The 72,089-nt window shown below is 42.4% G+C and overlaps 1 protein-coding gene across 1 annotated transcript; it reads right to left on the minus strand.

Moving 5' to 3' along the window:
• Window positions 1-21,253: 21,253 nt before the first annotated feature.
• Window positions 21,254-40,082, minus strand: TRIB2 (tribbles pseudokinase 2). The gene is made up of 3 exons (XM_064146444.1): window positions 39,804-40,082; window positions 35,372-35,664; window positions 21,254-21,907 (listed from the first exon to the last, which is right to left on the minus strand). The coding sequence occupies exons 1-3, from the start codon at window positions 40,071-40,073 to the stop codon at window positions 21,439-21,441; spliced, it is 1,032 nt and encodes a 343-aa protein (XP_064002514.1). The 5' UTR covers window positions 40,074-40,082; the 3' UTR covers window positions 21,254-21,438.
• Window positions 40,083-72,089: the final 32,007 nt, after the last annotated feature.

Below are 72,089 nucleotides of genomic sequence, written 5' to 3' on the forward strand. Positions count from 1 at the left end.
GAACTTCCTCCTAACATCCAGCCTATACCTCCCCCAGCACAACTTGAGACTGTGTCCCCTTGTTCTGCTGCTGGTTGCCTGGGAGAAGAGACCGAACCCCACCTGGCTACAGCCTCCCTACAGCTAGTTGTAGACAGCAATGAGGTCAGCCCTGAGCCTCCTCTTCTCCAGGCTAAACACTCCCAGCTCCCTCAGCCTCTCCTCATAGGGTTTTTGTTCCAGGCCTCTCACCAGCTTTGTTGCCCTTCTCTGGACACCTTCCAGCACCTCAACATCTCTCTAGAATTGAGGAGCCCAGAACTAGACACAGCACTCAAGGTGTGGCCTGACCAGTGCTGAGTACAGGGGAAGAATAACCTCCCTTATCCTACTGGCCACACTGTTCCTGATACAGGCCAGGATGCCATTGGCTCTCTTGGCCACCTAGGCACACTGCTGGCTCATCTTCAGCCTACTATCTAACAGTACCCCCAGGTACCTTTCTGCCTGTCTGCTCTCCGGCTATTCTGTCTCCAGCCTGTAGCACTGCTTTACCATTGCAGCCTTGTCTGTGGCAATATATCATTCAGCCATCCTTCTTACCTCCCTTCCATCACCATACATCATGGAGTTAGAAGATGAGGCTATGGTCTAGTGATTAAGGACGCTGGGATGAAGGTTGGACTGGATGATCCTGGTGGCCCTTTCCAACCATAGCAATTCATAGTGATTAAATGTTGTGCTGAGGGATTTGGTCTAGTCAAGGACTTGTCTGTGTGAAACTAATGATTGGACTCAATGATCCTGAAGGTCTTTTCCAATCTCAGAAATTCTGTGATTGTGTGAGGATATGGAGGTAAGGAGCTGGCTGCTTCAGGCCATGGGTTGGTTCTGTTAAGATTTCTAGCTGTAGGAGCAGAATCAGTTATTGCCTTTAGTTATGTTTTAAAAGCAGTCACTTCTACATCTATGAAAGAAACAGAACATTAATGTAAATCGTTGCCTTCCCCACAAACTTCCAACACATTAATTTCATGGCCTTTCCTAGAACGAAAAGCCAGCTGGTGTGTTTGTATGCCCTAGGACCAAGTGTTCCCCATGCCCCTTTACTCATTCACAATTGCAGACTTCTGAGAGGAAATGTTATTTATTGTAGGGGAAGAATGTTTTGTGAGTCACTGTGTTTTTCTGCTGTCTGCATTAAACTGGAATGTAGCTGAAATCATACTTCAGTCTCTATTTAAATGCCTTTTCTTGGCAGGAAGAACAAAACTTTGGCCTCCAGAGTCTGATTGGCAGCATGTTGCTTGGTTGGTAGCTAACTCTTGGTCTTATTGGGTCCTCCCAGTTGTCAACAGGACGGATCTTGTCCAACAAAAGCAACATCCTGTCAGCTACTCCTTCTTCCAGGAACCTGCCTTTTCCTCCCCCACAACTGCTCTTTTTCTCCAGGTTCAGGCAAAAAAACACTGACACATGAAAGGGATAGAGCTGCAGAAGGAATAACCATCAGACCTTAAAATCATGCTTGCTATGGGCTGTGTAATATTCTTCCCCGTGCACAAAGTCCTTAAGAGTGAACAGAATGCATCCTTTTTCTTTAACTAAGGAGGAGAATTAGATGAAGGGGAAAATATTTTTCTGTGAGAAAATCATAAGGAAGGGGAGATATTCTTAGGCTTTTCTCCAAACATTACAGGAATATGGTCTTTGGGGTGCAGCTACAGGAATCTCAGCAAAGAAATTCAAGTTATTCGGGACAGGGAGGGCAGCCAGCCAGGTAATACAAAGACAATGCTTGGCTTCTTGCCATCATCCTGCCACTGAGACAAGAAGTTACCACACTTTAAGACTCTTCTTAAGGGCATATGATAATTTATTTCTAGACGTTACAAAGCTCTGTGTAGAAGTGGAGAGCACTGTGAAGAATGGGAATAGGAGGAGCAAGCGAGGAGGGTTGCCCAGGAGGTTTCAGTTTCTCATTGCAGGCTAGAGAGAAGACAGTCCTTTGTTTGATGCTCTGGGTTTTGATATTCCTGCCTCTTTAACCCAGCATACTGGGAGAGAGAAAGCACTAAGACCAATCCATCAAAAGGCAGGAAGAAACAGAGCTACTCCTTGGAATTCAACAAGCAATATGAAAGCTCTCCCTTTACCCTCAAGGGAGATTTGAGACCTCAGATTGAATGAGAGCAGGAAAGGACAAGCTGGTGTTGCTAGCCAAGGAACATGAGTATGACTCCTTGTAAAGGAACCAGAGAGATTGCCTCTTTCACAAGAGTAAAGGAAAAGCTGACCTAGAAACAGGGGATAACATATACAATGGAGGCCACGCAAGAGAACTGATGGCAGCCTTAGGCATGACTTCAAGATAGCCTAATAATTTGCAGAAATGGATTAGCTGAGAATATCCCATAAAGAACACACAGTGTTTTCAACTAATACTTAGGTATATACCATGATTATAAAATACCTTAAGGCTATCCATTTTTCAATGATATGTCTATATTAATCTCAGGAGGGGTTTTTTTTTCCACTAAGTGATGGCTGCTACTGACTGCTAAGAATGTTCTGCTTCAGTAAACTTTGATTTCACTTGCAGTTGTGCATTTATTAGGCAGGATTATCATCATCCAAGTTTCCAGGGTTGGGAATTCGTTTGAAAAATATGGTCTATTTGCATTTAATTATCACATATTTACAGAGGAAAAATATAAACACGCCTGTTTTAGGCAAGGAATGGAGCCAGTAATGTACTGCAGACTTGGGATTGTGCTTTTTAATATAATCAAACTACTGTTATAAATAATTCAGTTTCCACTGTGGAAAAAAACTGGATATGCTTCTCCTAATAAATGTAATGTATATATTTTTAAAAAAATACTACAATTTCTGATAGAAAAATGTCTAAGTTCATGTCATATGAGATATTATTAAAATCACCTTGGAAGAGCATGTGAAGGGGAGAATTAAAACCCCTCTGTGAGCAGCATCAAGTTCCAGCTTCTAGGAGAAGAAAAAAGAAGTATATTATATGACGCCAAAGCTGAATACCAAGATGACAAGATGAGGAAATGTCAAGTTAACATTTGGGAAATCATAGAATTATAGAATGAACCAGGTTGGAAGAGACCTCCAAGATCATCCAGTCCAACCTAGCACCCAGCCCTAGCCAGTCAACTAGACCATGGCACTAAATGCCTCAGACAGGTTTCTTGAACACCTCCAGGGTCAGCAACTCCACCACCTCCCTGGGCAGCCCATTCCAATGCCAATCACTCTCTGGCAAGAACTTCCTCCTAACATCCAGCCTAGACTTCCCCTGGCACAATTTCAGACTGTATTTTGTTGCTGGTTGCCTGAGGAAAGAGACTGACCCCCACCTGGCTACAGCCTCCCTTCAGGTAGTTGTAGACAGCAGTGAAGTCACCCCTGAGCCTCCTTTTCTCCAGGCTAAACAACCCCAGCTCCCTCAGCCTCTCCACATAGGTTTTGTGTTCCAGGCCTCACACCAGCTTTGTTTGCCATTTTCTGAACACATTCCAGTATCTCAACATCTCTCTTGAATTGAGTAGCCCAGAACTGGACACAGGATTCAAGATGTAGCCTGACCAGTGCTGAGTACAGGGGAATAATAAATAAATCTTCTTCTCAAAGCTCACACAGTTCCAGTCACTGCACAGATTTCTTACAATCCCCCCCCCCCCCCCCCCCCCCCCAATATAACACACTTAGAAAATGGAGGAGATTCTGATTTTACACCAGAAAGGCAAAATTATTGAGCTGATATTAGACAAGACAAACAAATCTCATGGCAATTCAAAATTTCTGCATGAATGATTTTCTTGTCCATCTGCTGTAGTGTCTGTCATCTGTAGAGATTTTGGAAGGCTGAAACAGAAAGAATAATCAGCATCTTTTCAACAAAGGACTTTCATCTTCCATAATGAGCTGGAATGACTGTCACTGACAGTTACCAAGCTATTAGTCAATAGCTAGCCCTGAAAAACTCTCTGTGCCCCATGCTGCACTCAGATTGCACTAGGCTAGACAAGATAGACCTTCTAGAGTACTGGTGTGACAGATGCTGACCTGAGGACTGTGCAGTCTGGTGGTAATTACATAGGATTGAAGTTAAGGGTTATATGCTGGTGAAAATTAATGCTGAAGGTGTTAGTAGGGTTTGTGAAGCATTTCATAGGATCCACATGTAGATAGCTAGAATAAAGATAAGCATTTACTTGGATTCCATTGAAGAGAAAATTAAAGCTGAAGGTGTTAGTAGGGTTTGTGAGGCATTTCATGGGATCCACATGTAGATAGCTAGAATAAAGATAAGCATTTACTTGGATTCCATTGAAGAGAAAATTAAAGCTGAAGGTGTTAGTAGGGTTTGTGAGGCACTTCATGGGATCCACATGTAGATAGCTAGAATAAAGATAAGCATTTACTTGAATTCCATTGAAGAGAAAATTAAAGCTGAAGGTGTTAGCAGGGTTTGAGAAGCATTTTGTAGGATCCACATGCAGATAGCTAGAATAAAGATAAGCATTTATTTGGACTCCACTGAAGAGCCTAGACACCTAGCTCACATGCGGTCACCTACCTTGTAAGACACCTAAGTGTCTTATGATATCTGAGATACACAACATGTGCTAGTGTGGCACACATGGCACAGACCTTAGAACCGCATTTTCTCAACCAGTGGCTGAAAGCTAGTCAGGTTATCCCAAGGTGGATGATGGACTCAATCCCCTGGTCCAGATCATCAATAAAGGTATTGAATAGGACTGGGCCCAGCACTGATCCTTGGGGAACACCACTAATGACAGGCTGCCAACTGAATGTGGCATCATTACTTGCTCTTGAAATTACATGCATAACAACTTTCTACTTCTGAGTTTCATTTCTTCTATCAGCCTTTTTGAAAATTAAGACCAATATATGGGTGTATACTTTGCCAGCAGTAAGTGGATTTATACCCCTAGCTAAAATATTGTGATAACTAGAACTTCAGTCCTAGGTTTAAAAGCCATTGTGGCACAATCTTTTTTCATTCAATGCACCACTGCTTTCAGTAGGTCTACTTAGGTGTGCAAGACTCGTTCATAGCAATAAATACTTGCAGTTATGTCTCATGAAGAAAACAAAAAAGCCTTCAGGCAATTGGCCAGCTGATTGTTGATCACTTGACATTTATACAGCTCATTCTCCCTATGAACAATACCATTTATTGTAGTAGAGTTCAGGAACTAAGTATAACAGGAACCAGCAAATGATCACTAAAATTATAGCAAGGCAAAAGGAAAGGCTTAATGTAGAGCCTTGGCTGCTATATATTTTCCCTTCAGAAATGATAGAGAAAAACAGAACCTTTCTTCCATCCATTCTCCTCTTTTAAAATAAACCTCACAAAAACTATGCAGATGCAGACCACAGAAACTCCAGACCTGAGGTCCTGGTTTGCACAGATTCAGCTTCTGCCAAACAAGTATAATTAAGAGAATGGGATGACTCTAAATCAAAACATCCCAATTATATGTCAATATATATCAATTATATATCAATATATATTGATATTGAAGAGAATAGCATCCTGAAGACTGGAACACAAATTCATCTGTACGCATAGATCAGTATTCAAAGGCAATAAGATGTGGCAGCCACACAGAAAGACAAGGGGGGAAAAATCATCACTTCTTTTTTTGTTGGTGGTGGTGTTTGGTTTTTTTACTGTAACTAACATCAAAAGTTTTCATTCAATTTTCAATAAGGAGCACAATTCTAAGAAAGTAAATGATTGCTTTTGATGGACAGCAAGTTTATCAGCATTTTAATTTAGGATCTGGAAAGAAAAATCATTCAGTAGACCTCTAGAACATTTAAAAATCATAGTATCATAGAATCATAGAATCAACCAAGTTGGAAGAGTCAACATCCCTGGAGGTGTTGAAGAAAAGCATAAACATAGAATCAATCAGGTTGGAAGAGACTTCCAAGATCATCCAGTCCAACCTAGCACCCAGCCCTAGCCAGTCAACTAGACCATGGCACTAAGTGCCTCATCCAGGCTTTGCTTGAACACCTCCAAGGACAGTGACTCCACCACCTCCCTGGGCAGCCCATTCCAATGCCAATCACTCTCTCTGGGAAGAACTTCTTCCTAACATCCAGCCTAAAGCCTGGATGAGGCCCTTAGTGCCATGGTCTAGTTGATTGGACAGGGCTGGGTGCTAGGTTGGACTGGATGATCTTGGAAGTCTCTTCCAACCTGATTGATTCTATGATTCTATGATTCTATGATTTCTGACATTTTACCTTTGATGTACAGTCATAAACACAAAGTCTAAACCAGGAACAGGGAAAAAAAGAAAACCAAAACAAAACAAATTGAAAAACATGAGGTCTTCAGAAAAATAAGAAAGCTACAAAACTTTTATTAAAAGGCAAAAGAAGACAGCACTCAAGCACAAGCTGGAAAGCTGTCACATGTGGATCTATGAAACTGTAGTATGTGTCAGTTATTGCCTGGGAATTGTGCCTTGCTGTGAGAGGTGGGAAAAGTGACAAAGGAGTAACAAAGGGGGGAAAAAAGCACCACGGAATGCATCCAGGTTGAAGAAGGGAGGAAAGAGTGCTCTGCATTCCTCTTTGTCTAGTTTCACATTTTAACTTGAAATAAAAATTAAATTCTTTAATGAAAATAAATTGATCTCTACTTTTCCCACTCTAATTCACAGTATCCCCTTCACAGGGGCTGTTCATTTGGAGCAGAAGTAGAAAGCAGAAGAAATCTCGGAGTGAGGAGTGTTTCGTTACAATTAACCTACCATAATTAATAGATCTGTAAATGTGTCTTGCATTAACCTCCACCAACTGCTAAGCAGAGGCAATTTGTGACAATGTGCCTTTACAATAACATTTCCTATTGTTAGAGTCACCATACTGCTTTATAGACAAGAGGACCACAGGCATTCAGCTTATGAAGATATTTTGTTTGCCCTCATAGTATTTTTTCTTGCATGAAACTATCTAAAGGTTAGGTGGAGTGTGTGTAATAAAACTCAGCCATGCTGCAGCACTGCCTTTCAGGGCTCTCCTAAGCTACACAGCTGTGCACACTCTGACTGCTACTGCAGTGCAACTGTGCAGACTTTCATTCAGAGAGAGTGATTTGCCATTGCAATGGGCTGCCCAGGGAGGTGGTGGAGTCACCATCCCTGCAGGTGTTCAAGCAAAGCCTGGATGAGGCACTTAGTGCCATGGTCTAGATGACTGGATAGGGCTGGGTGCTAGGTTGAACTGGATGATCTTGGAGGTCCCTTCCAACCTGGTTGATTCTATGGTTCTACGTTTTGTGGCAGCTCCAGCCTCATCTTCACTTGGGCCTGCCAGTGCTGACTTCAAGTAAGGAAATGCTTTGAGATTCCAAATAGGGGCTTTCCAGGTTGGCTGCAGAACACCCCTGGTGAACTTGCTCTGGAGTATTTGAAAGTAGGTCCAAACATTGGAGATGAATGTGGAAGGTCATTAAGGTGGGAGGAAGGGAGTAAGAGAGTGGCTTTGGTGGGCACTTGGTGTCCAGAAGGAAGGTAGTAAGAGAGTGACTTTGGTGGGCACTTGGCACTTGCAGCCAGAGCTCTGTGACCACAACTGTCATGAAAAATCCATTGTTCCTGGTAGTATTTGTACTACTTGTCAGGACTGAGCATAAACATATCTATTCACAAAATAAACAGCTGCAATAAACTCAACAGAACCCTACAAAACCACTAATATGGATCAGGAAGGATTGATGTTGACACTGTCACACCTTCTTTTATAAATCAGTAAGCTCTGCTTACCAGATCAGGAAATAGAAGCTTGCAAAAAAAAAAAAAAACCCTTTTGTTTTGCTTTGTTTTTTTTCTAATCAAACTGAAGGTGATTGTTTGCTCTGAAGTACAAAAATATAACTGTTGGATATAATTAAAAATGCTCCTGCTTTAAAACAAACAAACAAACAGCAACCAAAATGCACAAACCTTCAGAAAATGAACTGCATGGTTTGTCTTGGGCCGATATGCCAAAGCAAACTTGGAGTAACTAAAATGACAAACCATTATCTCAGTTTATGAGATTTTTATGTGACCTCTTTTCAAAGCAAGACCATATAAAAGAAAATTATCCCATTGTTTTCATTTTCTCCTTAACAGATTATCTTCTGAGTACAGTTACTGAAGTAGATTGCTCTATTTTGATTTTTTTTCAAAAGCTGGGTTAAAACCTGCTTAGGTTCCTTGAGAAATGGGTTTTGGAATATGAGGTCAGCTGCAGCTAAAGTTCACACATAAAAATTGTTCTTTCTGTACAAAAAGACCCCAACGAATTCAATTAGAACACAGCAGATGCCGTGTCTGAAGAATGGGAGTATGTTGATGTCATAAGATAAGACATATTGTACTTGATCCTAAAACTATTCAACCATTCTAATATATTAGTTTTACTTCAATAATCAGAATGACTCCCAGCCCTTGAAGTATCCAGACTTTATTATGCTGCTGTACAAAAACAGAGGGGGAAAAAAAAACCATGTACTTATCCTAAAGAACTTTACATTTAAGTACATATGTTTTAATAGGATTAGCATATTTATAGTTGCTCTTTATCCTTTCTCCTAAAAATGCATACTTGTGTGTATAAAAAGACCTCTTTGTGCACATACTTTTTGATTTCTTATGAATATTTTCGTTCAGGACCCATGAAAACCAATAGGAATTGTAAATTATTGCATTAGACATTGTCTGAGGCTAGAATTAGGATACAGATCTCCTGATTTCTGGTGAGTACAAGGTTGCCATCTATGTTTGAGCTAGATGTTTTTGGCTCCTCTTTTAACGAAAGGCAGTGAGTGTTGGGTGTCACTCATCTGATCAAGTATCTGTGTCTCCTCTGTGTTTAGATTAATCAGTCTCTTAAGCTCTGCAGACTGTGCTGAACACATTTCCATGAACTGTACAGGAACTGAGACATCCTTCCTACAAAACCCTAAACTTTGGGAGGTTGAAACCCACCTGAGGGTATTTAAAGACTCCACTGACTGAACTGGTTGATTCTCCTGTTATTTTTATAGATATGCATAAGATAACAAAAAAATTTTATTAACAAAACTTGTATATTTTCATAGACAACCATTTCCTGAAAAGGTAAAGGAAAGAGTCCTGTCACCTCCCATCAGCCTCCTTCTCAAAGAGCAGGCACAGTATGTTGAAAAACTCCAGCCTACAGAACTGTCAAACCTGTCCCCAGTTCTTGTTGAAGAAATAAACTGTGATGCTCTGAAGCACCTGGGGAATACATCACTGTTTCCTGTTTCAGTGCCTTATCCAGCTTTGTGCAAGGAAAAAACTTCACAGTCGGGGTGCTGAGAAGCTGGAACAAGTTTCTCAGTGAGGTCCTAGATGCCTTCTCCCTGGAGCTGTTTAAGATCAGACTGGATAAGGCCTTGGGCAATGTGGTCTAGCAGAAGGTGTCCCTGCCCATGGTGGGGGAGGGCTGGAACTAGATGATCTTTAAGGTCCCTTCCAGCCCAAACCATTCACGTTTAGGGTTGTTGATTTCTGTGTGCAAACACACCCCTAGGCACACGTGCAGGCACACAAACTTTTACATAATATCCTGTTTGCTGAAGGAAAACAAAGTTCCAAGAGTGTATTTATTCAGAATATAATTTTGCAACACTTATGTGTAATTTGTTGTGGGTGATGGGGTTGCAATCTCAGGCACAAACTAACCAATCTATATAGAACCATCTTGAAGCAACTCATATACTGCTACTCTGGTTAAAGTTGAGCAGACTGCCAGGATATTGTTGTTATTTTTGTGGTAAAAGAGAGTGCAAGATAGCATTGTTCAGATGTCATAGAATCATAGAATCAACCAGGTTGAAAGAGACCTCCAAGATCATCCAGTCCAACCTAGCACCCAGCCCTAGCCAGTCAGCTAGACCATGGCACTAAATGCCTCAGCCAGGCTTTTCTTGAACACCTCCAGGGATGGTGACTCCACCACCTCCCTGGGCAGCCCATTCCAATGCCAATCACTCTCTCTGTGAAGAACTTCCTCCTAGCATCCAGCCTGGCACAACTTGAGACTCTGTTCTATTGTTGGTTGTCTGGCAGAGGAGACCAATCCTCACCTAACTACAGCCTCCCTTCAGGTAATTGTAGACAGCAATGAGGTCCCCCCTGAGCCTCCTCTTCACCAGGCTAAACACCCTTAGCTCCATCAGCCTCTCCTCATAGGGTTTGTGTTCCAGACCTCTCACCACATTCGTTGCCCTTCTCTGGACATGTTCCAGTTTCTCAACATCTCTCTTGAATTGAGGGGCCCAGAACTGGACACAGCACTCAAGGTGTGGCCTGACCAGTGCTGAGTACAAGTGAAGAACAACCTCCCTTGTCCTACTGGCCACACTGCTCCTGATCCAGGCCAGGATGCTATTGGCTCTCTTGGCCACCTGAGCACACTGCTGGCTCATCTTCAGCCTACTATCTACCAGTAGCCCCAGATCCCTTTCTTTCTGTCTGCTCTCCAGCCACTCTGTCGCCAGCAAGGCAAAATTTTTATAGATGTAGCCTTGTGATTTGCCATTGGAATGGGCTGCCCAGGGAGGTGGTGGAGTCGCCATCCCTGGAGGTGTTCAAGAAAAGCCTGGATGAGGCACTTAGTGCAGTGGTCTGATTGAATGGTTAGGGCTGGGTGCTAGGTTGGACTGGATGATCTTGGAGGTCTCTTCCAACCTGGTTGATTCTATGCATCTATGATATGTTGCTGCTAACTGTAATTTATGCCAAGGGAATGCAGGGATGGACATACACCAAACAGCTGAGATTCACTGATACTGAGTGTATCTTTTTATATGTCATTTTAAATCTTCTGTTAGACTTTTCCTCAGTGTTTCTAAACATGTATTTCCACACTGGTTGTAGAAATTGGGTGGCTCAAACTGCAGACCTCCTTGTGCTCATTAGCTGGGAGCCACACTTATCATCCGTTGCGTCCCCATGTTTAAATGCCAGGAAGCAGACACATTTCAAGCTACTCATGAAACCAGCTTCATCTTTGCTTAGCAAACAAAAAGATTAATGTTATAACACCAAATAAATATTATGTAAGGGCAGTACATAAATAGGTTATAGAAGGGCAGAATAACATTGCAAAGGGGGAAAAAAAGACTCTTTTTTTTGTTTTGTTTTGTTTCAGGGTTGGGTTTTTTTAAGTTCTCCTAATGCTCAGTGTACAATTGAAATAAATGGAAATTTTAAGAAATATTCTACATAAGGCAGACTCCAAAAAAATGTGAAGGTTATGCAAGGCTAACTGTAAAAATAAGCAGATGAGTCTTCTAAAATAATATTGCGACATTTTTTGGCTTCCATTTATTGGTTGCCATAGGATTTTTACTCAGTGAGCAACTGCTTAAACACAAAGCTGCCTCATACCATAGCTTGACTTTTAAGAGAAGAAAAACATTAATATTGTTTAATGAACATGCTTGTCTGGAGAAGTATTAGCAAATGCTAGGAACTCATTTTCCTACTGAGAGAGATTTGCAAGTGCTGTGTTTATTGTGCCGTGCCCAATTTGAATCTTCCTCTCTGACAACATGGAAATCTCTCTCCCAGATTAAAAAGCAACTTGCTTTTGCAGGAGGGCTAGGAGCAAATAGGTTAAAGTGCCACATTCACAACAGAAATGATCACAAGGCACTTTTAATGAGCTGTATGTGTTACACCAGCTGCTTCTGGAGCCAGAGATGACAGCCTCTGGTGCACAGTAAAGAAAGCAATGCTTTTCTATAGCATTTAATTTCTCTACTTAACAGGTGTCAGTTTTTTATTTCACTAGGTGTACATCCTATGTAGAGGTGTAGCAAGAGGAAAATAAAACAGTGACATGCTATAAAAAGTGGATAAATGATTTTGCTCTTCATGTTTTATTCAGTCTCCTGGTATATCTTGATATAGCAGCACTCATCATTACTATTTTTTATGGTGATGGTTTATGCTGTCTCTGCAGTTGAGTTTATTTCTGGGTTTTGTCCAGCAACTGCTTGATGTAAAAGACTTAAAGCAGCTCACGTGTGCCTATGGCTGAGCGCTTACTCACGTATTACATAAGGGTCAGGCCTCCTTTGGCCTGAAAGCCTTCTGGGACAGGGACGTTCACAAGCTTGTTTCACAAGCAGGCATTTCTGAAGAGGGCAGGAGAGCATTTTCCCACAGAAATTACACTGCATTCTCATATTTAAAGGTACCCAATGTCGACACCTAGGAAACTCCAAAGCTCCCAAGAGAATACTGTTCTGAACCCTAGGTATTCAAACATAAATGTCTCCTGGGGCATCCTACATGGATGCCCATATTGATGTGCCCACCCACTGCCATCTGAGAGGCTTGAGGATACCTACCATATCTCCAGCTGTCTATTCATAAGAAGTCCTTCTTTCATAGCCCCTGTGTCACATCTGCAAGACTTGTGTAGATGTCTTAGATACCTGGTGTGTCTCAAAAGGAACAAGACATTTCTGTGTATGCAAGTAATTGGGACTCTGGCAAGCAGAGAGGATTAATCCCATCTAACTTTAGACATCTATGCCTGAGCTAGTCACAATGAGCTCCTTTTATAGTCAACAGAGAGAGATGTAGTTGTCAACATTTAGCTGGACAAATCCCACCCCAAATTCCACTTGTGTAAGCCATAACTCCCAGCTTCAATAGCATTAGATGATCTGAATCTTGTCCTTGTCCTCCCTGTATGTGTAAAGTTGGTGGAGGGTTTATCTGCCCCTCTGATTTAAGAAATGGTGCAGAACAAAGCTTGGGCTCATCTATAGTGATTCCAGAAGTGCACTCAACCTCCCCTGCTGTGCTTTGACAGAGTAACCTTTTGTTGTGAAAACAGTCTTAGAACAAGCTTTGAAATTGCCTTAAATATCACAGTCTTCAGACTAGTTCTGCAGCAAAAGCACAATGATTCCGTCACAGACAATGAAGCCTACATCCTGTCTGCTGACCTCCTGAAAGAAGTTTTTTTCCCAGGTCTCTAGGGATTATATCTGTTATTGATTGAGATGACTGGAACTCACAGTAAAGAGATGGTGCCAAGAAGTTGCATAGATGGAAAGATGTGGTTTAGACTGTTCTTGCCCCCCTCTTCTCTGAACAAATGACATCCAACAGGTACAATGTTGGAAAGATTACCTATGGATGGGAGTAGCAATATTTAGAGTCTCTTAATTCCACCTGCCTTCAGAAAGAGGATGGGAAGCTTTCTATCCTTTAGAAAAGGATGGTGTTTCTTAGATAGAGAGCCTTTGGACATGGTACCTGCATTTCTTCCTTACATTTATGCTGTGCTTACCATGATGGCCCCAATTGAGTGCAACTCTGAGTGATTGACCTAGCACTCTGAGTGACCCAGCAGTACAAACCCCAAGGTAGCAGGCATCACGTGCAATTGCAGTTGTCCTAAATAAAAGCAAAGTGTGTTGGCAGAGTAGAAAAAGCTGGAACACAAAAATGTTTAAACAGAATGGCTGAGGCAGTTCTGTCTTTGCCCTTCAATTTAGGAAAACAGATTACCAAAAGTCACAGAATCATAGAATCAACCAGGTTGGAAGATACTTCCAAGATCATCCAGTCCAACCTATTAACCAACCCTGTGCAATCAACTAGATCATGGCACTAAATGCCTCACCCAGTATTTAATTAATTAATAATTTCATTAATGCATTTGATTAATTAATCCAGTCTATGGTTGCTTTCCTAAAAAAAACTCTTATGTCTGCTATGTTTGTTATCTTCACAGCTTATTTATAGACAAGATAATCCAAAGCCTAAAAACTTAATTTCATAGGATCATAGAATCAATTTCTTGAAGTATTACTAACTACAGATAGTGGTGATGGTACTGTTGAAGGAAGAGGAGCCGAATGATATGCTTGTTAATCATGGAGGCATGTTATCAACAGAATTCAAGGCATTTTGCAAAACTAGTTGTAAAATTCCATCATACTTGATGGAAAAAATAAGGCACAGATTTCCCCTTGCTCAACTAGCAAAAGCAGTAAGACTCAAAATAACACTTGGTTCCTGAGAGGTCAGCATACAGAGCTATTTTGGAACAGGTCAGCTATGCTTCTTCTACACATCTACAAAGGGCATTGTCTTAGAATCATAGAATCAGCCAGGTTGGAAGAGACCTTCAAGATCATCCACTCCAACCTAGCACCCAGCGATATCCAGTCATCTAGACCATGGCACTCAGTGCTTCATCCAGTCTTGTCTTGAACACCTCCAGGGATGATGACTCCACCACCTCCCTGGGCAGCCCATTCCAATGGCTTCTCTACTTTTACTCGTGCAGACAGATTAGACCAAAAGGAAAAGAGAAAAGAGGAAGGGTACAAAGATTCTGCATTTCCTGTGTTCTGAGGGTGTAAACGCAACTTTGACCTTGTCCTGGGTTCCTACATGCAGATGAATTTACCCTGAAAAAAAATCATCCTACAGTGAAATATGAGTTACACTCTAGGCTTGATCAATCAGCAGGGATGAAATCAGATGATTTTAACAACTTCAGTTTTATCAAGTGCAGATAACAACAAGATGTGAGTGGATTTCTCTGAAAGATGCATTACATGCTGGACAATGCTCTTTTTTTAAATTAAAGACAATACATTGTTGACTTTCTGATAAATCTTGTAGCTATCCTGAGGTTACATGAGATCAGTGGTTACTCATGTTAGCAGCTATCTCAGAGCAAAGACTTGATATTGTTCACAGTACCACGAAAACAGATTTGTTGACATCTCTGCCATAAAATCTGTGTTGCAATCATTCTATTGCTCTTTCAAGATACGCTCCTTTGACTGAATTACAGAGTTCATATAAAGTAACAGCCAGTAAAATATGAATATGCTTACCCATCTTCAGCATGTTGATTTGATTGGTCTTGATCTGAGTTACCAGGGAAAGTAAGCATGTTATACAGTTTTTGAAGCAATGTTTCTTCTAATAAAAAGTTTGCATGTAGTAAAGTTCTTTCACTTTAATGCAGCTGGAGCCCTGTCAGAAACTTGGTCCCCAGAAGAGCTGCAGTTTTTACCCGCAGGTACATTCTGTTTTATAGCTGCTTTAAAGACTGTTCACATGGATCAGGCACATTTCTTGCTAAAGTGAAAACTAAAATGCTTAACTAGCAATTACAAACACTTAGGAATTGCAAATAACCTGCAGTTATGGTGCTTACACATAGGAGGGAGTAGAATGCAATAAAATATGAAGTAATGAAATATCCGTTGGTGACTTGTAAGCATGAAATTTCCTCTTCTTGAAGGTTGATGCCAAGCTTTTAAACTTAAGCCATGACTGCATGGAATTGAACTTTTATTTCAGCACAGGATATACTACCTCTGACTAAAATGCATGCCTAAAATTTATCCTTACTTCCAGTGACTGAATTAGATCTGATTTGAACTATAAACTGTTGTGAGAGAAACAATGAACTAATGAAGGGGAAAAAAAAAGTAGACAACTGAAATAAAGACTGGATTGTACCAAACAAGTGATCACTGGTTGAGACCAGTGATCCTCATGGAGGAATGAGCACACACAAACATCCAAGCCAAGTACCGTGAGCAAACACAACACTTGTGCTTTTAAGTGTAAGCATAGGAAATAAGTGTATACATAAGAGCATCTTCTGTCCCATACTTTGAAGAATTGGCTTGACTTATAGAGCACACTATTCCTATGTGTCCTCTTATTGTAGGCATTGCCAGGTGGAAGTGTCTGTTTTTAAGGGTACATTTGGTCACAAGCAAAGGGAGGAAGCTATCTACTTGCTGTTGATGCCCTTCAAGCGATCCAGCATAACTTGGACTTCCTTTGGCAGTAGCCAGTGCTGCCTGCATGCTCATGGCAGCAGGACAGGGCAGAAGCCTCCTGTGCTATCTGACAGCTAGTAGCAGCAATTCCACCTTCCTCACTGACCAATTACACACACTTAGTTGAGCATGCAGAAGAGATGAGTGTTTGCACTGCCATGTCAAAACAGCTTTTATGGCTTTTCCACTCTGATTGGCTTTGTGGAGGCCAAAAGTTCAGACCTAGATTTCCTGCAAGGAAAGGCTGCCCAACACCCACCTCAAGCAAACCGTATGCTTAACACTGATGTTTGGAGATTAAGATGGGGAAAAGCCAAGCCCAATGGTAGCTTTCCAGCTTTTTACAGGGGTCTTATCAAGGACAAAGTGTTTCAGTTTTTCCAGGACTGATTCTGGTGTCAAGAGGGTGAGTGGAAGCATGGACAAACACACTGTTTCCTTCTTTGTGTGCTGCTTTTGCAGTATGCATTTTGCTAACCTAATCAGATGAAGATAAACACTTTGCAAGATACTGCATAACTGACGTCAGCTTTTTGTGTGCTTGGAATGATGTCAGCACCAGCTTTGCAGCTATGCTTTAATCTCTTGAGCAGAAATAAATGCAGGAGCTAACCTATTACTTTCCACAAGCTGCCACACCATGATCATTTTATTTTACCCCTGCAGGCAATGGATGTTGTACAAAGGAGGCAGGAGAGGCAGATCAATGTGATCCACTCCTTTACTGAGCCATTTTTTGTGAGTCTAAACGAATTCAAATTGAATAATAACTAGAATAAATGACACCTCTCAGCACACAAGTCAGGCTCATCTATGCCCTTAAGAAATGGATTCCATTCATTTACATCAGCACAAATAATAGGAATTGAACTTCTCAGGATTTACATTACCATCTCTGTAAATGCATTTTTCCTCACATTTTAAGTACATACTCACTGATGTACTTAAACCTTTCCAAGCCCAAAATGGCCTAGAGTTTCAAACTTGTATAGAGCCCTCTAGGGAGGCATCTCAGTAGGAAGTAAATTTCAAGCAAATAGCCTAAACTGGGTAATTCAGAAGTCAAAAAGAAAGGCAGAAATGGAGGCATGGAAACTGGTACCAAGAATGTAACTATCAAGAACATTGGCAAAAGAAAGTCACTACCACAACTGACTTGATTTCCCTCCCCCTTTTTTTGATCTTTTCCTTACTTGTTTTTCCTATTTGGGTAGAATTATACCATATTACAGGTCATTTATACTCTGCTTTACTTACACTTTGATTTCAATTTGTCTCATCATGTTACTGATTTTCAACATTTGCTTCTACTGAAAGAATAGGAAAGCTACAAGTCAGTTAAGTTGTTAGTTATACTGTCACTTATTAAATTAGCAAGATTTTCATAGAAACCTTTGACAAAACTTTTTAGAATAAAGAACTGATCATTACTAATTCTTTTGGTATTCATTATGCTATTAGTCACAGAGCTCACTCTTAACATTTCCAAGTTTCAACATAATCATTTCAGGATGAGTATATTTTCCCCTTCCCAATAATTTTTACTTGGCATCACATTTCATACCCTTCCCCTTTGACTGCCAGGAAAGTGTGGTTTGGGGTCTTAGCAGCCTTAGTTGGGCTTTTGGGTTTTGTTCCTGTTCAGAAACTCAAGTTTAACAAGGTTATTTCAGCTCTAAGAGAATGCATTTGTAATTGCTTTGTTTATGCCCATACCACACACACACACCTCAGTAAGGCTAAGGGATCAGATTATATGACAACATGGTACCAAAGGAGTAATTGTGACTTGTTTGGTCAGTCCTGAAGAAGAGCACAAAGCTTGAAATCAAACAGTGCTGCACTGACAAAATTAAATGTGACAAATAGTGACTTTTTTTTTCTTTTTTAAAAGTAATTGTAAATAGGAGGGGCAGAGGAGACAGAGGGTGCAGGGTGGCCTCTGCCTCCAAAGTCTGCCACAGAGTCATGTCCTGTGAAATGGCTTTGTTTGTAGGCATGCTTTTCACTCTGCATAGTTGTGAGATCATCCCTTTCCCCAGGATGGGGAAGTAGCTAAGACCATCCCACCACCTCTGCTCAGCAAAATCCTGCATTCTTTTGCAGTTGCTACCCAAACCTAGGCTTGAGAGGACTATCAAAGCTGTTGAGGCAGTTCTGCAGCAAGTAGTGGTATATCCATACCCCACTAATAGCATCCATGAAGGAATGAAGAGAGACAGAAATCAGCTGTTTGAATCACAGATCTCCCTCTCAAGTTTCACTTCAGGGAAAAGGAAGCTCTGAAAACAAGGCATCCCTTCAGAGTTTTATAAAGCTGACTCGAGCTGCCAAAGGATTCCTCCATAGCGACACCAAGAAAGCTTTTTCCTTGAACAAAACATTCACTGCAAGCGAGCAATCATTAGTCAGCCACATTCTTCATACAATTACTGGCAGTGAAAAAGCAAGCGTGCAGGTTGCTGTAAAAGGAGGTTTGACTACTTCCACCCAAATAGAACAGAAGCCATTCACATAAGTTTTAGTGGGGGAGAGGAAAATCCTCAGCTCTTCCCCCCCTCCACTTCTCTCTGACTGATTGCAATCTGGTTTGGGTTTTTGTTTTTTCTTTTAAAGCACATTTTTTGTGGGAGTTCAATTTGAAAGAGTTTCAAGCAATTTAAACCTTGGCTGCAGGCATACAGATCATTTAGAGACTGATCTTTGAGTGTTTCTATATGCTAATAACATCTCTTCTTGGTACTATAATCAACAGTTCTAATTCACAACCTACCAACTGAAATATTCAACACATGCCAGGAATTGCCTCAGCTGAAATCATGTAGCACAGTTAGCCAGCCTGACAGTAATCCCTGTGCTACCGGTTTTGCTACTAGACTCTTATTATTTTGAAGTGGTAAGGCTTGGGGCCAGTGGGTTTCTTTAGGGGTGATTATCAGGCTTCTAGAGTTTCTTCAAATCATACCACTGCTTCAAATAGACATCCTGGTTCAGATTGGATAGGGCTGGGTGATAGGTTGGACTGGATGATCTTGGAGGTCACTTCCAACGTAGCTGATTCTATGGTTCTATGAAATCAAAGCCCAATTTGAATCCTGGGCCATTGTGAAGACAGTTTATCTGTCCTGCACCATGTTCACAAAGCACTTTACATGCTCCACAGGCACTTCTACATGTGACCTCACTGCCTGCATCTATTGTCATCTTAGTGACAGAAATAGACACTAAGTTAGGAGGTGCTATTTCAGACCTAGTCTTTATGGGAGTACAAATGCAGGACATGCATTTCTCTACGAATTATGCCAAGTGCAAATGCCATCCTGCTCCATTCTGATATCTCTCTTCATCAGCCAGAGAGCCTCCCAGCATGAAAATTACATCATTCTGAACACATTTCAAGACCCTCCTTGAAAAAGGTAAATGAGCTTGATAAGCTCAAGCTTGAGGCTTGTCCAGCTTGATAAGCTCAAGCTTGAGACGCCTCAAGAAAATAAGCAAAAGCCCATTTCATTCATAGAAAACAGCACCGAGGTTTAGTTAAATATGCACAATTTTATTTATTGAAGAGATTAGGACAAAAACATTAAACCAAATACATGACAAAGCACCAGAGGCAGTAAAACCCCACCATGCACATCACCAATCTTTCCTCCTATAAGGTACTTATAAAATAAAAAAAACAAAACAAAAAAGTCCTTCTTGACACAGCACCATCTTCAGAGTGTAAAAACATTACTCCTTTATATTCTTATTTACCAAAATAGAACCAAGGCAGGTCAGCTGCAGCTAGCTTTGTCTCTTGATAAAGAACTGTGAAACATCCTCTTGAGAGTGGGACCATTACTTTCCTGCGAGGCAGGCAAATAGCATCCATACGTCAAATGCCAAGTAGCTGTACGCACATGCCACATACTATAATTAAGCACAAATTCAAGTAACATTTACATACTACAGAGTCCACATGTACCTACCCAAAAAACATGACCACTTCACAAAACGTATACAGGCAGTAATATCAGAACAACTGAGGTACTGGAAACACAAATATTTATGCCAAGAGATTTCAATATCATACAGCAATATAAAAGCAGTAATAAAAACATTTGCCAGTCTAAATCAAATAAAGCTATCTAGAAAAAGAAGCTAAATAAAAAGTTATTTAGGGACAGAAATACCTGAACAGAAAAGAAGTGTGTTAACTACAGCATGTAACATGTCATCCCAAGTCAACCCGTAATTGAAGTACTGGCTTAATACATCACTACTGTGACATTTTCTTCAATAAATAGAATAAGTCTTGACAATACAAAAGGTGCATATTACTGTGTATGTTTCAAGAGGAATATCTGTAATATAAATGTTCAGCTTATTAATACCCTCTTATTTCTTATTCTGGACAGAAACAAAACAAAACAAAGCAAACAAAAAAAACCCAACCAACCAAACAAAAAAAAAAAAAAAAACCAACCCAAACAATTCTTTTCCATAGTTAAGAGAAATTCAAAGAAAAAGAAAACCCACAATACTCTTCTTTGATAATAAAAGAGCCCTCTATTTACATGTGGGCCAGTCAGTTAAAGAAGATATCGGTTCTCAGATAACGACACAACTAAGGGCTTTCTGCCCTCTCTAGTCATAGACGTGCAGCATGGCAGATATGGAAGCCAGTATCTCATATCTTAAAAAAAAAAAAAGAAAAAGAAAGGAAAATTAAGAAAAAAATATATATCTATCAGTTTTCTTCCTTTTTCTCCCTATTATAGCAGTAATGCATCTGGAAGTTCGAGTTATAATAGCTTCCTGCAACAAACCATTTGACACAAAACAGAACAGCTTGTTAAATGACAGTTACTTCCCCTTAAGGGAACAAAGCATTAAAATGTCATTTCCTGACAAGAATATTAAGTAGTTTATTTAGAAGAAATGAGTTGAAAATAGCTATCAAGAGACATGAATTGAAATTTCGTTTGTTTTTTAGCACCCACTTTTCATGTCCGTCTTTGTGCACCTAATTTTTTTCTGAAGTTAACCCCGTTAATTATTAGACATCTGATTAAAAAAAAGAATGTTAGCCAATTGTACTTTCCCTGAATAATGGCTGAAGTCAAATATCTAACAGTGCGATGCCAAGATGTGAGCTGAGGCAAAAAAGTTTCTCTTTGTTGTGAGTTACCACTATTTTAAATGGAACAGAAACAGGAGTGATACAGCTGCACCAGAATTGGCATGTGCAGTCTCCTTGGCTCCAAAAAGGTGAGAAGCTACAATTGCTCCATGCTGCCTTTTCTCCTCCGAATCAATCTAACCTGATAGCAAGCCCCCCCCCACCCCCCCTCCCCCCCAATCTGTCCCCATGCTACATTTGTTAAATTAGCTCCTTGTGGAGGTTCCTTCTCAATCTGAGGACCTCTTGAGTGTCTTTTGCTACCAAGCTAGGCTGATGCAGGATGTGATTTAACACGGTCAGGAAGGGCTCCTTCATGTGTCCATCTCCAGGTTGTGTACCTTCTGAACACCAGTCTTTGTGCTCAGTTAAAGAATGGGTCCAAGTCTTCTTCCATGTTGACATCAGGCACCAGCTGATCTGATACTTCCTTAGCACCATATCCCGAACTCGATACATTAAAATCTGTAGAAAACCATGGATGGTCCAGAATTTCCTGTGAAGTCAGCCTTTCCGATGGCTCCCGGCGCAGTATGCTACGTATGAGGCATTTTGCCTTGGGGGATAGAGTTTCTGGAATGTTAAACTGCCCACGACGGATCTTGCTGAAGAGGGAACTAGGCTCAATGTCATGGAAAGGATAGCGTCCAACTAGCATGGTATAAAGCATGACACCTAGACTCCATACGTCCGCTGCTTTGCCAGAGTAGCTGCCATTTGTGTTCAAGATCTCTGGACTCACATAAGCTGGGCATCCATGTTTATCAGAAAGAGAGTCATCATTGCCTCTTAAAATATATGCATCTTCTAGGCTTTCCAATTTCACTCTAGTCCTGTGGGGAAAAAAACACAGCACCAAAACCATTAAGATAAGCAAACATCAAAACACAGATTCCTAACTGTTAACAATTACACAATACAACGGTCTACACAACTCAATGACTACAGAAGTGCATTAGCTTAAAATCCCACCAGTAGGACTTGTTACAGATAACTGATACTGTCCCTTCTATACCAGAGACATCAGAGACATACAGGGGATATTGCCACGCTCAGAGCTGCAAGATTTCAAATACAGTTATGTCCAATAAACTCACTTTTAGCTTCCAAGACATTACTAATAATTGCCATATCCATGTGTTTGGTAAATTTTTCATAGACATGATTTCCAAAGGGAGACATAAATGTCAAGATTTTTTTTGTGCTGGCTGCATTCTAATGTACCTCATGTCCAGTCTAGCCTTAACTATACAAGGTTTTTTGATACCTTCACATCGGTGAGCAGATACTTACACCTGTAGTTCCACAAGGTTCAACAGGAATAAAATGGTTGCTCTGACTCTAAATGGATTCCCTCCAACTAACACTTTTTAATTTATCCTAGCATTAAGGAACTGCAATTTTAACAGTCTTCTCAAACAGACCTTTGGGCAAAGTGAAATTAGGTGAGCTGAACACTGCCAAGAACCTGCAAGCTTATCTACTCAGCTGAACCAGAGGAGTTCCTCATGTTGGAATGAACAGAGGCTAGGAAATAGCTTGCAGAGGTGACAGGGATACTTTATCTAGATTGCAAACTCCTCCTGCTTGCAAAGCACTGAACTTCTCATTGTGCTGCAGTAATTATCTCTGCAAGTGTATTTTCTTCCCTAATGGATATGACACAGGATTAGAAATAAAAGATGCTGAGTTGCTTGTCATAGCATTAGATGAACATAACCTTCCTTTCCTTTTAATTCTCACAGCTAGCATCTGTAACCATGTTTAAAAATCTGCCCCTGCTGGAGGCATCCAAAAGGATTAACAATTCCTCTTTAGATTTTTTGCCAGCAATGGTAGGGCCTGGGAGCAGAATCACTACAAACAACAGGACTTGTTCAGTGCGTCTGGACAGGAGAGTCACCTAGCAGTAGTGCAGGCTCTCTTTTCAACTACTTGGGATAACTCAACTTTGGGTATTACTGTCCTTGACCCTCAACCTCACTGGTTTATATGATCGCTCCCAGACCTGTGTCACAGCCACAGTTCCATAACACAGACATTCACAGGCTTCATTCCAGAAGGCAGAACTCAACATCTCTTGAACAAAGCACATCATTTAACAGGTGTTAGAACAGCTAAAGAGAACCCTGTTCTTTTAAATGCTTACTGAAGACAACATTGCTTAGGCTTGAGTTGCAAGGGCAGCTGGATGGGCTTTGGATTGTACTCAGCTCCAAGGCAGCTCAGCACTATCTTCTTTGAACCAACAGAAGGCCATTTTACTCTGTGTAAGTACTTTAGAAGCAACTGTGCCATAAACTCTCATAATGACACTTGGACCTTTTCAACAGCTAGAAACACTTACTAGGAGAGGTGAAGGCCCCTTTGGCAACGTGCCTTGAATCAGGAAGTCATAAATACAGAATTCAAAATACCTGGCTTCCAAGCACAGTGTGCCAAGGCCGCTACTGCTTGCCTTAAACAGGGCAGTGTTTTCTCCGCCGGTGTAGATGCTGATGGGGTTTGTGCAACACACCTGCTTCCTGATTAATTACTCATTGCCAGCCTAACAGCACTTCTCTTGGCAGTGGACAACTCCTTCATTAGCACTCAAAAAAATACAGCAGTAGTATCTCACAAAGGAAACTGGCTGCAAGGAGAAGCAACTGCAATTATCAGGACCACAGCAACTTCCCTCTGTACGCAGCTCGGTGGATTCAAAACAGGAGATTGACTAAAGAAGAGACTTTTCACAATGCCCAGCTTTGACACATTGCTTCACCTGCACAGCACAGGAAGAGCAGTGAGGAAAAAACACCTAGAGAGAAAGCATGCCAAGGAGCGAAGAGAACAGAGAGGAGGAAATGAAAGGGAAGGCAGGGACATGAGTTGTGGTTCCATTTGCATTGCCCACCTCAGTTTTTCCACAGAAAAGCACGTGTCACAATAAAATGGTGAGGCCAGCTACTCAAACATGCATTAAGTCACTGAACCGCCAGACAGGAAAGCATGGACTCACTCCTGCTAACTAACAGAAGCAGAACACACACAAACAGGGAGTGGGGCAGAACATGCTATTTATAAAGATAACTTAGAGCAGGGAATTCACCCCACACACACACTCTTCTGCCATCCCAGTGTCAGCAACACAGGGAAAGGCTCTTTAGTCTCCCGTCCTACTTCACATTTCTGAGAGTTGCCACAGAATTTAGACACAAAAAAACCAAAACAAACCCCCCAACAATAACAAAAAAAAAAAAACTCATAAAAAAAAAAAGGAAAAAACCCCACACCAGCAAATAAAAAAGGCAGTTCAAAGAAAAACTTCTGTTTTACAGAGAAGACTAGAATTCCCTAATCTCTTATTTACTACAATGGATGCAATATAAAATCATGCGGAGCAGACTGCAATGCATGTCAAAAAATTAATCTTCTTCAACAGGAGAAAAAAAAGTTCTTGATAATAAAACAGAAACAGCCTTATCCCTGTCTTGCTTTTCTCACAAGGTGCTGCAGCTTGCAGTCCTACACACAGGCTACAGCAGGTTTTGTTTAAGCAAGCAAATGGAACAACAGCTGGCCCTTATCTGTCTGCTCCTTCATAAACCACAGCCAAACGAAGTAAATGCTCAAACCAGGTTTTTCATCCTGCTGAGTTGACAGGCTTTCAGGAAACAAAAGGTTTCAAATAAAACAAAACCACAATCTTCAGTCCTCCTCCTTCCTCCTTGTCAGCCCCCAAACCCTCAACCAATAACACCCTTGTGAATAAGGTACAAGTGATGAAATGGCTTCCTTGCAACAAGGAACAGCACATGTATGGCACTGGACAAGCCACCCTGCACAGGTACACATTGCCCTCAGCAACTGCAGGAGCTGCATCTCTTCAGCATATACACATCAGTGTGACCTCCCCTTCCTAATCACCATCAGAAGCAACTCGAGATGTTCCTATTTTCATTTTTAAGGTTGAGTGTCTGTACAGGTGGCAACACAGGTTTTCCATCCTTGCAGCAAGGACAGTGCAGGAGTAATGGAATGGCTTGCTTGGCACAGCTGGTGCACAGAAGCACTCACAAGCTTTTGCTGCCAAGGGCCCTGGCTCAGCTCTGCTGGCACCCCGCGCTGTGAGCCGGCATCGGGGCTGGAGAGACCCACTGCAGCCTGTTTTCACCAGTGATGGATGACTTTGCGTTCCTCAGTCAGTAATCTTACTACGGCTAATACACAGGTGTGAATGGCAAGACTCACTCCCTTTTTTCACAGTCATTTCACATTTTACAGGCAGCCAGAAAGGAGCAGCCTGGCTCAGGAGCCGCTTTCCTAGCACACAGCACCTCATCTCAGCAAGAAACAGCTTTCAGCTCTGGCTGGTCTTCTCTTCATCTCAAACATTGCCTAAAAGCTCTGTTTTCTGCAAGGCAGAGGAAGGTGCAGGGAGAGGGGGACAGGAAAGAAGGGAGTCTAAATATACAGAAATGCAGAGACACACTGGATGAGAAGCAATTTCTCTCTCGCCCTCTCTCAGAGGAAGCACTGAAATCAACTATCCAGGGAAAAAAAAGGAACAAAAGCCAACAACAACAAACAGACCCTCAAAATTGCAAGTAGTTTCTGGGAATATAGAACCTCCACAGCAAAGAGTGGGGAATGCAGAGTAACCAAACGACCCTAAATTCAGCACTTGGCAGGCAAGGGGCAGGCTCAAAACCAAACACTGAGATGTGAAATCACAATCAGCTTTGAAGTGCCTCACGTCATGGAGCAGGAAAAAAAAAGGACAAAAAATTATTTTTTAATGTTTTTAAAAGTTATATTTCAATAAACTCTCATTCTCTAAATAATTAACTCACATCAGTCAACTGAAAGACCCCTAAGAGAGAAAAGAAGTTTTCCAAAAGCATCAGTATTCAAGTTCAACCATTCAAATGGTTGTAACAAAATGAATCCCTAAAGTTCAAATGTAAGCTACTGCCAACGCCGGATGAGAATCACTTTGTACACATACTGTAAGGGCAACAAAGACTTTTGTTAGGGCTTACGTAATTACAGTACATAATTTCAAGTTTTAATGCAGACCCTGAATAAGTACTTGGAAAAAGAGCATTATACATCTATCAGATCATTGATAAAACACTGCATTAGTCTAATGCATTAAAAAAAATACAACCCTGAATCATGGCTATTTAAAAAGGGGAAGCTATTCTGCCTATGAATGCTTTCCCATTACTGGTGAATGAAACCACAGAAGTGCAATCAGAGGGCAGCAGCAGCACTCAGACGGGAAATGCGTCTTTGTCCCCATAGAAACCGTCAGGGAAACCCATGAAAAACAATACCACTCTGAATTTCTTATCAATATGCCATTCATTACTTGACTGTATTCAGACTTTGCTCTTCAGTAATGTAACAAAACCTAATCAATTAGGCGTCTTCCAGAAGATTCTTCAAAGCAAGCTCCTGAGTTAGCACCCTCCTGAGTTAGCACCCGTCTCTGGCAGGCAGCATTGTTGCACATCCTGTATTTTTTTCAGAGTGATTTGCACTACTCTTCCCCATAAAACTTGGGGGCTACTGGAAAATTGCTATCCTGCCTTTTAACACTGAAGCCAGAGCTGTAAGAACCCAGCAGCCACACCTGCTCTCCAAAAGCAAACAATTTCCATTGCTAGCAATGGAACATTTAAGGCAGAAACAATGACTGAAAGTCTGAGTGTTTCAAAGGAAAGTACCTCCACTGCAGCAATTAAACAGTAGGTAGTATGGGAATCCATGCCTGAATCAAAGCAAGCACTTGCTTCTAGACTGTCCCTGACACGATATGTATGAGAAGCAACACCTGAACTACAGCTGAGCTGCCATTATCATTCTGGAAAAGCCAACTGCAGAGCAGAGTCACAATTTTAGTACGCATCATCCCTCAGACAACAGCCAGATGATCTGCTTTGAGAGAAGATGGAAGAAGCCATCCTGCTATGGACAGTACAGGTACACCACCCACTTGCTGTTCAGACCTGGTCATAATCCAATGATCCAGATTTACAGATTCTACATAGCAGCTTCATGCTTCAAGAGATAAGAAAACAACTATCAGCACCACACGAGTTGCCATTTCATTAATATAGCTGCAAGTAAATATGAAATAGCAACTTCTAAGAGGAAGAGTGCATCACGGGGAGGTGGTGGAGTCGCCGCCCCTGGGGCACTTCAAGGCAAGGTTGGACGTGGCACTTGGTGCCATGGTCTAGCCTTGAGCTCTGTGGTAAAGGGTTGGACTTGATGATCTGTGAGGTCTCTTCCAACCCTGATGATACTGTGATACAATATTCCCATCTACGCAGAAAAAAATGAAGGCACCCAAACAATGCTATCTCATATTTTAACATTACTCTGACTGAGGCCAGGAAAGCTTTTCCCTAGGTAGAAGCACTCAAGCCAACAACTGCTCCTATGTGGCCAATAATTTACAGGTCATTTAATCAAGGTCAGTTGCCAGCACCCCATCACAAAGGTGAGATGAGCATGCATGCTGTCATGCCATTATAGTCACAATGAGAGGGAAAAAAAAATAAAGGGGAAGCTCCACTTTGGAAACAGTTATCTTTTCCTAATTGATTTTTTTTAACTAAGGGAATCTCTCCTAAATAATGCAAAAGTAGGCTGTCATCGCCAAGACAGCGAGATGGGGAAAGCTGCCAACGAAACCCTGTGCAGATGATTTGCAGCTTGGTGCAGAGACTCTGAACTCAGAAGTACCTGATCTCCTTCAGGGGCAGCAAGGCACATGGGATCAGAGGGGAAATGTTATGTCAACAATTTAAATCCTGCTCCTTTCACCCTATTATCCCTTCCAGTATGTACCAGCACACAGTCTGGAAGTTCACCACGCAATATCCTACTCAGGGGTAAAAACAAACAAAAAAAACCTGCACAAAGGCTGTCAGACAAACCATCTCTTGCATAATGAAACAGGCTCAAGGATACGTTTTGAAAGACATCTGGGACTTGCAGGCAGCATAGGTTTACAGGATGAATCCTGTTCCTAAGGAAGATTCCCTCACTGGTACTTCCGTGGAATGAGGAAGCCTCTAAAAATTACCTATCCCCCACCCTTCCTCTGAAGAGATGCTACTAGCACACTCAGCCCTGTCCCACACCCCTTCCTGACATGCAGCAACTTAGGGCTTTTGTTTTAAACTGGGTGGGTTTTTTTTCTACAGAATTCCACTTGCAAAAGGCTCTGAAACCACCCCCTTGAACACCTTCAAGAAAGGCTGGGGCTCCAAGACCTCAGCTTTACAACATTAAAATAGGATTGCTGGGAACAGCCTGCCCCATATACAATATACTTAGTTTATTCCACGCCCTTATTGCCTAAGGAGACAAGGTTTCCCAAAGAAGAGATAGGTAGGTAGGTAGCAACCTGTGTGTCAGGGTGTGGGCTTTGAAATCCAATCCAGACCCTGGCAGGGGGGCTTGGTTACAGTACTTCCAGAAGTCCATTAATTGATAAGCATCTGGCTCAGGGCAGCTACTTCATCTCACTTTCATCTTTTTAGATTACACTGAAGGTCAGTGGTTTAAAAGTCTATGCTGTGTTCACCATTCTTTCTAGGTTTTTTAATATGGTGCATGGTGAAGCTCCAACAGAGGAGCTCTGAAGAAGGCAAAAAAAAAGAAATTAAAAAGTATTTTGTGAAATGTAATTCCACACTAGAAAAAAGCCTGCAGTGGGTGCTCAAGAGTCAGCACCTCTAATGTAAAGCAGTGCCATTATTTCACAAAGCCCCTGGAAACCTTTTGCTTAGGTGTTTGTAAAGCTTCTGTAAGCAGTATACATCTACCAAAAAGCAGCTGCTGCTAAGACTAAATACACCTCTGGCTGGCTCTTGTTTACAGTCTCTCTCTTTCCTTTCCTTTTCGCTCCAAGCCTGAGGTAATCACAGTGTAGTAATAAGGCCAATTAAAAGGCAGAAGATTTTCACCATTCTAGTTCATTGAAGCTGCCCCTTCTCCTCACCTCCAGTACAGATGTACAAAGAAGTCCTCAGCCTCCACTCTAAAGTCAACGTGGATTATTTGGCACTGAGTCTACAGTGATTTCAGGTCTTCAAAACAACCAATTCTTAATGCAAGATGTCAAGAGACACCTACTTCCAGGGCCTGTAAAGCACCTAATACTGGAGAGATTAATCCTGTGATGGGCATCTCATGGCAGACACCCAACCATACCAATCACGCCTGACCTTGCAGCCAATACACAGCACAGCGTTCAGCCAGAGGCTGCCCTCAGGTCAGACGGCATGGCTGGGGAGGCCACACACAGGCTCCCCACAGGGCATGGAACTGCTCCTCCACACCATCCCTCAGCAGATGTAACAGATGAGGTTGCAAAGGGAAAACAACTGAAGAAAGAGCGAAGCAGAAAGGAAAGAGGCCCAACTGTAAGCCAAACACCAAAAGACAGCACAGTTCAATGGGAAAACCTTCTGTAAACTCCAGGGCTGGGCCCTAAAGGAAAGGCTCTCACCTCTCATGGTCTCACTGAGCTAACTCAGGGCCCACTGAAGCTCAAGTTCTCATCCCAGGGCCACCCAGCAGCCAAATTTCCCCTGGCTTTTGCTTTCATTTACGACCTTAGGCACAGCATTTAACCTCTGTGCCCTCAGGAGGAGATTTATGCCTTTCACAGGCCTAGCATTATGTTTGACATCCGCAGCTAAGTCTCCCACGCCTCACTGGGAAGGGTACAACATACCCAACAAATACAAAGTGCATTGCTCCCAGAAACCCTAGGAGAAAACAAGAGGCTTGGTAACCAAAGCACATGAAAACAAAAGGGAGCACAAACCTTTTTGTGGAAAACTGTTCTGCAATTGTTTCATCCTCAGCCCTAAATCTGACAACACAAATTTGCTGCCCGTGAAGCAATTTGCCTACCTCCATGTATTCAAAGAATCATAATTTCTGAGTTGAAATTTGACCTACTGCTCTCCACTATTGAAGAAATTATGCTCTTTAGTCTTGTAACTCCATTCACGGAAATGTGAAGTACTTAAATGACAAAATAAATGAAGACTGGTTTTACCCCTAAATGGTCCTAGTCCCATATTTAAAGAGCACTTCTATTTCGTTGGTCTTAATTCCACTTTGAGAATTAAATGGGCAAGAAAGCTGGTGAGAGGCCTGGAATGCAAGGCCTTTGAGGAGAGGCTGAGGGAGCTGGGGGTGTTTAGCCTGGAGAAGAGGAGGCTCAGGGCAGACCTCATTGCTGTTTATGACTACCTGAAGGGAGGCTGTAGCCAGGTGGGGGTTGGTCTCTTCTGCCAGGCAACCAGTACCAGAACAAGGGGACATGGTCTCAAGTTGTGCTGGGGGAGGTACAGGCTGGAAGCTCTTGACAGAGAGTGACTGGCATTGGAATGGGCTGCCCAGGGAGGTGGTGGAGTTGCCATCCCTGGAGGTGTTGAAGAAAAGCCTGGCTAAGGCACTTGGTGCCATGGTCTAGTTGATTGGATATTGCTGGGTGATAGGTTGGCCTGGATGATCTTGGAGGTCTCTTCCAACCTGGTTGATTCTATAACTCTTTCTAGGACTTAGGGATTAAGTTAGTATTTTACTTTAAAAATATCATTAGAGAACAAGTAAGTTCTAACACCACAGGGAAAAAACAGCTGACCACTTGAAAATCTGACAAATGTTGAGGAGGAAAACCTACTACTTTCTACAGGAAAATTAAAGATGTACTTGGAAAAAGGATGGTATATGCATTCTGTTTTTTATTGTAGGACCAGATTTGTATCACTATGATTGAAAACAACACAACCAGGTCACCATAAAGCATGATCCACTTAAACGTGAGAAATTCTAGAGGAAAACAAAGAAACAAAACCATTCTGAGAGTACCAAGTAACTATGTTATGCTAAAGCAGGCTTTCTAAAGAGGGTATTGCACTGGCTGCATTCCATGGCACAGAGCAAAAAGTGTCAAATTCTGTTTATTTTTACTGAGTCCCACCTGCCTCATATTTATTCAAAAGAATACAGGAAAATTGCAGTATCTAAATACTGAAATTATTTTCTTTCTCTCTTCAACAAGTATGATGAATGTACAAGGTCTTTAAGCTTCAAATATTACGACAGCTAATATTTTAATATAATTAAAGGCTTAAAAATGCACTACAGAAATTAATAATTCCCTGACAGCAGAAACATTCTTGTATGAAGAAAATCATTGTAGCAACCAACACAGAAATGTTATATTTAATTCTAAGATCTTTGAGGTGGCTCTTTCTCAAAGCAGCTGCTATATATCACTCTGATGAATTGCTTTATTGGCCACATATGTACAATGCTTTTCTTAGCACAACCCAAAAAGCCCTGCACATTGGCAACATCACTATGGGACACCAGCTACAAGGGCACAGTAACTCTGCCTAAGGGCCTAGTATGAGGACAGGCTGTATAAGGAAAACTGTAAATACCATGACGTGAACACAGCAAAAATAATCAAGAGCAAGAGCTCCACAACATCAGCAATGACCTGGCTTAACACCCAGGGCAAAAAAAATTACCGGCATTTGTTTAGAAGTTTAAGGTCTCAATTTCTGAAGTACTCAAGAATCTTAAAGTCCAATGAAACTTAGCATGGCAAGTCAGTGTTTTCTATGTGTTCAGTGCTCTTGAAGTCAATGCCTTCATTTAATGAATGTGTTGCTGCTTGCTAACCCAGTATTACAAAACATTTCCAGCCATGCTGTAATGTCTTAGAAATTCTGCATCATCAAGATGGACTGCATTTTTAAGCAGCCCAACTCTGTAACACAAGCTTAGCTATTTCACCTATAGTTTACAAATGGAATTGCACACATGCCTCCCCCTAAAAAGCACAACTCCCCAAACTTCATGCAAAGCAAAAACGTAAAAGACCTAAGCTGCTTGGCAATAGGACACAACTTTCGTGAAATGTAATTTACCATACATAGAGATTTCTTGGCAGTTGAGGATTAAAAGAAGCTAAAAGTATCTTAAAACACAAGAAATTTGGTTTTGTTTGTTTCCACACTGTGGAATGTTGGATTTAATTTTATGTGCTGATCACACATATGTGGTAGTAAGAAGTTAACACCCTCATAGGCTACCTTTGATGTACCACATCAAGAAAATGGCACTAGTAAAATCAGGACTTCTACAAAATGCTCAGCACTACCAGTCTCCAACATTACTTTTTTCTACCTTCTTGCCTCCTGGCTCATTACAGGCATCCCAAGGCACTGCAATTTGCAACATCCAAGTAACAAGCATTCTTAGCAGTGACATCAGCAGAAGCAAAGAGCACTCATGATGCCATTAGACCAGAAGCCTGAATCTTTGCAAATTCCAGCTGTAATTTAGATAACAGGAATGGAATAGAAAGTGTTTCAATGTGGAATGTACCTGTCTGCAAAATTCCAGGAGCTCTGATTTCATATCCAACTTCCAGGATATCATCAGGATCAATGGACAGTTTAGGTACTAAAAATACTTTAATTGAATTTGGTTTTTAAAATGAGTGGAACTACTTTCTTATACTCTTCACATTCTCTCAGCACAGATGTATCTGACCACTAATAAAAGAAACACATATATATACATACACACAGACACATATATATATATACACATAAATAAAAGGAGTTTTCCATTCATATGTTGTCTGCATGCTGGATTTCCCATCTTTTCTTCTACCAAATTAGAAGCTGTGAGAGTCTTTAAGAAGAGAAACTTTCAAAGCAGTAGTCACTAACGGTGAACTGCAGAAAAACAGACCTGAATAAATAGTTGGGAAAAGGGCTACTAAGAAAGAGCTCCACTTAAGAATAGGCAACATGTCACAGTGGAGTTCACAATGGAGTGTTTCTCCAAAGATGTTTTTCGCTTCTTCCTCCTTGGTTCATTACCAGTATCAAAGAGCAATAGATCACGCAGCATCCATCTTCTAGGCTTTGCTGCCAAAGGCAGTTTCTGAAAGGCAGGCTGCTCACTGTATCCTCATCAGCAGACTGTAGGAAACATGAGCTCAGAAGGGTGTAAGCACCATACAAACACCCCCATGAACCTGGAAGATCCAGGAAGACTTTTTGGCCTAAATATAGCAGCAGATTAAAAATGATGAGTGATTACAGCCTGATGATCAGAGACAGACGCTTTTTGGTTCTATTTCTATCTCACACTATTCCATCTCTGTTGATTTAGCAAAAAAAGGATTACAATACCTCTCCACTTACAAATCAGCATTACGTTTAAGAGAAAACTGCATTATGATTACCTTAAAAATAACCAGGAAGTTCTATCTGATCTTTAAAATGAAGTATTGTATAATTGGAAGACACTGTTCAAAAGTGAGTAACTGTGTGATTTTGCAGATGACTGTTATGTTACAAACACTAGTAAGAACAAACACTATTATAGCATACACCATTCTTAGTGGGTGGCTAAAGGATTTGGCCCTGTGCCTCGCATTGCATTCAGTTCCTAGTAAGCGGCAGGGTAAGAGTTCAAAAGTATGCAGCATGGGCCCACGTCTGCTCCCACTACACTGCTCTGAACTCAGGCTGCCCCTGCTTGGAGTAGCATTTCCTTGTTTTGTATTTCATGCAAAACCACCAAAGTTTACATATATTCTCAGGAAAAAAACAAAACAACAATAACAACAAAATGCATTTTAACATTAGGACGTTATTAGCTACAATAGAAAACAATCTCTCCTTCCACCATTCCATTAAAGTTTCCTTATCTGTATCACAGATGCTATAACAATGTTTAATTATTAAACTTAGAGAAAGAGTTGTGAAAGTGCAATTTACATCTATTGGCTTTGTTTCTCTCTCTGTATGATTATTAATACATTTTTCAGGCTTTTTTTATTTGAAGAAGAGGAAAGGGTAATCATATACGTTGGAGCTGCAGCAGAAAAAACAAAGGAGAGCTATTTGCTTTGCAAAGAATTGTCTGAACTAAGGAGTGAAAATAAGTCTTTTCTTTTTTAGTTTGCAAAGAGATTAAAAGAAGCTTATTTTCCAAAACAGGATAGATCACTGTTATTTTTATTATTATATTTTAAGGCTGGGAACTTCTGTTTCCTGACTGAATTGTGTATTAGTCTTTTTTAATTCTCAGATCATGCACTTACAGAGCCTGCAGAAAACTTCTCTGCCTTGGATGTTGCTTTCAACTTCCCCAAACGGAATTGATATGCACCGGTTATTTTTAACAAAGCTCTCCAGAACATCCATTTCACTCTGAAACAGCTTGAACAAGCTTTCAGACAATTTATAGGATTTAAGTAAAAATGAAAACCATCTTCCCATCTTCTACCACAAAATGAAGAAGCACAAAGCTAAGTTCTGCCCCATTTACTTTTCATTTTAACCCCTCAGTGAAAGCCTGACATTACACTAGCAGTGACTACTACTCTGGTGCCTTATGTGAAAGTTGCAAGTGAATACATGATGTAACATAATGAAAATTGGCAACCACAAAGAAAAAGATGGGAAATTTCCACAAGCACAACAGTATAGCTATAGTTCAGTATTGGAAATAGCACTTCAAATGTTATAATCCAACATTCTTTCTTTCCCTGTCTTCCCATAGTCTTTACCCAAATCTTTTACCACCCAGTTATTGAGAGGAGACACTATAAAAAGAAGTAGTTGCCCAAATACCACAACAGCTCTGATATTAAAAACAGGCACCCACACAGCAAGGCAGTTTTTGTCTTAGTACAATTAGTGACCACAATGCTCTAAGAAGCAGCTTCCAGACTCTTCCAGCACACAAAACAAGAAGCTGTTGTCAGACCAGTCCTTCAAAGCACTGGTGACCCTTCCCTCCAACCTATATCAGCATTAACCACTTGGCTGTTCTTCCTCTTGATGTCTCCTCACTGAAATGAGACATTTCCCTCTTTAACACACTGGACCTTTTTTCTTCTTCCCTCTTCTAACACTTATGGTTGGCATTCATGATAGCTGAGCTCTTAGACCAGACATCTCTGCGGAGCCTTCCTCCAGGATACGATATCTCCTTCCCAATGAGGGTGTTCTTCCAGATGCAGGTGCAGGAGACAGGCAGAGACACAAACAGTACTCTATACTTACTTTACTCCAAAGCCTAAGTATGAAGGGAAAATGTCCCATCCATCCCATGATCAGGTTTCAGAATAAAAAGTGTTACACCTTGTGTACTACAAATGGTGACAGCGAAGCGCACAGCATCCTGGATTCTGAACATATGCCCTCAGGCACCCCCACCTGTAAAGTAAGGGAGACTCTTACCTTTCTTCATCCTTGAAAATAAACTTTCGCAGCTTGAGATCTCGCAGTACCAGTCCACCATCATGGCAGTGTGCAACAGCGGAAGCTATTTGATAGAAGAGTTTGGCTGCCTCCTCTTCTTTAAGCTTCTTGCAGGTACGAACAAATGAATGCATGTCCCCATAGCTCCTTTCAAAGAACACATACGCTTTTGTCTCCCCAAGAATTATTTCAGTAATTTGGTTGATATTTTTATGTGCAGGCAGACAAAAACATGGTGCTAATAACTCCTGGTAGCAGCCAATATCAAACACCTGCAGGAACAACCAAGTAAAGCCAGGGTTAGCAATATGAAGGACAGTGAAGTCACGGTACATCTAATTCTGTTAGCAGATCTAAGTACAATTTATGCTGTTGCTGAAGCTGCATTGATGTAAACAGGATGTCACAAGCTCAGGGCACTGAGGACAAGACAACACAGACTACACAACCTCACACAGAACATACGGGTAACCTTGACAGGAAAGGTTAGTCTTAAAAAACTTGTAGCAAGAATAGCTTCATTTTCTAAGAGCTGAACACATTAGAATTAAGCTCTGAAGATCAGCAACATACAGGAGCATTACTTCCAAGGCAACATGTTTGTCTTCTGTTTTCCATCCACATAACCTCATGGAGAACATGGCCAACAGCTTTGCAGTCAAATGCTCTACCCCTGAGCTATATCCCCTTCCCTGGAGACTTCCAAGGCCTGTCTGGATGCGTTCCTCTGTGATCTGTGCTAGATTGTGTGGTCCTGCTCTGGCAGCGGGGTTAGACTCGATGATCTCCTTGGGTCCCTTCCATCCCCTAATATCCTGTGATCCTTTGTATTGAGAGAAGCTATCATATTAAATCCACTCTGATCCACATATGCCTCTCTCTTAATTTTATTAACCCATTAAAGTTTTAAGGATTTTCAAGTTTAAAATATCATCTACTGCTATTCATATTTACTTCCTGCCTGTCTTTAATCTCTGACAAACAACAAAGTCACTTTCACTTTCAAAGCTTCAGTTTTACAATGGCTGTTTATAAGATCAGGACAACCCAGGAAGCTGTTCCAGTGCAGACAAATACTCTTCAAAAGGCAAAGCATAGAAAAAAAAAAAAAAAAAACAACCCAGTCTGAACTCTGCATTTCAATCAAGTGCTCCATTAAAAGCAAAGTGTCCCTTTACCAGCAAGTATGTTATCACTGATCTTATGAATGAGCTCTAAGAATTAAAAAGGCTGCTGGGAAACCCAAATATAAAAGTTACTATAATCTAGTGGTGACGAATGAATCAGTATTTGAGTCAATTGAGAAATGCCCACATTACAAGAAAAATACTTCATTGAGAGCAGCAGAAGTCAGTGTGCTAAAAGATGACTTGAGCAAAGCATTGATGGGAGTGATTTTTATTTTTAATTATACCTGCTTCAGATGCACTACAAAGAAAGGGATTAGCATTTCTATTAGCACAAAAAGTCGATTAATATATAACTTATCCTTGGGGGTTTTGTTACTTTAGTAAGGAGAATTTAAGGTAGTCACTTCATTCTAACCAAACATAAAAATGAAGAACTTGTATAAGTCTCTGAGTGGTTCAAATTGCAATTGTTTTTTTGTTCTTTTTTGTATTCCAATAGTAGGAAATTTTATCTTCTCCAAGAAGCAAATCTCTCTGCTTTCTTCAAAGCTTTATAAAGCTTTCAAAACTGAGAGATATGGTTCAATCAACATTTACCTGAGGGTTCAAAACCTGAGTCATTTTACGCTTCAGAGCACAATTCTGACAAACTGCATCTACAGAAAAGAACCCAAATGCCAAGAAACTGTGACACCCTCTCCTCACACACGTCTTTCTCCCCCTACCCTATACCTGTACTGCTGTGCTCCAGTACAGGCTACAACAACCTTAATGGCAGACTGCCAGAGAGATCCAACACATTTTATGAGGGGATAGATTAGCACTGAGGCATTCTGGTGACATAGTGCGCCAGGGAAGCAGAACCCGGGTGGGGAGAGTGCGTTGCTAAAATCCCTGATGTGTAATTCATTCCAGAGGAGAATTCATTGACATTTGGATCTCAAAACTTGTAACTACTACACTGTAAGTGGCTCTACTAACAAGTGACTGCTGGAAAATAAAATCTAAGCAGGGACATTCACATAGCTGAAACCCTCATGTGAAAAAAATAGTCTTTCCAGAATTCTCTCCTAATCAGATTATCCTGATATAAATTAGTTACATACTGTGCTTCTCAGACTATGGTAAATAAGTAGGTCTGGATATGTACCAGCACTGTGTTTGAAAAGAGGGAGCTGAGAAGTGCTATCATACTGCTACAGTCTAGAATACCTTTTATAAAGGGCTTCTTTGTATCCCAGCTTTTAAGATCCCTGGCATCAATTCAGCAAATGTCCAATAAGCTGCAGTTCGATTCAGTTTTCGCTGGGAATTGGAAGTGAGAAGTTACCATTGTCTGGATGCCACAGGGCCTTGAAGCAAATAACGGCATCTGTACAGGCAGTGGGTGCAGCCAAATGAATCTTGAGAATCATCAGTATGTGCCTGTTATCCAAACCAATGCTTCTGCAAGCAATCTCTAAGAGCATCTTCAATAAGACACCAGATAGCAGGTCTCTTAGCTGGAAGGCTACTTGACAAATAGTAGTCACGAAACTGCAGGCATTTTAAAGCATGCACTAAATTAAGATGAGTTCAGGACTGACAACTGCGTATTCACAAGCTAGTAATTCAGGCTAAGATCATATTTTTGGAGCCAGTAGTGCCTCACACATATGGAAAAAATGATGCTATTCAAATGTCAGGATCAGCTCAACAACATTCGACTTAAAGGGAAGGAGAAAAAAAACACATAACAAAACCAAAAAAAGTCCATCCTGTGAGCTGCAGCTCTGTTGTTCATAATGTTATCAAAACAGTGCCTTAATCCTGCAAACCAAACAGGAAACAAAGAAGAGCCGAGACCCTGTTTTACTACTTGCTATGCAAGTTCACCTATGACTTCATGCAGAGTAGCAGCTTTGTGGGATCTGGTTATTTCAGGAAAAGATGCCAATGTCCTAGAGTGCAGCACTGTACTATCGCACCAAGCAGGGCTTTCAGTCTAGAAATTCTCAGGTTCTGTTTCAGTTTAGTAACAAAGCATTCGATTCAACATGCAATATTAGCCCTTTGCAAAGTCAAGGGCCCTTTCACCCGCGCCCTTACATTATCACACAAAGTCCTAAATTGTCTCTTGAGACAACTGTAAGCATATTTGAATTACTCTCTGAATTGCCATCTTTACAAACAGCAGAGAGAAGTAATTCTTTTCACTTCTCTGCTATAACCTAGTCTATAACTTCTTACAAATCAAGTCTGAAAAAATATGAAAGTCATCAATACTATCACTAATCCCTGAAATACAAATAGGCTGTATCATATCTACTTTGTTGCTGTGCAGTTAGTTCAACATCACAGATTTGCTCGAAACAGCCAAATGGCACAACTGCATATTTTGGGAACAATACAAATACTGCAGCGTGTTGCAAGGTTTCAGCTGGATACGTAGTTATAAAAACTACTAGGGGGGTACTGCCTCAGTTTTCTGGGCGTTCTGTCTGGGTCACCACAAACAATGAGAATCACAATTCTGGAACAAAGGAAAATATTCCCTTAGCCGGCAAAGAGTGAAACATCCCTTCACAGAAGTGCACGCATGTGGGTTTTTTTCCCATAGCTCACCTTTGATTAGTAGGAGCAAATTGGGAGGAGGCAGAGAAAAGGCAGGCAGGCTATACAGAGTGGGATACGCTATTTTGTCTGCTCTTCTGAAATCGTAGGTGTGCAGGTTTTATTCTTGCTCAGTTGTGCAATGGGGGAGGATGCTGTTTGCAAACAACCTCCACAGTGAGCGAGCACAGGCTGGTTAATTCGATGGATTTTTTAAAACCGTTTTAAGACAAAGCTGATGGCAATCTCCCCCTCCCGCTTCTCCATCCTCCTTCGTGCCCCCCCAACTCACAGAAAAAGGGATAGGGAAAAATCGAGGAAGCCGGCAGGTTCCAACACCTTAAAATTAACTGGGGATTCCCTGCTCCATTTTGAAAAGTGAGAGTGGGGAAGATGAGGCTTTCTCCTGATCTGAACTCACGTTAAGACCTACTTAGAGAACGGCTCTTTCCAGAACAATATCGCCCGGGTAAGAAGCAGAACTGGCTCCGGGCCACCGTTATAACGTGGCCATTGTCTAGAGAGAGGGAAAAGTTACAGGATGCGCCTTTAATCCTGTCTTCTTGCCTTTTGTTTCTCAACTGTTTAATAATTGAGCTACAGGACCGTATTCGGCCCTCCTGCATGACACGGGAACCCACCACGCCAGCAGGCTAACCCACGGGGAGAACAAGGACGAGAGGTATTACCTTGCAAACCAGCTCCTCGCCACTGTGCAGATGTACGGCTCGGAAAACGTGGTCTCCCTCGAGAGGCTCCAACAATAAGTATTTCCCGATGCAAGAAACGCAATGCGACAAGTTCGGGGTCTCCGGCGGGCTCGGCGAGCCTAGATTCGGGCTAAAACTCTGGCTTGGCTCGATGGACCGTATGGACGAGAGCTCCTCAAAATCCTGGGTTTTATTCCGCGGTCTCCCATATCGTGCTATCGTGATAGGGGTTGACCTTTGTATGTTCATGAGTATGGAGAAGACCAGCCGAGACGCTGTACCGGAGCCCTGGCGTGGAGCGCGGTCCCTTGCCCGTCCGGCTGCGGCTGCCTTTGTGTGGCGGGAGGGGGGGGCGGGAGCGCGGCGGCGGCGGGCGACCAGCCTCAGCGCCGCGTCCTGGGCACAGGGAGAGAGCGCTCAGCCCGCGCCCCTTTGTTCCCGCCGGCGGCCGGGCGCGGAGCGTCGCGGAAGAGCGCGACGGCGGCGGGGCAGCGGCGCCCGGTGCTGGGGTGGGGGGCGACGGCGACGGGGCTGCGGGGCGGCGCGGCTGGGCCTCGGCGTCCGCCGCTCCCGCGGGGCGCGCAGCGAGAGCGAAAACAAAAGGTTAGGTAACGCGCTGCGCGCAGTGGGGATCGTCCTTTCTCTCTCCTACGGCGAGGCAGAGCCGCGTTGCCGCGGCCCGGCTGCAGATGGCGTGTGAGCCTCGCCGCTGGCGCCCGGGGCGCTCTGAAAATGCCCCGCGAAATAGCGAACGAGCATTTAAGTTGGAGCGGGCAGCGGCAGTGGCCGACAAAAGAGCGGTCAGAGCGACAGGAGGCTCGGCAGAGCCGCCCTGGAGGCAGCCGCGCAATCACGGGCAACAGCAGCGGAACGCGGGGCAGCGCGCACCGCTCCGCACCAAGGGGAGTGTGAGTGTGCTTTCGTCGTTGTGGCCGCTTCAACAGAACAAAAAGTGCAAGCGAGGGAAGAGGAAGGCTTTCACGTTTCCACCGCACCTCTGGATTTTTGGTTGGGGGCTTGTTGCCTTCACGACGTTTTAGTGTAGTTCATGCACAAAGAAAAGAAAACCCAACACGGCGAGAAGGGAGCTCACTTCTTGCTGCAGGGGCAATACGCGAAAAGCCGGGTGTGAGGAATAAACTGGAATCGTTTGGAAAAAAAAAAACGCAAGCAGCAAATTCTGAGTTCTTGGTGGTTTTTTTTTTTCCCTTTAAGGGTAGAGCAAGTAGGAGGAAAAGGGATGGCCGCGCTGCTCCCCTTCAGCAAGGCATCGTCTGCCCCCGGCGTATTAATAGCTACTTACGTGGCGGAGACGCTGGCTGCCTCCGTGGCTCGCTGCCGGCCGCCGCACGCCCGCACGGTGCCCAGCGCGCAGGCTGACTGCCCCGCCGCCGCCCGCCCCGGCCCGGCCCCACCGCGCCCCGCCCCGCTTGCCCGCCCCGCCCCGCCTCGGCCACCTCCCCCCCGCCGGCAGCCGCGCACGGGGTAAACAAGGTGAGACGTTCTTCCGCAGCCCTGCTGAGCTGTGTCGGGGGGCTCTAGGAGCAGCTCCCTGAACCAATGCCCGTTGGTACACACCAGTGTTGTACTGGCCGCGGCATCTCCTGCCGCTCTAGCTCAGGTCCAGCATCTTAGGGGACTAACCTTGCTGTTGAGGGTGAAATGTTAACTAATTAATTTTAATAACAAACTAATAATAGCAACAATAATAACAATGCAATAGGCGTCCATAAAAGCAGAGTCTGCTCCCCAGCTTCCGGGCTCAAGTGCCAGGTGCGTGGTTCCTGCTGCAGACGGGGAAACTCCAGGCGGTTTTCTTTTTCTCAATGGATTTTTTTTCCGGGCAGCGTGAGGCTCAGCGCACTTACGGGAGCAAAGAGGTTGCTTCCCGGTGTAGTCCGGTGGGAGGAGTTCTGCTTACTCCAGGCTTGTCTTAATCCATCTCAAAATTAAAACGAATTGGAGGGGAGGGAGGAAGGAAAACGTAAAGCCTTTTGCCCTGCACAGAGAAAGCCATGAATGAGGTCGGTCTGTCCCCGCCCAGCACCACTGCGGTCTGCTAGGTTTATTCACCCGTTCCCTTTTTATTGTTTAAATAACAGGGTTTGAATATATATTAAAGTTGGATGAGCGGCTCCCTGAACTCCTAACAAGCCTGGCATTTACACCACACTTTTGATCTGGGTGTTGATTGTGAATCTCTTAAAACAGCGACCGAAAACCAAAAAAATCCCCACACCAACAAAAATCACTCCCCTCAACCCCGTCCTCTCCCGACCCCCACACCTCCCCCGCCCTAAAATAAAACATACAAGCAAAAAAAAAAAACAAACAAACCTGCAAAACCAACCAAACAACATTAAGCAAATAAGAGTATGAAGAGAACAGGTTGGTAAGAAGAACAGGTCTCTGTTCCAGAGCTGCAGCATTTGCAGGATGGTGATACCAAGGGATTGGTCACGTCTTGGGTCCTTATCGGTACAGGGGAGGAGCAGAGAAAAGGGTTGTTTTTGGGTAATGATCCATGGATTTGGATGATGTTTGTTTTCAAGGGGTAGGCAGAAGTGAACATGTTAATAATGAAATGATCCTGATAGGGAAGGTTGACCTGATTTAGGGTAGAAAGAAATACCTCTGAACAATGTTGTAGAGGCTGTCGGGCTTCTTCCATCAGAGGCTAGTCTTGACGGGGTAGTGTAGAAATGGTTGGCGTGAGAGGCAGCTCTCCCTCCACAGCATTGCACCTGTCTCATCTTTTGTCCTCCACACTGTGAGCTGTACATGCTTTGTTATGCAGCTGCAACGTAAGTACTACTGAGAAAAGATTGTCATGATCTTAGGCTTGTCCTGGAGAAGATGAGCCTCTGGCAATAAAGGGGATTTGACCTAGCAAATGCCCCTTCAGTAATGGGGGAGAACACAGAACCAGTAATCTGCAAGAACCTGTGGCATGACGTCCAGACCCAGTCTTTGCTGTTTGCTGTAAAACAGAAAGGTGTTTTCCTTCCATTCCTCAGTTATTCCCATCACCTCTGAATACTCTGTAACTTTCAATACCATTTTTAGAAGTGGGATGAGCAGTGCCGGATACTGAATCATTGCAAATAAGGACAAGCCATAAAGTTATGCAATACGTTCTCCAGCCTCACATCCTGTGATCCAAATCAAACATTCTTTTCCCAGTAGATGGCTTTTTACACAATTTCTCCCTTCCTCTCCCGCTGCATACTCCTTCTGACTATGACAAAACATGAGAGACCTAGGCTCTTGCATCAACCTTTGTTCTCTAGATGACTGTTTTCTTTCTTAGTTACCCAGGATCAGATAGAGACACAGGCCCTAACAACTCTGGAAAGGCTATCCAGAGCCTCCAAGCTCAACAGGAGAAAGATGTGAAAGGGAAAAGAGGTGAAAAATCTAGTTCATTCTAAGCATCTAGTTGGAATCTCCTGATTTTTAATAGAATCTGAAGAAGTGATTCAGGGTGGAATTGGATACCCTTGCCATACATATTCAAGGCTGGAAGGAAGAGGCAATAAATTTCCATTTCTGAATTTAATTCTACCCTAAGAGGCATGGAAAGATGCATGTAGTGGGACTGACACTGTTATCTAGCCATGAGATTAATTTTGCTCTTCCAGTATATTTTAATAATTTTACTTTCTTTTTCTATGGCATCTTTCCCCAGACCTAACACTTTGTAAACATTGCTTCTGCTCTCAGATTTATCAATGAAAATATTGCCTTTTCAGTCCAGTGTTAGAAAAATAAGTTCTGAATGGGCAAATCTGTATATGCTTTATAAAACACTAGGTGTACATAACGCTCTGCCAGGTTTTTTTTTCAACTAAGTCTACAACAGTCATCTGAAATAGTAGAGCAAGGTCAACATATAACATCTCATATATGAAAAGGGATGAAGTCCTAAAAAGTAAGGTCAAAGTCTGAAGACTAAGTCAGATGTGAAGTTTTGTCTGACCTGTCTTGCGTAGTTTGTGGTGCTTGTGTAGGAGACAAATGAGAAAGAGGTGCTTGACTTAGAATCATCATAGAATCAACCAGGTTGGAAGAGACCTTCAAGATCATCCACTCCAACCTAGCACCCAGCCCTATCCAATCAACCAGACCATGGCACTAAGTGCCCCATCCAGTCTTTTCTTGAACAGCTCCAGGGATGGTGACTTCACCATCTCCCTGGGCAGCCTGGCCAGAATGTCTGGGCTAAAGGAATGCCATTGGCTGGGCCAAGCTTAAATCTCATGTTCAGAGTATTTGGAGACTCTTGTTTGACATAAAACTGTGTTGGCAGTGGCAAGTATTGTTTTCCTAATTTTTTTTTCATTCAACTGAATAAGTGATTTTTTACTCAGTATATAATATGAAATGGTTATTGAATCCATAGTACTAAGGAAGTAGACAGCAGAATGGTGTATGACAAAACTAGCATGATCTTCTCATGACCTTTCTGAAGATAACTGATACATGTCAGGTTGCCTTCTTCCGCCCTGAGTGAGCTGGGGAGGATTCCTTTTAGAACTGTTTACTGCCTGACTTTTCATCTCTGGACTTCATTGTGTTGATCTGCCTTGTCTGGAAATTGTCAGCAAGAGAGACAAAGCCACTAGAAGTTTCCTCATCTTTTAAACAGACTTTGGAACTATCCATTTATTTGATGACCATGTCCATTATTATAGTGCTGAGTTTCCTCTCTGAAATAGCTTTTCCTGTGGGAAATGCAGCTGTAGGGGCAGTTTCTCTAGAGCTTTATTTTCTCTTTTCTTATTTTTCAACATTCTCGGAGAGCATTCCATTTTCATGCTACAGAAAACATCCATTGAGCTCTCCCCTTTTCTGTATTCCAGGTTTATCTACAGATAAACAGCAATGCTACATCCAGAAATTGGAGTTTTCTTTGTCAAAGACAGTATTAACTAAAAATTGTGTTACAAATTTCACCTTGTGTGTGGGAAAAAAAAAAAAAAGTCTCTTTTGTGTAACTCCAATTTTCAATATGTTTTATCTTTTAGCATCTGCTTTTGCGTATGTGGACTCTTTGTGGCCAGGAGCCAACCCTCCCCTTCATGCCAATAGCAGTCTTTCTTCCATTGATGTCAATGAGCTTAGATCAGAGCAGAAGTCTTGTGAGTGATCAAAGACAGTTCTACATTAAAAAAACCCTCTCCTTTCCCAGGTCAGTCTGCTCCTTGTCCCTTTACAGAAAATATATTATCAGCATACAAACACAAGCCAGAAGAAAAAAGGGTAACAATTTTTGAAGTGGTAAAATAAAGACCTTCATTTTATATTTTGCTGATTTACAAAGTGCAGGGCTGAGCCTACTGGGAACATTAAGCAACCATTAAGTGTTGAGAACTGTCATATTGAGAAGACAGTCTCATTCTAGCAAAATTAATCTAAGTAGCTAGCTCAAAATATGCTTGCAAGTACCTCCCCACCAGTTGTCAGTGCTGGATCCCCATGCCAGCTTGGATATGTTCTTTCTATTTTTTTTTCCAGTCATTTATGCTAGAACTTTATTATATTAGTCAGGCAAGCCAGGAAACCGATAGATCACAGAACAGGAAAAGGACAAGCCTTTTCTCCATACATGAAAAGGGCAATCCAGAGACATGGAGACAAGCATCTGTTCTTTAAAGAGAGGTGTGATTATGAGGTGTGATTATAACTTTTGGTATATGATTCCATTTTATTATTAAATGAGTTGCTGTCAAGAGGTAACTTATCATAGAATCAACCAGGTTGGAAGAGAGTTCCAAGATCAGTCAGTCTAACTTATCATCCAGCCCTGTCCAATCAAGTAGACCACAGCACTAAGTGCCTCATCCAGGCTTTTTCGTCAACACCTCCAGGGACAGCGGCTCCACCGCCTCCCTGAGCAGCCCATTCCAATGGCAAATTACTTTCTCTGGCAAGAACTTCCTCCTAACATCCAGTCTATACCTCCCCCAGCACAACTTGAGACTGTATCTCCTTGTTCTGTTGCTGCTTGCCTGGGGGAAGAGACCAACCCAACTTGACAACAAATGTACCCATTTCCATGAACTGCAGATGTGGGGCTTACATGCATGTGCAATAAGGATACAACAAAGTATGTAACTCTAAATACCTATGTGTCATATCTGTAGTCAGAATCAAGCTGTAGGTTTCATTCTTCACTCAAACAATAAAAATTGAAAGAAAAAAAACCACGTGTTATTAAATAACTCAGTGCAAGATTTACAACTGACTACAGTGCAGGAAAAAAACAAACAACAACTACTTCACAAAGTAATTTATCTACAGAAGTCAGTTAAACGAAGCAGAGAAAAGCAGGTCCAACATTTCTGCAAGCTGCCTTCTTGTTATACAGAAACTGTAAGGGGAAAAGCTGCTAGCTGAAGTTCTGTGAGGTTCGCCTTCATACAAAAACAAAGCTGGTGAAGGGCCTGGAACACAAACCCTATGAGGAGAGGCTGAGGGAGCTGGGGGTGTGCAGCCTGGAGAAGAGGAGGCTCAGGGGTGACCTCAGTGCTGTCTACAACTACCTGAAGGGACACTGTAGCCAGGTGGGGGTTGGCCTCTTCTTCCAGGCAACCAGCAATAGAACAAGGGGACACAGTCTCAAGTTGTTCTGGGGTAGGTCTAGGCTGGATGTTAGAAGGAAGTTCTTGCCAGAGAGAGTGATTGGCATTGGAATGGGCTGCCCAGGGAGGTGGTGAAGGCACTGTCCCTGGAGGTCTTCAAGAAAAGACTGGATAAGGCACTTAGTGCCATTGTCTGGTTGACTGGATAGGGCTGGGTGCTAGGTTGGACTGGATGATCTTGGAGGTCTCTTCCAACCTGGTTGATTCTATGATTCTATGATATGTTTATTCATCTGGGGCCTAAGAAGTATCTTAGTTGTCTGCAAGGTAAAGCTCCATGTATGAGGGAGTATTCTGCCTAGGAGGCAAAGCAGTCCTTAGCTCAAAAATCGGGGATCTTGGTCTTTGGTTCTGGATCCCAGTAAAGTGTTAGGTTTTTCAAAGTGATCGTATTGCATACCCAGGTTTTAGCTGTGGCTATGACCACAATATGTTCCCAGCCCAGCCACTCCTGGTAGTTTAGAAATTTCTTTCTGTATGTCAGGTGCACTGCTGATGGGTCTCAGATAGCATAAACAGAAAAAAGCAACTTTGCCTTCTAAATCACATCACTGCCCTCCAAATGAGGCTGTCAAGATTGTGGGCTGTTGGCTGCCCCTAGTCAGGCTTTACATTTCTCTATTACCACTAGCTCTTGTTATTCTCAGATGGCACCATTCCCGGAAGCTAAAAAGTGATTGTGTTATGTATATCCCTATCAATGTTATGCCTCACTAATTGAAATCAATCTTGCATGTTGGAATTTTCTTCTGAACAACCTTCTCTTTTAGCTTTATGAAATTACCTGAGGAAAAGCACTCTCTCACTGATCATGTCTTTGATATTTCCTACATTTTAAGCCATACTATTATTACTGAGAAAAGAAAGAGTGAACTTACTTATTTTGTAATGGGCCAGGTGAAGAGAGCACAGCAATGGGTCTAAGATCAGGAAGAGAATTGCTATGTTTGTGCGTTCCAAGGAAATCCTTACATGCAGGAGAAGCTATGACTAGTTGTTTCTAACCTTTTGGGGCCAAAGATGCTCAAAACAGTTGTTATGGGTTTTTCTGGGGAGGGAGGGGGGAAAGGGGGGGTTGTGCATTTGTGGGTTTGTTTGTTGCTGCTGTTTTTATTGTTGGTTTGTTTGTTTGTGGGGTTTTTTTAGGGAGGTATAATGTCTATTTTTCACTTTAGGAAGAAATTGCCTTGGGAAGTTGTTTTCTAGACAAGTACATAACCTGAACCAGATCCTTCTTAGGCAGGTTTTGCTACCTCAGTTGCACCCATCAGCATGATGCTGGTGGGGGCGAATGTGTGATGGAAACATGACAACTGGATATGATTCTAGGAGTTGTTCTCCAAAACCAGCTGGGTTGCCAGCTTTTTGGTTCACTAAGCAGAATTAGAAAGAAACACCACCCCCATCACTGACAAAGCACCTCTTGATGCACAAACTTGAATTAGCTAAATTTCACTCAGAAACATCTGTATTTTATTTACTTTAAAATGCATGTTTATATAGTTTATATGATTGTATTCAGAGATGTTGAAAGTGTATGACCATTTCTGACTCTTCAGCAGGGGTCATTAGCTTACTGGGAATTGATTCCCATTGAAGAGAACTTGAGAAGAGCTAGACAGAGAAGACATCTAACTCTATTGCAGTGAATGCTAAATGGCTGCAGTAGTTGTCTATCCTTAATCTATGCTGAAATTATGCTCTTTCTGATTTCTGTTGGATTTCCTTTTAGACACTCCTGTTAGTGTCCATTCCATATGAAAGCACTTTCAAAGCATAACCAAGTTATTCCTTAGCTTTTACTTTCATCCACTAAACATCAGCTCATTCCATTTTACATTTTTAATATTCTTGTGGTTCTTCTTTGAACTACCTCAAAATTTCCAACCTCCTTCTCGAGTTGCTGACATCAGGACAAACATTATTCCAACAGCTCTTAACAATGCCGAATGCAGAAGGAATACAACCTCTTTAATTCCCTTTGATGCTATCTTCTGCACACATGGCAAAGTTTGCATTGGCCCTTCTGACAAAGCAGTTTCAGAAGTCTCTGGGGATCAGCTGATTGTCTGCCAAGACTTCAGTTCATTTTTCAACCTCAGCTTCCTAAAGGTGAACCCTTCCTAGATGAGTAAGGCCTGAGATATATGTCCTTAAATAGGTACTTTATGTTGGGTTACATGTGAAAAATCCATTATTTCTCTTGCACCTGCTCTTCAAGCAATGCCAAAAAGGCATGGCCTACTTCTATCCACTTCCAAATTTTGGGTCATTGAAAAAAAAATATTATTAGCAAAGACACTGCTTTCTCCTGCACTGACAACACCATTGTTAATAAGCACAAGGCAGATAAACAATTCCTGCAGAACACTCTCTCATAGCCCCATATTACATTAGATTGTTAGATCCAACACTCTAGCCAGCTTAAAACAAGTTGGTTGGCCAGGTGTGGTCATCATATTAGTCTGACTTCTGTCAGAAGCTCTTGTATTACTGTATAGCAAATGCATCCAAAGTCAAAGTATACAGTATTACCACAATTGCTTTTATCCACCAAATTTGTAGTCTTATAAAAATAGTACATTAATTTGATAAGATCTTTATTCCATTAAACTGTGTTGATTGCCATTAATTAAATTGCACTGTTTTAATACTTTATTAATTGACTTTCCTATCAGCAACTCCATCACTCTGCCTGGAATAAACGTCAAACTGACAGGCCTGTAATTACCTGGTTGACCTATTTTGTCTGCACAAGTATTGGCAAAATATGAATTTTCTTCCAGCCCTTTCTCAGAAAGATGTTGGCTTCACCCAGTGTGCACATCTTTCTTAATTGTGGCTTTTTGAAGTTCTAATGACATTTTTCTGAGTTGTTGTAAGTTATTCTTCACATTTTTTGTTGTTTTAATTTGTTTTCCTCCCCTTTGGCTTCATTTATTTTCAGCTTTGTTCAAAAGGATACTTTAAGGCAACAAGTGGAAGTTTCACTAGTTAGGGTTTTATCCTGCTTGCATGTAAAAGACATAAAATGCATTTTTAAAGCACATAAAATATGAAACTAAGTCATTATCACTTCCACCTAAGCAAACTACAAATTCTGTGATTAATATTTCTCTGTCAGGGTGAGGTCTAATGTAAAAGTTTCCCATGCCAGATACAGCTCTTTTAGAGTCAGGAAGTTGTTTTGTGTATTTTTTCTTGAAAATCCAAGAATGCTTTAGTACTTGCATCATGAGACATCCCTTTGCTCTCTCTTCAGATTTATCTTGCTGAGAATGAAAGCACCATATATAGTGAAAGGCTTTTAAAAGGCTAATCAGGAAGGTCACTCTATACTCGGAGGTAGGGCCGGTTAGATGAGTTAAATCTGGGTTGCTTGGAACAAAGCCTTGCTTCATGCTGTATGGTCAGCATTTACTACAGCGCTGGCATTGAAGTCAGAAGTCCGTGAGAGCACTAAAACCAGAGAGTTTTCCTTGAGTGCTGTCCTGGGTTTCATCAGAATATGTTATCAAGCAGAGTTCCTGTCTGTCATGATTCAGTCTCTGCTGCTGCCCAGGTGTGTGCTAGCTTTCAAATGATAAGCATCAGATCTGCCATAATCTGGAGGGGGAATAAAATTGAAAAAAGAAAAAAATAATTGGATTTTTTTCATTATCCTTCTGCATCTGTGCTCTGGCTGCAGGTAGCAAAGGACTCTTTCAGGTCCCATGAAGCATGAAGAATAGCAGCTCAGCAGGCACCAGCCTGTGCCTCTTTGTTTGCTAAGTGTTTCCTGTTTGGATTTCCATGAGCATTTTTTTACCCTCCATTTGCTTAAGTGATGACATCAAACAGACAAAAAGGTATATGATCTGACTTAGAATAATCTTCCCTCTTCTTCAAGCATAAGAGTTTTGTAGGTACATTGAAAACATAACAATGATCATATGAAGTCAAATCAGTGGTCCATCTAGCACCATATCTTCCCTCTCAGGCAGGGCAACAGTAAATGTCCATGGAGGAGAGCAAGAGCAGTACAAGTATCTAATGACACACCCTCATACCAGTCTCTCAGGCCCCTCTCTCAGTCATTTGCAGCCCATTTACTCACTGAACCAGCAGCAGTGCCTTTCTGTTTGATATCCATGAGGGATTTTTCTTCAGCAAATTCTTTTGAATTGCTTTTCAACCCTCTTGTGCTCTTAGCAACCACAGCATCCTGTGGCCAGGCATTCCATAACTTAATTGTATATATGAAAAAGTAACTCTTTGTTTGAACTTGTGTCATTCAAGCCTCCTAATTTCATTTGGTACCCCCTCGTTATTGCTTTAGAGGAGACAGCAAACAGTAATTCTGTACTTACTTTCTCTCTGCCATTCATGATTTTATAGATGCTATATTATGTCCCATCTCTTTCCCCAGCTGGAAAAATCTCCATCTATTTAATAATTCCCTTTATAAAATATCATATTTCACTGTTCCTTTTCTGCTTTTGCTATACCCTTTGTAATGGGAAATGATAATCTCAATCAATATTCAAGATACAGCAGCAGTACAGATGGCAGTATCAACACTGTTAGCTTCTAGTTTGTCTGTATTTCTTTCTAATAGCTATTGATACTGTCTTGCTTTTCTGACCACTGCTAATTGCTGTATTGAATGTGACAGTCTATGACTGTGGTTGTATTCATGACTGAGAGATATCTATGTTCCCTCAGTAATTAAGACTGAATTGAAGCCTATTGCTGGGTCATACAGTTAAAGGTGTTTTTCCCCCTTGAACTGCTTTGCATTTATCAACATTGGATTTCCTCTGCTGTTTTTATTACCCAGTCATTCTGTAGCATAAAGACCCTCTGCAGCTTTCATTTCTATTACCCCATATGAAGAAACATTTGAGACACATTTTTTGCTCCCATTTCCTGATTGTTTTGCATGTAGCCTACAGATCAATATATGTACTAGATGTTTAACACTGGAAGGAGCTGGCACCAGAGTAGTGCCAGAGCCAACCTGGGACGTTGAGATGCTTGAGCGTGTCCAGAGAAGGGCGACGAGGCTGGTGAGAGGCCTTGAGCACAGCCCTACGAGGAGAGGCTGAGGGAGCTGGGATTGGTTAGCCTGGAGAAGAGGAGGCTCAGGGGTGACCTTTTTGCTGTCTACAACTACCTGAGGGGTGGTTGTGGCCAGGAGGAGGTTGCTCTCTTCTCTCAGGTGGCCAGCGCCAGAACAAGAGGACACAGCCTCAGGCTGCGCCAGGGGAGATTTAGGCTGGAGGTGAGGAGAAAGTTCTTCACTGAGAGAGTCATTGGACACTGGAATGGGCTGCCCGGGGAGGTGGTGGAGTCGCCGTCCCTGGAGCTGTTCAAGGCAAGGTTGGATGTGGCACTTGGTGCCATGGTCTGGCCTTGAGCTCTGTGGTAAAGGGTTGGACTTGATGATCTGTGAGGTCTCTTCCAACCCTGATGATACTGTGATACTGTGAACCTCTGAAGCAACATACAGATGTAGCCCACGAAAAGGGGTCAGACTGGAAAGAGAGCTCAGTCTTCCAACAAGCTTTTTGGAGCTCCAAAAGTAGCTGTACTAGTTTGAAGCAGGCTAGAATGTTTTGGTGAGAAGAACTAGATTACAGGCTGTGAAAGGCAAACAAGGGTGATGTCTCCTTCACTCATAGGCTTGCTGAGATGTATAGGAACAAGAAAGAGAAACATAGATAACCACTCTCACTCGGGCTGCTGGCTGGGCTGCATCTTACTCTCTAACCTCACCCTCCATTTTGGACTAATCCACTTTGCTTCCTAACCCCCTGGCCAAACCTCTGTTCTTCCTTGGGACTGGGGTAAGGTTGAGGGGGTAGGGGGAAGGTGAAGGGGTGGTAGAGAGTCCCTCCTGGGGACTCAGGTTTCTGGGAGGGGAGTTGTGTTTCTGTATTACCTTTTTACCTTGTATATTTCTGTCTATAACTGTATATACTGTAAATATCTGCTTGTATGTTGTGCTAGCTGTAAATATAAGCTTCATTCATATTTCCAGAGCTGGCTGAGTCTAGTCTGTATGATTTCCAAAGTGTGGGGGAGCGAGTAACACCCAAACCATCACAGTAGCCTTAGCTCTGTTTTTTTTCCTTGAAAAATGAGGCACTTAGTGCCATGGTCTAGATGACTAGATGGGGCTGGGTGCTAGGTTGGACTGGATGATCTTGGAGGTCTCTTCCAATCTAGTTGATTCTATGATTCTGTGATTTAACTGAGGTACCTCAGATGGAGCTCAAGTTGTTCTGACTTCATTGGCAGCCAGCAACGTCCCTTCTTAAGGACAAGGTAAATCCTAGGTGAGCTAAAAGGAAAAATTCTCATTCTATCAACCATAGAAAAAAAAAATTCTCCACTCTGAAGCACATTCATTAAATATCTCTAATGGTATGGGATAAATCCAGGCTTTGGTTTGTAGGCTTTTTTTGGTGAATTGTAGGCTGTGTAATTTTACAAGCACAGGGAAAACAGAACTATATGGTATCACCTAGGCTGGAACACTGGCTATTTGAAGCATGTTATAGCTGATCTATAATTCACATGCTTATTTTGACAGGCTGGCTCTTGTTAGTTTTCAATGGGTGTGGGAGGAAATAGCAGTGCATAAAACTTGCACATTACTAATACCATTGCCATATAAAACAAATATTTGAATAGGAAGTTTCAGAAATGATTCAGTCTCTAGCTACAGAATATCCTACAGGATTTTTTTTTACAGTAACAGAATTAATGAAAAGCAAATCCTCTTTCTCCACCATGGGCATAGGGTGGTCCCAGTGCAGCGGAGCCAATGTGATACTCCGTCTCATGGATAGAAGCAGCAGCTTCTACAGACTGCTGGCCCCCTGGGTGGCTGAAGCTTGCTTTGAAAGGACTCCTTGAGCTAAAAGGTTGCTGTATGCTTTTTAAGTGACTGCACCAGACCGTGTGTGGGTGCAGCAGACAAGGGCTAAAAGCCCTGAGCTGTGATACAGAATCAATTGAAAAGCCACTCTGTTGTTGCCACTCTACCAACTGCAAAGGAAAACTCTCTTCCCACCCCTGCAGACTATTCTAACCACATCCTTTGAAGGTACTGAAGTTATTTCACTCACTTAGCCCACAGTTTTCTCAGCATTAAGTCATAACTTGAAAGCTAGAGGGTGAGGAGATAATTGTTACGTCAGTAACAACATTTCATTCAGACACTGTCATAAGTGGAGGATTTCTAGGTGCTGAAAATGTGATATGACCACCTAACAAAGCCAAAATAACACTTTAAAAATAAACACTTTTGCACCACGGCTTTTTAGTTCACTGTGAACAACTTGCAGGAAGTTAGGTCTCAGATCTCTTTCTTATTGAAGTACAGCTGCTCTACTGTACTTAGGATCAGCCTGCATACAGTTTGGAACAGATATTCTGTCTTATGCCTATTTTAATCACAAAATATCTTTGAACTTTCTCATTTTTTGTCTTGCATCTCTATGGAAAAATGGAGAACAAGCACTCCTAGGGAACTGTGGCAGTTTCAACTGGCACAGTAGAAGAAGAGACTTGAATTTGTGAAGGTGAGACAAAGTTGATGCACCCCTGGCACCACTCTGGAAACCTTTCCTGTGCACAGTGTTGCAACACTGTGAGCTTCAAAAGCTTGGCTAAGGAAAATTTCTGGGGTTTTTGGTTAGTTTTGTTTAGGTTTACCCCACTCCCACACCCCCCTCTCTCTCTTCTTCCTTCCAGTAACTTTTAAAACATGTACTAAATGCATGTGTAATAAAATTTTAACACTCAAAAAAGCCATCCAGACTTCATCTTTTTGAAATAAGAGAAGCCCATGTTGCCTTGTTCCTAGAATAATTTTTAGTTCAAAATGTAGCATACTACTATTTTTTCCTTGCCTCTATTTTGATCACATATACATGATACCACAACAGGAGGGGTTATTTATACTCACGGCAAAAGATGTCAGATCTCTAAGTTGGTGAAGACCTTAAAATAGTCGATGTACTACAGGAATCCTTTCTGTTAACATCAGAAAAAGTGTACAGGTATGAGGAAGCAACAAGCATAAAGTAACTTTGTTTCACAAGGCATCTAATCTTTCAGTGTGGGTGTCCAATCTTCTACTTAAAGCATTTCAAGTTACTTGTTTTCCCAGTTTCCTCAGCTAAATGGACAAAAGAGTATAAACAAATAAATTTTACTTTCAGAAGGCAAGGCAATTGAGAAGTGTCTATAATTTCTTTCTTTCCTCCAGACTTTAGGTATGTGGAAATAACCGAAAATGAGTAAAAAGCTGTCTCTCAAACTCAAAAGCCTGTAACATCCTGCAGTGGTGATGCAACAGTTCAAAAGACTGACTGAGTAGCCAAGTGTAATTCTGATCCCTCTGCTTTGCCAGGATGTGACATTGGCAGATTTCCAGAATAAGCCAATTTCAGAACTGTGGAGCCTCTAAATATGATCTTCTGTCAGTCACAGATTTCAGCTTCAGGAAAGGAAAGATTGATCTGGCAGATAATAATTGCTACTGTATGAGACAGTGAAAGAAGTGATCTTTCCTATAACGGGATGCCAGCTACTCAGACTAGTCACCACCTTAAACTGTGCTGGGAAGAAGAGGTGACTTAGCTCAGGTATCACTATGTCTCATCCTGCTTTTGTGATGCAAACTACTGTTTTTTTCAATAGGTGCTACAGTGACAACTCCCAACCCTCGATGAAATACAATGCTTCAGAGTTTCCAGAGCTATCCCCATTCTGCTCTTTCACTTCCCTAAAAAAGAGAGAAATAAACAGTGACGCTGAGAGTCACACCTGATTTTTGGCCTCTTACTGCAGAACAGACCACCTGTCCCTGGCCTGGTTCCTGGGGAATGCTCTGCCTTCTCCAACCCATCACACAGTAACAGCTGTGTGCATCTGTGGCTCAGGAAACGTCACAGTAATTGAGGCTTCAGCTCACAAAGCTATGGTCATGGGCAAGGTTTGTAACAGAGATGGGCAGTTAAGTAGCACCTTGCAGCTCCCGCAGAGTTTCTGTCTCACAGAGGACCCAGTGCCAACACGCAGAGAGGGAGTTCAGGCAAGGGCTGGTCATAAATCATCAAGGAAAGCTCCTCGATGCAAGGTGTGGACCCAGCAGCAGATTGGCTGCATGAAATCAAATAACCCTGATAAATGGACTGGCTGTAATAAACAAGCAGGCCAGATACATTTGCTCCCAAACTACTACAACATTGTGTTATTTCAGTAGAGTGATCTGAGTAACCTTTTTCTAGCATGACTGTTCAACATGAAGCGTTCAACACCTCAAATTCTCTTCTCTTCTTTTTTTTATCCCAGAAAAGAATATAAAGGAATCTACTCTGTCTATGACAAACTGGATCTTTTGGGTGTGCCTGACAATGGGATACTTGGTTAGAGACATAAGCTTTATTTTTGGTGAATTTTGTTTCCTGCCAACACATTAAGAAGATTACCATTTCTGGTAAGGGCTCAAAACATTAAGGGAAGGCTAAAGAGAGAGGACATTCTTTCAAGAGAATAAAGCTGATGCTGCAGGAAGCTGTGATGAGCTACATTAGCTTTCATAGAATCATAGAATCAACCAGATTGGAAGAGACCTCCAAGATCATCCAGTCCAACCTAGCACCCAGCCCTGTCCAATCAACTAGACCATGGCACTAAGTGCCTCATCCAGGCTTTGCTTGAACACCTCCAGGGATGGTGACTCCACCACCTCCCTGGGCAGCCCATTCCAACGCCAATCACTCTCTCTGGGAAGAACTTACTCCTAAAATCCAGCCTGTACCTCCCCCAGCACAATTTGAGACTGTGTCCCCTCATTCTGTTGCTGGTTGTCTGGCAGAAGAGACCAACCCCCACCTGGCTACAGCCTCCCGTCAGGTAGTTGGAGGCAGCAATGATGTCCCCCCTGAGCCTCCTCTTCTCCAGGCTAAACACTCCCAGCTCCCTCAGCCTTTCCTCACAGGGTTGTGTTCCAGGCCTCTCACCAGCTTTGTTGCCCTTCTCTGGACGTGTTCCAGAATCTCAACATCTCTCTTGAATTGAGGAGCCCAGAACTGGACACAGTACTCAAGATGTGGCCTGACCAGTGCTGAGTACAGGGGAAGAATAACCTCCCTCGAGGTTTCAGATATTAAATAGGAAAAACTGCAAATATTTACTAGTCAAAACTCTGTAATATTAAATATCACCTTTTTATTTTGCCATCACAATATATTTTTTTTAATTAAGCTGCGTGTGCATTTGCTGAAGAGTAAAAGCAAATAACTATTCCTCCACCTACCGCTCAGCTGCTGCTTTATATAATGAATGACAATTCATTTTTAACATTTTAGGCATCTTATCTAAATGAAAGGACAATATTAATTCAGAGAGACATCTGCAAAACTTGATACCTGTAATTATCTACCATAACTTAAGTACTATGGGCAAAACTGTAATGGTTTGGCATTCTGTTGTTCCTTATTACAAGCAAAGTTGTTGAGTGTCTGTTCTTAAGATTGACTGTGTTAGTGTAGAGGAACATTGTCTTTTGCTTTTTTATACCTTATCATAGAATCATAGAATCAGTCAGGGTTGGAAGGGACCACAAGGACCATCTAGTTCCAACCCCCCTGCTATGGGCAGGGACATCCTACCCTAGAGCAGGCTACCCACAACCTCATCCAGCCTGGCCTTAAACACCTTTAGGCATGGGGCCTCAACCACCTCCCTGGGCAACCCATTCCAGCCTCTCACCACTGAAGAACTTCCTCCTCACCTCCAGCCTGAACCTACCCATCTCCAGCTTTACTCCATTCCCCCAAGTCCTCTCACTTCCTGACAGCCTAAAAAGTCCCTCCCCAGCGTTTTTGTAGGCCTCCTTCAGATACTGGAAAGCCACAAGAAGGTCACCTCAGAGACTTCTCTTCTGCAGACTGAACAGCCCCAACTCTTTCAGTCTGTCCTCATAGCAGAGCTGCTCCAACCCTCTGAGCATCCTCGTGGCCCTTCTCTGGACACACTCCAGCATCTCCACATCCTTCTTGTAATGGGAGCTCCAGAACTGGATGCAGTACTCCAGGAGGGGTCTCAGCAGAGTGCAGTAGAGGGGGAGAATCATCTCCCTCGCCCTGCTGGCCACACTTCTGATGCAGCCCAGGTTCTGTTTGGCTTTCTGGGTTGCAAGTGCACACTGCTGGCTCATGTTGAGCTTCTCGTCCACCAGCACCCCCAAGTCCCTCTCCTCAGGGCTGCTCTCCAGCCAGTCACTGCCCAGCCTGGATTTGTGCTTGGGATTGCCTCAACCAAACGATTTGAAAATACTACTGCCAGACATCTGTCACAGCCTCTTTTTATGTGTTTCCTTTAGAGAAATTTCACCTAAAATTGTATCTTTTTTTGGTAGGAACTTTAATAGCAAAAGCTGGGAGAAAAGGGGAGAGTGTTTCATCCTACTACCAGAGAAATACTTCTCATGGCCCCACAAAATAAACCTACCTGGAGAAATCATTACTCTTATACCACCAAAAATATTCTCATTTTGCATATGTTTAGTAGACACAAGACTTAAGTTCATTGAAGAGGCCTTTGCAGTCACCATGTTCTGCCAAGAGCTACTGAAGCCAAATATGATTTTCTGTGCATTATGAAGGATGCTTTACAACTGCCACACAAGAACCAATCCAGTTTCTTCTCGCTTCAGACCTCACCTGTCATTCTACATTATTAGATGAGTATAAAATGACAGCATAGGTGGATATTTCGCTTGCTTTAAATGAGGTTCCCAGGTTACTAAGCCATTGATTTTCCTCTGCATTGTTCTCAAGGTCTCTAGCATTTGGCACTTCTCAGTGGTGTGGCTTCTGGAGAAGGTCAAGGATAATCCTGTGCTGTGCATGACCTGGGCCTGACATTCTCCTGACCTATAGAACCCTTGGGTCAGCACGTGGTCAAACTGAATCCAGGTCTCCACTTCCCTATTATGCATCCAGACCAGTAGATTGCTATAGAAAGCATGAGAAATAGCACCATTTCTGTTACTAAAAACTTTATGTGATGTAAAACCTGGGAGGTGTAAGGCTTGCTGAGTTACCCACATATGTCTGATATACCTCTAGTTCCAGTGACTACACACCAGAGGGTAAGGATGTGTGAACATTCCTGTTGACTCACTTTGGAGAACCTCCTTCAGCATGCTGGGTATTGTGGGTCAGCTTTAGGAGATGCAAAACTCTTTATATTGCTTCTGTTTACCTGAATCGGTTGATTAGGGAAAAAAAAATCAAATTTAGACATTATCAGGTGTCCCTACATCAGTTGCCAGATAGCAGTAGCACAGAATTGCCCAGAAGCCCTATGTAAACAAGCTTTGTAATGATTACCTATGGAGAGAGAACCACAAAGAAATCAAAACCAATTCAAGTATCTATATTTGACAAAAGTAAAACAATAAGATGATTTGTTAATAAAACTAGAGTCCTTCCTTTGAACAAAATGGCTAAAATCCAATCACCTGTACAGCTGGAACATTGGAATGGAATTGATGAGGGAAGGAAAAGCTCAAAACTAGAAGAAAAAAAAAAAGTATTAAAGTTGCTAACACTTACATATGTGTCTACATTTCTTCTTTATCCAGAACTAAACTATAGCAGCTGTTTGTGCTAGTGTGAAGCAGGCTAGAATGTTTTGGTGAGAAGAACTAGATTACAGGCTGTGAAAGGAAAACAATGGTGATGTCTACTTCACTCATAGGCTTGCTGAGATGTATAGGAACAAGAAAAGCAAAACATAGATAACCACTCTCACTTCGGCTACTGGCTGAGCTGCGTCTCTCTAACTTCACTCTCAATTTAGGGCTAATCCACTTTGCTTCCTAACCCCCTGGCCAAACCTCTGTTCTTCCTTGGGACTGGGGTAAGGTTGAGAGGGGTAGGGGGAAGGTGAAGCGGCAGTAGAGAGTCCCTCCTGGGGACTCAGGTTTCTGGGAAGGCTGTTGTGTTTCTGTTACTTTTTACCATGTCTATTTCTGTCTATAACTGTATATACTGTAAATATCTGCTTGTATATTGTGCTAGCTGTAAATATAAGCTTCATTCACATTTCCAGAGCTGGCTGAGTCTAGTCTGGGTGATTCCCAAAGTGTGGGGGGGCAGGGAACACCCAAACCATCACACTGTTGAGTCCTTCCTCCCTTGCTAAGTGGGAGAGGGAACTAGAAAAAGCAGAGGAAATGCACAACCAAAAATGAAAACAGATTTAACAAAATTAATACTAGTGGCAATATAAAATATACAGTTATATTCACCCCAATCAATTTGCAGTAGCCACAACAAACAAGAAAGTAGTTCAGAAGCAGTGAGGCATTCAGGGAGGAAGGAGAGAAACCTCTACTCTAAGCAAACTTCTCCCTTTACAATGAGCATCACATTTATGGTATGGAATACATCTGTGAGCTAACTCTGCAACTATCATTTGCCTCTAACAACTAACACTGTATTTGCTAACAACTGCACTGTCATTTACCTCTCCCACCTTAAGCTCCTGCCTGACACAAAACTGTTGATGGCCTGCAGACCATGGGCTGTCCTATGATTCTATCCCAGCAAAATCAGAACAATATGATAGAATGCTATTCTTAAAAGCTTTATCTCCTGGGAATTTTAATGAGAAGCACATCTGTCAGCCAGGGTGACTAGTCTGGCTCATTGAATAGTGTACAAATTCTTGCTCTTAAAGAAGAGGTCTCTGTTTCAGTGACAGGATGCAATCAGCCAAGAGAGCCAATGGCATCCTGGCCTGGATCAGGGACAGTGTGGCCAGTAGGACAAGGGAGATTATTCTTCCCCTCTATTCAACACTGGTCAGGCCACATCTTGAGTGCTGTGTCCAGTTCTGGGCCCCTCAGTTCAAGAGAGATGTTGAGATACTGGAACGTGTCCAGAGAAGGGCAACAAAGCAGGTGAGAGGACTGGAACAAAGCCCTGTGAGGAGAGGCTGAGGGAGCTGGGGTTGTTTAGCCTCATTGATCTCCCTCATTGCTGTCTACAGCTAGCTGAAGGGAGGTTGTAGCCAGGTGGGGTTGGGCTCTTCTCCCAGACAACCAGCAATAGAACAAGGGGACACAGTCTCAAGTTGTGCTGGGAGAAGTATAGGCTGGATGTTAGGAGGAAATTCTTCAGAGAGAGAGTTATTTGCTGAGGGAATGGGCTGCCCAGGGAGGTGGTGAAGTCACTGGCCCTGGAGGTGTTTAAGAAAAGCCTGGATGAGGCACTTAGTGCCATGGTCTAGTTGATTGGATAGGGCTGGGTGATAGGTTGGACCAGATGATCTCGGAGGTCTCTTCCAACATGGTTGATTCTATGATTCTATGATACTATGACAGAGGGGGGAAAAAAGTATCATACCATGTAATAAATGTTCAAAATACTGATGGTATAGATCAGCAGGTAGGACAAAAATAGTACCTGTAACAGTTAGATACACAACATCCCCTTCAAATTATATTTATCTTTCCCTGTCAAATTAAAGGGACAAGTACCAGAACACATGCCAGGAAAATTTTGGATGAAAGATCAAATCTATGGCAGACTGATCAATAGTAGCATGGAACTTGCAGTGAAAATTGCAGTGCTTTAACACCTTGCAGGATTCTTGGGGAGTAAGATAAATATTCTGAGAGGATGTTTTATTAGGAGGGAATAAAAGAGATTTGAAAAGTTAAATCTCTCAGTTTTCTTATTACATCGTGTTTGCATAATCATATCCAGATGCTTTAGGCAATAGTTGCTTCCTGTGCTTACAGTCTGCTGTTGTCTCATCATTCCCTTATTAATCTTTGTGAGGATTAGCAAAACAAACAAGATAACTGTGAAGCTCAAACCAATTTCAAGCTACTTCCTATGAGAAATTGTTTTCCAAGGAAGCAGTGTCATCTCTTTATATAGCCTGCATTTCCTCCCAAAATGTGCTGGCAAACTTTTACTGTAGAAATTCTTTCAATGTTCAGAGGTAGCAGGGCCCTGAACTCCTCTCCTCTCAGTGTCACACGCAGGTAGGGTTCTGCACGCCCACAACTCATTGCAAGAACAAGGTGTTGTGGTTTTTTTGTTTATGGTGTGGGGGTATTTTATGTCTTCCATCCAGCCTTTGTAAGGTCATACACACCTATAGCAGCCTACGAACACCAGCACGCTTCACATCATTGTCTAGCTGAAACTAGACTATGCGCTTACTATACCATAAGTATTTTCTTTGCATGTCATCTGAATAAAATATACACAAAGAAAACATCTCCTATACACTGAAAATAGCACTCTGCAATCATCTCAGCACACAGTATAGAGTTATTGTGCAATGACAACACACCTTGTTGAGTGATAGTGCAGAGCTGCTGCCCTTTGCCTAGCAACATACCAAAGCATGGGATCAGAGTCTACACCCTGTCTTATTGCTCAATTAGTATCTGGCAAACGTCCCTCACTGTTATCCTGGCCCACATCCACATATTTTACTCACATATGTAACTTCACACTGATGTTAAGGGTAGATCTGGTTATGTGTCTGCAGGAGCTGAGGCTGTTTGTTTCTCAGGTTCTCTTACAGGGATTAGACCTTTGCATGGAGGAAAGCTGGAGATGGGTAGGTGCAGACTGAATGTGAGGAGGAAGTTGTTCAGCATGAGAGTGATGAGAGCCTGGAATGGGTTGCTTAGGGAGGTGGTTGAGGCCCTGTTCCTGGAGATGTTTAAGGCCAGGCTGGATGAGGCTCTGGCCAGTCTGCTCTAGCGTAAGGTGTCCCTGCCTGTGGCAGGGGGGTTGGAGCTATATGATCTTTGTGGACCCTCCCAACTCTGACAGATTCTATGATTCTATTGAAGGAGAGAGACTTTCCTGACTAAATGGCACAAGCAGCATTTATCAGAAGGACAGGCTGCTGAAACCCTTGACTGTTGAAGAAACCAAACAAATTAGAATCATAGAATCATAGAATCAACCAGGTTGGAAGAGACCTCCAAGATCATCCAGTCCAACCTAGCACCCAGCCCTATCCAGTCAACCAGACCATGGCACTAAGTGCCTCATCCAGGCTTTTCTTGAAGACCCCCAGGGACGGTGACTCCACCACCTCCCTGGGCAGCCCATTCCAATGGCAAATCACTCTCTCTGGGAAGAACTTCCTCTTAACATCCAGCCTAGACCTCCCCTGGCACAATTTGAGACTGTGTCCCCTTGTTCTGTTGCTGGTTGCCTGGCAGAAGAAATTCTCACCTTAATTACTGGGTAGATTTTACTAGGAAATGATTAAAATTATTTTGAGCCAATATTTGAAATATTAAATGTTACAGAAGCTGAAGGTTAAATCTAGAAAAAGTGAGGATTTATTCTTAGACCATAGAGTGGTTTTAGATATTACCATTACTCATTCTGTGCTACTTCATAAAAACAAGGTACAGTTTGCAGTTGAATTGCTCTTTAGGAAAATAAAGTTCCCAGTAGATGCATGTATGACCCAAAGATTGAGGTCCAAAATCTATTTGTGAAGCCAGGCAGATAGAATGATAGATAGACAGATGGACAAGCAAGTACATCATGGTTATGTTCAAAGCTCTTGTTTGAATATTTGCTGGTGAGATGAAGCTGGTGAGAGGCTTGGAGCACAGCCCTGTGAGGAGAGGTTGAGGGAGTTGGGGGTGTGCAGCCTGCAGAAGAGGAGGCTCAGGGGTGACCTCGTTGCTGTCTACAACTACCTGAAAGGGAGGGTGTAGCCAGGTGGGGTTGGTCTCTTCTGCCAGACAACCAGCAAGAGAACAAGGGGACACAGTCTCAAGTTGTGCCAAGGGAGGTCTTGGCTGGATGTTAGGAGGAAGTTGTTGGCAGAGAGAGTGATTGGCATTGGAATGGGCTGCCCAGGGAGGTGGTGGAGTTGCTGTCCCTAGAGGTGTTCAAGCAAAACTTGGATGAGGCACTCAGTGCCGTGGTCTAGTTGACTGGATAGGGCTGGGTGCTAGGTTGGTCTGGATGATCTTGGAAATCTTTTCCAACCTGACTGATTCTATGACTCTATGTTGCCTCCTATTTCTTAAAAAAAAAAAAAAAAATAGTTAAAAAAGTTTGAAAAGTTATGAATTAATAGGTAATATTTTAAAATCAGCTTTATAGATTTAATGAAAGCCAGAGTTATGTCTTCTAGTGAAAATGTAATAGTAATAGCTTAAAGTTGTTCCTAAAGGAAAACTAATTAAAAATAAAATGAAGAAAATGCTGTTTAAGAGTCTGTTCCTTCTATCCTGCATAGGCAGACCTGCACTCACATCAGTACAATCATTCCCTCTTACATACGTGAATGAAGGGTTCCTTTGGAAACAAGAGCCTGATGTTTCCTTGACAAAAGTAAACACATTGAACACACTGGAGGTTTTGAGTGCTTCTGTGTTTATGTTCTACAAGACTATCACTCTCATGTGTGTATCTTCACTTCAGCTTGTGGAAGATGGAACTTGTTTACTCTTCTGTATCAGACCCTTTTTCTGCCCCTGTCTTATCACAGGTACTGCTAGAAGTTGGTGATGTACAGAGAAGGAAATTGCAACTGCACCCAAAGAGATGAGTCCATAACAAAGATCTTCCTTTGTTGAAATTGTTTGTCACTTGAGAACAAGAGAAAAATATACAGGCTTATACATATCCTCATTAGATCTGTATGTGACAGTCAAAAATCCTTTCTTATTCTCATTAGAGTACAGCAGTGAGTGATGAGGCCAAACCTTTCAAAGTAAGGTTTTCAAATGCAGTTTACCAGTCGTACACAACACCTCACTGAGAAGCCTGATCCTCAGAAGCTTTGAGCACCTTTGACTTCCATCAAAACATTACAACTGCCATATATGAAGACTGTAAAGGCAGATGGTGTAGGATTTTTCACTTTGCCATTGGAATGGCTGCCCAGGGAGGTGGTGGAGTTGCCATTCCTGGGGCTGTTCAAGAGAAGACTGGATGAGGCACTTAGTGCCATCGTCTAGATGACTGGATAGGGCTGGGTGCTAGGTTGGAGTTGGTGATCTTGGAGGTCTCTTCCAACCTGGTTGAGTCTATGATTCTAGGATTCTAAATCTAAGCAGCAATTTCAGAGTCAGCATCAGTTGCTGTCACCACCACTGCTGCCACCAGTGCACTGCTAGTTATGCCTTTTACATGGCAATAGACATAAGATAGAGTAGACTAGGTATTAGAAATTAATTCTTTACAGCAAGGATGGAGAGACACTGGATCAGGTTGCCTAGGAAGGTTATGGATGTCCCCTCACTGGAGGAGTTCAGGGCCAGGTTGGATGTGACCTTGAGCAATCTGGTCTAGTGGAGTTTGTCCCTGCCCATAACTGCTAAGTTGGAACTAGACAATAGTCAAGGTCTCTTCCAATCCAAACCATACCATGAATCTATAATATCCCCATTTCTTGGAAATTACCAGACAAAGAATGGAGAGCAAAAAGACCAGCAAGGAGGGATATTACACCTTGAAACAGGAATATCACTTTTGCTGTGTGCTAGTTAATGCATGGCTCTGCCATAGCTGTAGAAAGCAGGCACACACCTAAAAGCATGTTTGCATAAGCTGGAGGGCTCATCTGGCCACACACACTGAGTACATGAGTACCAATTCAAGATCCATAATCTTCTGGAAAGAAAGTGTGGTGTGATCTCTGGCTTTATGAACCCATTTATAGTAGCACCATAAAAGAAATATATTCACCATAGGTAAAATTCTCACCCATGTCATAGACATAAACAAGCCACATGAGGATTATCATTTGTCCATGTAAGAAGGTGTTTGTTGCGTGTTTTGGAGCAAAGTCTAGGACTGCTTTGTGCATTTTATTGACACAAGGAATATCACTCTAGCATGTGTTCATACAAATTGTTACTATGATGGCCCTAGTTTCAGTACCATTCTTTAGACAGGTGCACATTTACCTGGAAGGATGCCATGTGCAATTAAACCCTTTGTTGGCACTGCGTGTTCCTGCATCAAGTATTTTAATGGCTTCACACTCCTCATCTTCCTTCTTTAAGTCTGCATCTGTGTCTTCTAAGAAGTATTGAATGTTTACAATATGAGTAATTTGTTAAGGATATATTTGGCTACCTGTATGATTAATAAGGCCCAAATTCTGTATCCAGGAACACAAAGATTGCTGCTGTTGTAGGTTATCCCTAGAGATTGCTGCCGTTGTAGTTTATCCCCATGAGTTCAGTGCCACTATCCACTTCTGTGCAAGTGCGCCCATCACAGTATCACAGTATCACAGTATTATCAGTATCAGGGTTGGAAGAGACCTCACAGATCATCAAGTCCAACCCTTTACCACAATTCTCAAGGCTAGACCATGGCACCAAGTGCCACATCCAATCCTGCCTTGAGCAGCTCCAGGGACGGCGATTCCACTACCTCCCCGGGCAGCCCATTCCAGTGTCCATATGTATGTTTGCAGCATCATGGCTTTAAGTAGCATCTCTGTCACATACTGAAGAACACAAACTCTTTCAGCCTCCATACATAGCTCAATCTTTAAAGTATATAGTGCTGTAAAGGAAACATTTACTCGATACCAGACACTCAAGGTTTCCAGGATTGCTACATGCTGCTGAAGTGCAGAAATGGATAAAGGGGTAAGTGTTGGTGTTTTTTCTGTTTCATTGTAAGCACAAACTCATTTTGAAAGTATGTTGCAGTTGTTTATGCTCTGAAGAGAGCAATATTTTTAGCTTTACCACTTAACAGTGCTGGAATGTATTGCAAACTTTTTGATTAAGCATCATAGGCTGCAAGAAGAGCTTAGAGCTGTAATGCCTCTAAGCACATTTTTAGGCAGTTACTATGCCAACCATAAAAGATATGAGCCGAATGGATGCAAGAAGGTTTTTGGAAAATAAAATAGTGTAAAGTTAATGCAGGGTCCAAAGTTTTGGAATGCTGTATTCTGTTGCTGAAAGATTTATCATAATCCATGGATAAACATACTGGCTATATCAGGAGCTCATTAGCTGTCACTAACTTAGCTTGCAGAACTGCAGAGATTTCACTTGAAGACTAAAGCATCTGTTTTAAACTTTGCATGCCTTCAAGCAAAGAATTGTTCCTGCCTTTGTGTATGAACATTATATGTTAGGTGCTCTGTAGAAACTCCTAGATAAGACCTCTGTGATGCTAGATAGAAGTTCAGTATACAAGAGGAAACACAAATACAAACAAGTATTCCAAACCCAATTCTTACAACAGTTGGTCAGGGGAGAGGAAATGTAATGAAAGGCTTGTGCACTAGGATAAGGACAGGGAGAGATAATTCATGAACCACCACCAAGGGCAAAACAAACTCCACTTGGGAAAATTAGTTAAATTTATTACCAACCAAAGCTGAGTAGTATAATGAGAAATAAAAACTGAATCTTAAAACATCTTTGTCTCACCCCTCCTTTCTTCCTGGGCTCAATTTCACTCCATGTGTCTCTACCTCCTCCCTCCTTGAGTGACACAGGGGATGGGGAATGGGAGTTGCTATTAGCTCATCACATGTCTCTGCTGTTTCCTCCTCATGCTCTTCCTCTTTTCCATCATGGGTCTCTTCTAAGAGGTTTAGCTCTTCAGGAATAGATTGCTTCACCATGGGTTCACAAGTACCTTCAGAAAACCTGCTGCAGCACAGGCTCCTCTCTTTCCACAGGTCCACAGATCCTACTAGGGGTCTGCCTCAGCACAGAGTTCCCATGGCATCAGTGTGTTTTTGACACCCACCTGCTCTGACATGGTGTCCTCCATGAGCTGCAGTTGGATATTTGCTCCAGCATTCACTTCCTTGGGCTGCACAGGGACAACCTACTTCACTATGATCTTCAGGGGCTGCAGGGGAATCTGCTTTACCATCTGAAACACCTCCTCCTCCCCCTTCTTCACTGACCTTGGTATCTGCAGAATTGTTTCACATATTCTCTCTCCTGCCTGCTGTTGTGAAGGAGTTTTTTAGCTCTTAAATATATTAACACAGAGGTATGATCATTGTTGCTAATGGTCTCAACCTGGGTCAGCAGCAGGTTTGTTTTTAAAATATTGACTAAATTTTGTATACAGATATAATTTCCTATTAAATTTATGGTATAACTCTCCTCCTACAATGGCTTCAAAACAACAACCTCTGCTCCTGTTCAACAGAAAAGCTCCTTTAATATTAGTTTATCTTTTCTATGTTGGTAGGAGACATTTGTAGAATCATAGAATCAGTCAGAGTTGGAAGGGACCACAAGGATCATCTGGTTCCAACACCACTGCCATGGGCAGGGACACCCTATGCTAGAGCAGGCTGCACACAGCCCCATCCAGCCTGGCCTTAAACACCTCCAGTCATGGGGCCTCAACCACCTCCCTGGGCAACCCAGTCCAGCCTCTCACCACTCTCATGCTCAACAACTTCCTCCTCATGTCCAGTCTGAACCTACCCATCTCCAGCTTTGCTCCATTCCCCCAAGTCCTGGCACTCCCTGACAGCCTCAAAAGTCCTTCCCCAGATTTTTTGTAGCCCCCTTCAGATCCTGGAAGGCCACAAGAAGGTCACCTGGGAGCCTCCTCTTCTGCAGACTGAACAGCCCCAACTCTTTCAGTCTGTCCTCATAGCAGAGCTGCTCCAGCCCTCTGATCATCCTCGTGGCCCTTCTCTGGGCACATTCCAGCATGTCCACATCCTTCTTGTAATGAGGGCTCCAAAACTGGATGCAGTACTTCAGGTGGGGTCTCAGCAGAGCATAGTAGAGGGGGAGAATCACCTCCCTCACCCTGCTGGCCACACTTCTGATGCAGCCCAGGTTCTGTTTGGCTTTCTGGGTTGCAAGCGCACACTGCTGGCTCACGTTGAGCTTCTCGTCCACCAGCACCCCCAAGTCCCTCTTCTCAGGGCTGGTCTCCAGGCATTCACTTCCCAGCCTGTATTTGTGCTTGGGATTGCAGATGCTGGTCAATGAAGTTACTTAGATTTCATTCCATAAGAAAAGATCCATGCAACTGGTGAGGTGTGGTCTTGGGTGGGTGGGTTTGTAGTGAATTTACATGGTTGTTAAACATGTAAAGTGGCAGGAAAATCAATTTTCTTTCTTCATAGCTTTAAATGTAACAGGGGGAAGAGAAGGCAGTGGTGCTAAGTGGAGGACACTGGGTTTAGGAAGACAGCAAACATAAAGAGAAAGGAAAAATGCCAGCAGCAGACAGCACACAGGCTACTGTATACAAGTTAGATGAATGTTCATCTTTGTCTTGCACAGGGTCATGTAAAGCAAGAAGTGGTGAGACATTTTCAGCTATACTCTAGTGTGAAAGTAATTGTGGTTTAACAATCCACACAGCACATGGGACAATAGTTAATTAACAGTTAGCCCTACTCAGTGGCCACAACCTGGGGCTTCTAAGTGTGTGCTTGCAGCCCTCTGCGCTTTCATTTGCCAGAACCTCTGCACTTGAAATTCAAAACAATCAGTTTGCCCTTTGATGAGTTAATCCTCCTGCTCTGTTCCACCTCCCCTCTTACAGACCCCACGAAATCTGTATTATGGAAAACTGCCAAATTGAATCAATTTAAACCCAAATTACTGTAATGATTATATCCTAGGATTATCCTAGAGAAAGAGACACTGCCCTCCTTTCACACTGCATTGTCACTGATGAGAGTCTTCAGCTCCATTGGGCTAAGCTAAATTTCACTTTCTGCCATAGCCTGGTAGAAGTAAGAGGAGATTCTGGCCCTGGTTTTAAATATTTGCACAGGGTAAAAGCCAAGTAGGGTTGGAAATTATTTAGCCTGCTATTAGAGGATATAATTAGACATACTTGGGTATAATTAGGCTCGGATTAAATAAAGAGGGGAAAAAAGCAGCATGAAAAAACTGCCTTGCTAACAGTGAGATCCCTTATGCACGGGAATAAGGCTAAAATGTGTGAAAACCACAAGGGAAATGAAGTAGATGACAGGATAGGTCTTTTGTCTCTAATATTATGAAGGCCATTTTATACTCTTTGCCAAGTAAGGGAGAAGAGTTGTTCCCAGAAACCCACAAGCATGGTCCATAGTTTGCAATTAGGGATGCCATCATACCTGAGGTATCTCCATCTGGCCAGAGGCCATCGACGGGGATGTATCCTCTCTCTCAAGGCACTTATGGATTTCCTTGTGTAAGACACAGTGTTCTGCTAGGTAGGATCTACAATAAGCCTTTATTACTCCTCCAACAAAGGTGAGTTTGTTTCTCAGAAGGCTCCTTTAAGAGAATGGCCTAGGAAAGAATGATACTGCTACATCAGGCAGTGGCCCAGCAGAGAAAGTCTTAAGGCTTTTCTGGGGATGTGCTAAGAATTAAGGCTTTTTAGATCCACACAGCAAACCATTCACAACTTAGGCCACAGCTTTGCAGTTCTAGTAACCTAGGCTTACAAAAGTCCACCACAGACTTTTCCTCAGAACGTTAGCAGAAATAAAAACTGAACTTGTGGAAGAGTATTAAGGTGGAAAAATCAAGCTCTCAAACTGTAGGAAATTCAACTAACTTAAATACAGCTGTATGCAATCCTAATTCTACCCTTTTGTGTGTTTTGATACAGTCTTTAATTGCATAATCACATACTCTCTGGTGAATAATTCCAGACCCAGGGCCGATTTGGGATTGTGTGAACTAAATAAGGCATGAGACCACACACAGTGAATAAAGTGGTTAAAAAGGAATATTGAACAGCTGCCTTGTTTACTGAGTACCACCCACTAAACGAGGCAGTGATTCTGATGATTTTTTTTTTAATATAGTACATGATCAATATAATTAAGTACTCAATCACAAGTGCAAGGAAGAGCAGAGAGGCTGTATGGGAAAATCAAGCCCCCTTCCCCAAAACTGACATTTAATTAAATCACATTTGCTTTGGCTTTTTTTCACAGGTGCCAGGAATGCCTTTCCTCATTCTCCCCTCCCAGTGACTGCAATGCACTTCTGATTGAGCTAAACTTAATCCAGCCTACTCTCATTGTAACAGCTGGAATTACTTTCTCAGCCTGTGTTCTTTTCATACAGTGTTATAGTGAATATTTCAGTATCTGGAGGGGGCTTGCAAAAAAGCTGGGGAGGGACTTTTTAGGATATCAGGAAGTGACAGGACTAGGGGGAATGGAGCGAAGATGGAGATGGGTAGATTCAGCCTGAAGGTGAGGAGGAAGTTGAGCATGAGAGTGGTGAGAGCCTGGAATGGGTTGCTCAGGGAGGTGGTTGAGCCCCCATCCCTGGAGGTGTTTAGGGCCAGGCTGGATGAGGCTGTGTGCAGCCTGCTCTAGGGTAGAGTGCCCCTGCTCATGGCAGAGGGGTTGGAACCAGATGATCCTTGTGGTCCCTTCCAACCCTGACTGATTCTATGATTCTAAGCACCATGACTAAGGAGCTATATATATGCCCTATATAGAACAAAGCACATTTGATGTGTCATTCTGATAGTGAATGTCACTCAAATAGATTTTGTGTTAAAATGTCGACATGTCATTGATTGTCAAATCATTGCTTTTTCCATCTTCTGAACTACAGAAATCCGATGAGGCATCATCTCCGTTAATACCCTGATACATCACTCAAAAGTATCATAGGAAAATTTCATAATTCCATTTGACCAGGAACGTTTTGGGAGGATCTGGAAATCTAGCAACTTCCTATCAAAGGTGTGGGCTTTCTGAAAGCCTTCCATTAAATATCTGTTTTAAAAAACAGGGAAACATAAACACACCTACAAAAATCACTGCTGGATAATTGAGGGATTGATATGTTTGAATCAGGGGAAAATATCACAGTATCACAGTATCATCAGGGTTGGAAGAGACCTCACAGATCATCAAGTCCAACCCTTTATCACAGAGATCAAGGCTAGACCATGGCACCAAGTGCCACGTCCAACCTTGCCTTGAAGTGCCCCAGGGACGGCAACTCCACCACCTCCCCGGGCAGCCCATTCCAGTGCCCAATGACTCTCTCAGTGAAGAACTTTCTCCTCACCTCAAGCCTAAATCTCCCCTGGCGCAGCCTGAGGCTGTGTCCTCTTGTTCTGGTGCTGGCCACCTGAGAGAAGAGAGCAACCTCCTCCTGGCCACAACCACCCCTCAGGTAGTTGTAGACAGCAATAAGGTCACCCCTGAGCCTCCTCTTCTCCAGGCTAACCAATCCCAGCTCCCTCAGCCTCTCCTCGTAGGGCTGTGCTCGAGGCCTCTCACCAGCCTCATCGCCCTTCTCTGGACATGCTCAAGCACCTCGATGTCCCTTCTAAACTGGGGGGCCCAGAACTGAACACAGTACTCAAGGTGTGGTCTAACCAGTGCAGAGTACAGGGGCAGAATGACCTCCCAGCTCCTGCTGACCACACCATTCCTGATGCAGGCCAGGATGCCACTGGCTCTCTTGGCCACCTGGGCACACTGCTGGCTCATGTTCAGGCGGGTATCAATCAGCACCCCCAGATCCCTCTCTGTCTGGCTGCTCTCCAGCCACTCCGACCCCAGCCTGTATCTCTGCATGGGGTTGTTGTGGCCAAAGTGCAGCACCCTGCAC

This window comes from Pogoniulus pusillus, chromosome 7, assembly GCF_015220805.1.
Source record: "Pogoniulus pusillus isolate bPogPus1 chromosome 7, bPogPus1.pri, whole genome shotgun sequence".
Lineage (NCBI taxonomy): Eukaryota > Metazoa > Chordata > Aves > Piciformes > Lybiidae > Pogoniulus > Pogoniulus pusillus.

Excerpts from the sequence above, each read along its gene's own strand:
- TRIB2 (XM_064146444.1), bottom strand. The coding sequence starts at position 40,073 with ATGAACATACAAAGGTCAACCCCTATCACGATAGCACGATATGGGAGA. Across the intron at positions 35,665-39,803 it reads GCGAGGAGCTGGTTTGCAAG|GTGTTTGATATTGGCTGCTA; the intron begins GTAATACCTCTC and ends TTGTTCCTGCAG. Across the intron at positions 21,908-35,371 it reads ATTTTCAAGGATGAAGAAAG|GACTAGAGTGAAATTGGAAA; the intron begins GTAAGAGTCTCC and ends TTTTCCCCACAG.